At 37.6% G+C, this 72,089-nt stretch overlaps 2 protein-coding genes and 1 pseudogene across 2 annotated transcripts; all 3 read right to left on the bottom strand.

The window, feature by feature from the left end:
• Nucleotides 1-14,528: 14,528 nt before the first annotated feature.
• LOC114087902 (olfactory receptor 11H6-like) lies at nt 14,529-15,509 on the bottom strand. The gene has a single exon (XM_027929410.2). The coding sequence runs from the start codon at nt 15,507-15,509 to the stop codon at nt 14,529-14,531; it is 981 nt and encodes a 326-aa protein (XP_027785211.2).
• A 3,484-nt stretch (nt 15,510-18,993) lies between these two features.
• On the bottom strand, nt 18,994-19,532 carry LOC139704616 (olfactory receptor 11G2-like; annotated as a pseudogene).
• A 34,098-nt stretch (nt 19,533-53,630) lies between these two features.
• LOC114088031 (olfactory receptor 11G2-like) lies at nt 53,631-54,566 on the bottom strand. Its single transcript, XM_027929584.2, has one exon. The coding sequence runs from the start codon at nt 54,564-54,566 to the stop codon at nt 53,631-53,633; it is 936 nt and encodes a 311-aa protein (XP_027785385.1).
• Between the last annotated feature and the right edge of the window lie 17,523 nt (nt 54,567-72,089).

Raw genomic sequence — 72,089 nt, 5'->3', positions numbered from 1 at the left:
TATTACCTATTCTCTCTGTGAAGAAGTAACTATGATGTTTACCTGCCACGAGTCAGAACAGAAGCTGTCAACAAAACAAAATAAAACAAAACAAAACAAAAACAAACCATATAAAACAAAAGTCCACGCTGCAGATGTTTCTCAGTGGTAGAGCACTTGCCTAGTATGTGTGATGTCCTGGGTTCCATGCCCAACACTGCAGAAAAACCAAATCAAACCAAACCAAACCCATAACATGTCTAGCCAATTCACTGTGCATCTGCTACACTGTGAATATGTGTACCATGTTGCATTTATGGATCCAGGTGGTCTGGATTATAGACTAACAGCCACCAGCCACCATTGACTTTTTTTTTTTTAATGGGGAGAGGATTGTCTACTTGCTAAATTAGTCAATCCCAGAAAAGTTGAAATAGACTATGCTGAGTGAGGCAGCTGTGTCATACATGGTGTGTGAGGAGGGCACATCTTGGATATACTAAATTTCTCCCAAGTTTCAGTACAGTAAAAGTCTTGGTACCTGACTCTGTGAATTCCCCCATATACAGTCAGTCCAGAGAAGACTCATGACAATGCAGTTTCCTCCGGTAGCTAGTTTGCAGATTCAGTAAGGGGACGACCTTGTCTGTGACACTGGGCAGCTGGTTTCTAGAAAATACCTACAAAAAGGAACTTTGTCTAGATTGGGACAATATTGGGCAGCTGTGTTTAACAAAAAAGCCTGAATTTAGAGACAAATGCTTTCTTTACCAATCACAAGAAGTTAATGTATATTATATTTAGGTATAAAATAGGTGTAATTGTGTCCATAAGTCACAATGAATCTGCTTACATTTGTGATTATAATGCAGCAATTAAAATAATAATACAATAATATGAAGAGAAGGACAATCACCAGAGTAGAGCAAGCAGATTGCGGGGAGGGAGGAGAGGGAAAGGGAAGGCACTGGGGAACAAGCTTAATCAAATTGTTATGTGTGTGTGAAATATGGTATGATGAATCCCAATATTGTGCATTATTGCAATGTACCAATAAAAGAGGGCATAATCATGTCTTTTAAAAGGGGCTAGCATAAAGATTCTGAAAGACAAAATATGTCTTTTTGCACCTTGAGCAGTGCCTGACCAGTAAGGGTTTAAGAAGCCAGGCTCACTGGTGCACAACTGTAATCCCAGCTACTGGAAGGGCTGAGGCAGAAGGATGGTACGTTCAAGATCAGCCTGGGCAACTTAGTGACACCCTATCTCAAAAATATAAAAAAGGGGCTGGGATGTAGCCCAGATGTAGAACACACCCCGGATTTAATCCCTAGTATTGACAAAAAAAAAAAAAAAAAAAGAAGAAGAAAGAAAAAGAGTTTAAGAAATATTGATTGTATGTATATAACCATAGTAAATTTAGAGAACTGTGGTTTAAGAATACTAGATTCTGCAACTATATGATTATTTTTTTTACTCTTCTAAACGTGACATCATTTTCTTACCTGTATCAGCAGAGGAAATCCCAAACTGAAGCCTCTCAGAAGTTTTCTTTGAGAGCAATGATGATCTTTTTAGGCATAACCAGGAGGAGAGACAAGGTCATGATTGTGATATGTATCCTTGATTTTGTTGACCAAAGGGTGGAGGTTTAATAAGCAGAGCTTGTCAGGCAGTAAGTTAGCTTGTTTCTCCTGATCCTTGAGGATACATTTAATGGTTCTCAAAGGAGAAGAGTGTCAAGAGACACCTCTGTGCTTATTCTTATTATTTTCTTCCCTTGGGGCATGTCTTAATTTCCTTTCTTTAAAATTTTGTTTTTCCTATATAAGTTAAAATATAGTATTTTTGCTTACTTCAAACATCTCACAGATATAATGAAGTATTGATAAACCAATCACTTGATTAATTTACTAATCAACCAATGAACAATACTATCTGTAATTCTTCTATGTGTGTTTACCTTGAGGCCAAGGATAATCTTGTAAATTTGAAGTGGGGAAAAGCAGCCCTAGATAACCAATCACAGAGAGGCCTTAGAGGTATTTCGGCTGGTTTGAAACTGGTTCTAGCTAGGTTTGAAACTAGCTAGGCTGTGCTATTCTCTTGTTGGACATAAACAATCTTACAGGATACAGCCTCAATCAAGGAATCTGATGTATTTGAATTGTCTCTAGCTTTTAGTTATTATAAATAAAAGTGCTAGCAACTTTTGTATACAAATTTTTGTATGAAGTCTTTTTTTCTTTGTCTTGTATAAATAGCTAGGAGTGAAATAATTATATCAAATGGTGGATGCATGCTTAACTTTTTAAGAAACTTCCAAACTGTTTTCCAAAGTTGTAACATTTGAAATTTCCAGCAAAAATGAGAATTCATACCCCATTTAAATCAAATGTATGATATGTCAAGATCATTGTATTGTCTCGAGCAACTAATAAAAAATAAAAATTAAAAAAAAGAAATTTCCAGCAGCAGCATATGAGAGCTCCAATTTTTTAAATATTGTCACCAACATTTGTGTGGTCAGTCCTTTTAATTTTAGTCATTCTAGAATGTCTATACTGGTTTCTCATTGTGATTTTAATTTTTATTTCCCTAATGATTACTGATATTGAACATGTTTTTATTTTTATTTATTTGCTATGTGTTTATCTTTCATTGAACATCTGTTCAAATCTTTTGCCATTTTAAATTAGGCCACGAGTTGTCTTTTCCCCCTTGTATATATTTAAGGTGTGCAACATGTTTTTATGTACTCATACAGAGTTAAATGACAACTACTATCAAGCAAAGGAACATATCCATCATCGAACAGTTACTTTTTTGTGTGTTTGACCAAAACACCTAAAATCTATTCTCTTGGAAGTGGTTTCCAGTATCAGGTGTATCCACAGGACACTAATTAAAAAAAACAAACGCAAACTGTAAATCAATTGAAGAAGTATCAGTGGAGTGGAGGAAGGGAGGGGATTGAGGGAGAAGTGCTGGGGATGAATCCTAGCAGGTTGGGTTCCATGCTTTTGTGATTATGTCTAGCTGTGTCCTGGTATTGCATTGAAACTAAAAAAAAAAAGAAAAATTTCTATTATATGATAAATGTTATATACTAGCCTTCATGCTGTACATGGATCTATGAACTTATTCATCCTTCATAACTGCAGTGCATACTGTTTGTCTTATATCTCCCCATTGCTACACCCCGTTTGCCTCTGGTAGCCACTGTTCTACTGTTGTTCTATGTATTTCATCCGTTTGGATGCCATATATAAGAGAGACCAGGCAGTATTTTACTTTCTGTTTGTGATTTATTTCACCGATCATAATGTCCTCCAAGTTTAACATGTTGTTGCAAATGGCAAGATCACCTTTTGTAAAGCTAATATTTTTATATAATTGAAACTAAATATATACATGTATTTCACTAGTCATATGCCAATGACAAGGTGCATTTTCTGATTACCTATATTTGAGTGTTCTTTATATATTCTGGATGCAAGTCCTTCAACAATTTTGGAACATTTTTTTCCCTTGACTGTGACTTGTCTTTTCATTCTCTTAACAATGCTTTACCATCAGACATAACAACCAGTGTAACTCCACATCATGTACAACCACAAGAATGGGAAGTTATACTCCATGTATGTATAATATGTCAAATTATATTTTACTGTTATGTATAACTAAAAAAACAAAAATAAAAAAACAATAATAAAAAAACAATGTTTTTCCGAGAATAGATGTTTGTAATTTTGATGGAGTTTATTATGAGTTTGTCCTGTTATGAACTGTGCTTTTGTTCTTGTATCTAAGACATCTTTTCTTAAGCCTGAGTCACAAGAATTTCCCATCTACTTCTTGTAGGGGCTTATAGTTTTAATTTCATGATTGATTTTGAGTTGATCTTTGTGCAATTTGTGGGGTGTTGCAATATTAAAATCCAATTTTAGGGTGTTTGGATATACAATTATTTAAGCATCATTTATTAAAAATTCTTACCATTATATACACTGAATCAGTATTGAAGTTTTGTTGAAACTTAGTTCTCTCTATATATGGCTTTATTTCTAGATTCTGTTCTGTTTCATTGATCTATTTTAAAATTTAATATTATTGCCATATCATTTTGATTAATGTAGCTTTATAATAAGTTTTTAAATCAGGTAGTATTAGTCTTACAGCTTTGTTTTGTCTAGCTTAGGTTCTTTAAATTTCTGTATGAATTTTAAAATTAGCCTGATAATTTATATGAAAATGCCTCCTAGGAATTTTATTTGGGATTGCATTGAATCCATAAAACATCTTTGAGAGATTTCGTATCTTACAATATTGATGTCATTTATTGTATTTATTTAATTGTACCAACTAACACTTTCAGTATGGTGTTGAACAGAAGTGGTGAGAGCAGACCATTTCTGATTTTCAGGAGAAAGCATGCATTTTCGCCATTAAATATTATCTTAGTTGTAGGTTTTGAAGATGATCTTTACAAATCAAAGTAGTTTTTGTCTATACCTAGTTTGCTAAGAACTTTCATCTGGAATGGATGTTGGTTAGAATATAGTTTAATATGCACAGGCATGTTACATGTTACCTAGATTTTTATGTGTTAACTCAGGTATTAAATACAACCTAACAGGGTTTTTTTTTTTTTTTTGTGGGGAAATAACATCAAATTTCAAATAATCCAGTTCTGAGAAAGGTTCTGAAAAATTTGTAATTCTTAGTTGAGAATTTCCTATGTCTTAGATCATTTGAATTATTGTAACAAGTTACCATAACTGGGTGGCTTAAATAACAGAAATTTGTTACTTACAGTTCTGAAGTCTTAAGAGCAAGTAAGTGACAGCAGATGCTGAGTCTGGGGAAGGCTCACTCTCTGGTTCATAGATGGCAACTATGATTAGTTGATCATGAGCCTTTTAAATGTTCACTTGGATGAACATGTAGGTAGGTTTTAAGTTTATTCTTAGAACATTTTGAGGTATACTTCTGGATTAAAGAAGATCAACAGAGACTCATATTTGGACCATAATTCTTAAATCTGGGAAGTATTGCTTGTTAAGTGGTACTTCTCCCCCAAATTTTCGAATTCTGTGGAGGGATGCTACAAGAAGCAACTCTCTTTCTCTCCATCTCTTTCTCTGTCTCTTTTTCTATTATACTCTCTTTATATAATCTCTCTCTATATAAGGTATTATAATATTTTTGAAGACCACCTTTCATTGTATTTGTTTCTATAGTATCAATTTCCATGAAAAAATATTTTGAAACCAGTAGCCAGTAACAATTTAGTTTCCCCTGAGGAACACATTTGTTTTCTTATTACAGCGAATAATTATCATATAAAAGATAATGTTTTCAACTTTCTCACTTTGCTGTAAAGGAAGTTCATACCTTTGCACATTGCTGGTGATATAAATTAGTACTCTTCTTATGGAAAACAGCATGGAGGTTCCTCAAAAACTTAAAAACTTGCTGGGTGCATTTGTGCATGCTTGTAGTCCCAGTGGCTCAGGAGGCTGAGACCGGAGGATTGTGAGTTCAAAGATAGCCTCAGCAACGGCAAGGTGCTAAGCAACCCAGTGAGACCCTGTCTCTAAAAAAATACATAATAGGGCTGGGGATGTGGCTCAGTGGCCAAGAGCCCCCTGAGTTAAAAAAAAACTTAAAAACTTGAAGTACCATGTAATCCTGCAGTCCCCCTCCAGGGTATATATCCAAAGGAATTGAAATCAGTATGTCAAAGAGATGTCTGTGCTCCCCTGGTTATTGTAGCACTATTTACAATAAACAAGAAATGAAAATAATTTAAATATCCATCAGCTTATAAATAAAGAAAATGTAGTATATTTTCACAGTAGAATGTTATTTAGCCACAAAAGCAAGAAATCCTATTATTTGTAACAGCCTAGATGGAAGTGGAGATCATTATGTTAAGTGAAGTGCACCAAGTGCAAGAAGACAAGCATCTTAAGCAAGTGTGAAATCTAAAAGTTGATTGCATAGACCTTGAGAGTACAGTACCAGAGCTCAAGGAGACTAGGAGGTGGAAAAGTTGGGGGAAGATTCACCAAAGGGTACTAAGTCATAGATAGGAGCAAAAAGTTCTGGTGTGTTATTGTACAGTAGAGTAACTATGGGTAATGATAATGTACTATGTATTTTAAGCTGAAAGAAAAAAATTTCAAACATTTTCATCATAAATAAATAATTAAGGTATGAGGAGATGGATAATGTATAATCTGATTTAAACTTTAGACAATGAATACATGTTTTGAAGTGTCACATGGTACCCCATTAATATGTGTAATTTTTATGCTTTTATGTATTAATTAAACAATAACTTCAATTAAAAAGGAAAAAAGGGAGTTTATAATACTTTCAGGTATTGACATTAATAATAGCATAACATCTTATAATCTGCAAAAATTCCTTTTATATTTAAAAATTCATATTTTTTTGTTTTTGTTAGATTATTTTTTTGTGGTAAATCCAGATTTTTAAAAGTAATTTTATTTATTTATATAATACAGCAGAATATTTTCAATTCTTATTACACATATAGAGCACAATTTTTCGTATCTCTGGTTGTATACAAAGTATATTCACACCAGTTCGTGTCTTCATACCTGTACTTTGGATAATAATGACCATCAGTTTCCACCACCATTTCTAACCCCATGCCCCCTCCCTTCCCCTCCAACCTCTCTGCCCTATCTAAAGTTCCTCTAATCTTCTTGTGCTCCCCATCCCTACCCCACTATGAATCAGTCTCCTTATATCAGAGAAAGCATTTGGAATTTGTTTTTTTGGGATTGGCTAACTTCACTTAGCATTATCTTCTCCAATTCCATCCATTTCCTGCAAATGCCATGATTTTATTCTCTTAATGCTGAGTAATATTACATTGTGTATATATGCCATATATTTTTTATCCATTCATCTATTGAAGGGCATCTAGGTTGGCTCCACAGTTTAGCTATTGTGAATTGTGCTGCTATAAACACTGAAGTGGCTCTGTTCCTGTAGTATGCTGTTTTTAAGTCCTTTGGGTATAGACCGAGGAGAGGGATAGCTGCGTCAAATGGTGGCTCCATTCCCAATTTTCCAAGAAATCTCCATACTGCATTCCATATTGGCTGCACCAATTTGCAGTCCCACCAGTAGTGAATGAGTGTACCATTTCCCCCACATCTTCGCCAATACTTATTGTTGTTTGTATTCATAATAGCTGCCATTGTAATTGGAGTGAGATGAAATCTTAGAGTAGTTTTGATTTGCATTTATCTAATTGCTAGCAATGGTGAATACTTTTTTATGTATTTGTTGATTGATTGTATATCATCTTTTGAGAAGTGTCTCTTTGGGTCCTTGGCCCATTTATAGATTGGGTTATTTATTTTTTTGTGCTTAGCTTTTTGAGTTCTTTATATACCCTAGAGATTAGTGCTCTATCTGATGTACGAGAGGTAAAGATTTGCTCCCAAAATGTAGGCTCGCTCTTCACCTAACAGATTGTTCCTTTTGCTGAGAAGAAACATTTTAGTTTGACTTTGTCCCATTTATTGATTCTTGATTTTAATTCTTGCACCAAAGGAGTCTTATTAAGGAAGTTGGAGCCTAATCCCACATGATGGAGATTAGGGCCTACTTTTTCTTTTATTAGACGCAGAGTCTCTGGTTTTATTCCTAGGTCCTTGATCCATTTTTTTAAATACCTTTACTTTATTCTATATTTATATGGTGCTGAGGATCGAACCCAGGGCCTCAGGCATGCCAGGCGAGTGTGCTACCACTTGAGCCACATCCTGAGCCCCAGTCCTTGATCCATTTTGAGTTGAATTTTGTGCATGGAGAGTGATAGAGGTTTACTTTCATTTTGTTGTATATCGATTTCCAGTTTTCCCAGCACCATTTGTTGAAGAGGCTATCTTTTCTCTTATGCATGTTTTTGGTGCCTTGTCTCATATAAGATAATTGTAGTTTTGTGGGTTAGTCTCTGTGTCCTCTATTCTGTTCCATTGGTCTACCAGTCTGTTTTGGTGCCAATAACATGCTGTTTTTGTTACTATTGCTCTGCAGTATAGTTTAAGTCTGGTACAGTGTGATGCCATCTGCTTTACTCTTCCTGCTAAGGATTGCTTTAGCTATTCTTATTTTTCCATATGAATTTCATGATTACTTTTTCTATTTCTATGAGGAATGTCATTGGGATTTTGACTGGAATTGCATTAAATCTGTGTAGTGCATTTGGTATTATGGTCATTTTGATAATATTAATTCTGCCTTTCCAAGAGCAAGGTAGATTTTTTTCATCTTCTAAGGTCTTATTTGATTTCTTTCTTTAGGGTTCTGTAATTTTCATTACATAGATCTTTTACCTATTTTGTTAAGTTGATTCCCGAGTATTTAATTTTTATTGAGACTATTGTAAATGGGATAGTTTTCCTCATTTCCCTCTCAGTGGATTTGACACTGATATACAGAAATGCCTTTGATTTATGGGTGTTGATTTTATATCCTGCTACTTTGCTGAATTCATTTAGTAGTTATAGAAGTTTTCTAGTGAAGCTGTTAGAGTCTTCTAGGTATAGAATCATATCATCAGCAAATAGTGACAATTTGCTTTCTTTTTTTGCTATCCATATCCCTTTAATTTATTTCATCTGTGTAATTGCTGTGGATAGTGTTTCAAGGACTATGTTAAATAGAAGTGGTAAAAGTGGGCATCCTTGTCTTATTCCAGTTTTTAGAGGGAATGCCTTCAATTTTTCTCCATTTAGAATGATTTTGGCCTGGGGCTTAGCATAGATAGCCTTAATGATGTTGAGATATGTTTCTGTTATCCCTAATTTTTCTAGTGTTGAACAAGAAGGGGTGCTGTATTTTGTTGAATGCTTTTTCTGCATCTATTGTTTCTTATCTTTATGTCTATTGATGTGATGATATTGATTTCCATATGTTGAACCAACCTTGCATCCCTGGGATGAATCCCTCTTGATCGTGGTGCACGATCTTTTTGATATGTTTTTGTATTTGATTTGCCAGAATTTTATTGAGAATTTTTGCATCTATGCTCATTAGAGTTATTGGTCTGAAGTTTTCTTTTTTTTATGTGTCTTTGCCTGGTTTTGGAATCAAGGTGATATTGGCCTCATAGAATGAGTTTGGAAGTGCTCCCTGTTTTTCTATTTCCTGAAATAAATTGAATAAGTATTTGTACTAGTTCTTCTTTAAAGACCTTGTAGAACTCAGCTGTGTATTTATCTGGTCCTAGGCTTTTCTTGGTTGGTAGAGTTCTGATGGCATCTTCTATTTTGTCACTTGAAATTGATCTGTTTAAGTTGAGTATATCATCCTGATTCAATTTTGGCAAATCATATGACTCCAAATATTTGTAGATGCCTTTGATATTTTCTATTTTATTGGAGTCCAAGTTTTCAAAATAATTTCTAATTATCTTCTGTTTTTCTGTAGTGTCTGTTATGATATTTTCTTTTTCATCATGTATGTTAGTAATTTGAGTTTCCTCTCTCTTTTTGTTAGCATGGCTAAGGGTCTGTCAATTTAAAATAAAATTTTTCAAAGAATCAACTTTTTGTTCTGTCAATTTTTTAATTGTTTCTTTTGCTTCAATTTTATTGATTTGAGCTCTGATTTTAATTATTTCCTGTAATTCTACTGCTTTTGGTGTTGATTTGTTCTTTTTACAAGGCTTTGAGATGTAATGTTAAGTCATTTATTTGTTGACTTTTTTTTCTTTTAAGGAATGAACTTCATATAATGAACTTTCCTCTTAGAACTGCTTTCATAGTGTCCCAGAGATTTCAGTATGTTGTGTCTTTATTCTCATTGACCTCTAAAATTTTTTTAATCTCCTCCATTGTCCATTCAGTAGCATATTATTTAGTCTCCAGATGTTGAAGTAGCTTTTATTTCTTATTTTATCTTTGATTTCTAATTTCATTCCATTGTGATCTGATAGAATGCAGGGTAGTATCTCTACTTTTTTATATTTGCTAAGAGTTCTTCATGGCCTAGTATATGGTCTATTTTAGAGAAGGATCCATGTTATGCTAAGAAGAAAGTGTATTCTCTCATTGAAGGATGAAATATTCTATTTATGTCAGTTAAGTCTAAACTATTGATTATATTATTGAGTTCTATAGTTTCTTTTGTTTTGAAGATCTATCTAGTGATGAAAGTAACCCACAATAATTGTGTTATGGTCTATTTGACTCTTGAACTTGAGAAGAGTTTGTTTGATAAACGTAAATGCTCCATTGTTTGGGGCATATATTCATAATTGTTAAGTCTTATTGGTGTATGGTTCCCTTGAGCAGTATGTAGTATCCTCCTTTATCCTTTTTGATTGACTTTAGCTTGAAGTTTACTTTATTTGATATGAGGATGGAAACCCCTGCTTGCTTCCATAGTTCATGTGAGTGGTATGATTTTTCCCAACCCTTCATCTTCAGACTGTGAATATATTTTCCTATGAGATGAATCTCCTGGAGGCAGCATATTGTTGGGTCTTTTTTTTTTTTTGATCCAATCTGCTAGTCTCTGTCTTTCAATTGGTGAGTTTAGGCCATTAACATTCAAGGTTATTATTGAGACATGATTTGTATTCCCAGCCATTTTTGTTTATTTTTGGCATTTAACATGACTTGGTTTCTCCTCTGATTAGGTTTTTCTATAGTGTAATCCCTCCCTATGCTGTTTTAATCATTGTTTTTCATTTCCTCTTCTTGGAATACTTTGTTGAGGATGTTCTGTAGTGCAGGCTTTCTAGTTGTAAATTCTTTTATCTTTTGTTTATCATGGAAGGTTTTTAATTCATCATCAATCTAAAGCTTAGTTTTGCTGGATGTAAGATTCTTGGTTGGCACCCATTTTCTTTCAGAACTTGGTATATGTTGTTCCATTATCTCCTGGCTTTGAGGATCTGGGTTGAAAAATCTGCTGAGATACAAATTGGTCTCCCTCTACACATGATCTGATTACTCTCTCTTGTGGTTTTTAAGATTCTATCCTTATTCTGTATGCTAGGCATTTTCATTGTAATATGCTTTATATATTTATATATTTAGATCTGTTGTAATTTTGTACATTTGGTGTCCTGTAAGCCTCTTGTATTTGGTTTTCCAATTTGTTCTTCATGCTTGGGAAATTTTCTAATATTATCTGATTGAAGAGATTGTACATTCCTTTGGTTTGAAACTCCATGCCTTTCTCTATCCCAGTAACTCTTAGATTTGGTCTTTTGATGCTTTCCCATAATTCTTAGATGTTCTGTCATGGTTCTTTTAGCCCACGGCCAGCACAGGCTTTATAGGTGAAGGTTCGGCTACGTGGGAAATCCAAAGGGAGTTTGAATTAAAGAGACAGACTCTAATTACCTTTAAACCAGCTCCAGGATGGCTTCTCGTACCCCCAGCCTCGAGCTACCCATTAAAGTAGCGAGGTTTACTAAAGAGGCTAGTGAGCAAGAGAGAACACGCCAGGGAGTGGACTTTTATTGGGGAACAAAAAGTTCTGGGGAAAATCCCGTCCAATGAAGATTAAGGGGAGCAGTATCTCAAGGTCAGGTGAGACAATTGGATCTTCAGGGGCTTCAAGTGATCAGGCACGCCTCCACGCGGACAAGCCCTCAGACCCAAGAAGGGTGGGGAAAGCTCTAAACACAAAGATGTGTCTAAGCTCCTCTTGCCCAGCTGGGGAGGTAACTGGATCACATGCAAGGATTGGCTTCCCACAGTTTCTTATTATTTTCACTGTGTGATCAACTTTATTTTCTGGATTGTAAACTTTGTCTTCAGTATCTCATGTTCTTTCTTCCAACTGGCCTAGTCTGTTAGTTATGCTTTCTATTGAGTTTTTTATTTGGTTTATTGTATCCTTCATTTCAAGGATTTCAGATTTTTTTTTCAGAGTCTCTATCTCTTTCTTGAAGTAATCTTATTCTACCTATATTTGCTCTCTTATTTCTTTGTTGGAACCATCAATTTTTGCATTTATTTGCTCATTTAGGTAATTCTTTAATTCACAGATCATTTTAATTATAAACCTTCTGAACTTTTTCTCTGACATTTCATCAACTTTGCTGTCCTAAGGTTCTGTAAATATAGTATTCTGGTTTGTTTGGGGCACTTTCCTCCCTTGTTTTTTCATGTTGTATATGTGTCTTCCTTTCTTGCTGTGTGGATCTGAGATTACAGTTTCTTCCCTATATTCTTGTAGTACCCATGCAGATTGTCTGTATCTCACCTTGATGTTGGTTGGGCTTCAAGACCCTGCTGGTGTCCCTCAATGGGTGCTACTGCATCTAAAGGTGGTGGTGGCAATAGTGGAGATAACTCGAGATAATAGTTGAGGTGCCCCAAGATGGAAGCAAAGTCTTACAGAGATGGCACTGAAAGGGTGGGCCTCACACTCTATTTGGGATGCCTGCTCTGAGATGCAGTTGCTTCCAGGCCCTGTCTGTTGTCAAAAAGTTAGGGGCTACTGCATGGGGAAGGCTATGGCGATGACTGCAGTGTCCCAAGATGGAAGTGGGTTAGGCTTAGGCTACCAGGTGTGTGTGAGGCAAACTCAAACCTACCCTGGACGTGGGTCCTGCACAAGTGAGTGTGGTTGGATCTGGGCTGGCCTGGGCTCCTGTGGTAGTCTGCTGGTAGAAAGAGATGGTCCTGTGCCAGAGGCTGGGCTCTGGTGGGTGCCTGCTGGTGGAGGGATGGACCTGGGCCTACTGTCTTCTTTTCTTTTTTTGTGTGAGTTATGGTTGTTTTTTTTTTTTTTGTTGTTGTTGTTGACTAGCTCTTTAATAGATTGAGTTAAAATGTAATGAAATAAAGTTATGTATAATTAAACATGTAAGTAAATTAGTTCTAAATTTATGAGAGTTTGAGCAAGTAGTAGGATTCTCATTTAGCCCTCCTCTTACTACATAGTGGATCAGACTCCCCATGAAGTCATATAAAATGACCCAGAAGTTTGGACTGTCTGCTCTTGTCTACCTCTTGAGCCTCATATACCATTTCTTTCTGTATTGTCCAAACTAACTTTTTCTCATTCTTTGAAAATTGAAACTTACATTTGTATTTGCTTGGAACTTGATTTCCCGAGATCTTTTCATGGCTTCTTCCCTCACTTTGACATATCAGTCCTCACAGGACTTTCTCTAACCATCCTGTCAAAATTGCTGGCTATCCTATTCTGACATTTTCTATGTGTATACATTCCTTAGTCTTTTTTTTACTATGTATGATTACTAAGATTACAGAGTTATGTATTTATCTATTTATAATCTATCTCCCTCAGGAGGCAGGGACTTTACCTTCGACACAGATGTCATTCTAGTGCATGTAACAGGGCATATGATGATTTATTGAATGAATAAACAAAGTACCTCAATCCCAGATATCAACTGACCAATTTATTTTTGACCAAATATTTGGGAAAAATCTCTTGGAAATAACATCATATTCCTCTGTGTCTGTCCTCAACTTGGTATTTAGAAACACTGTTTTTTTTTTTTCTTCTTTTTTTCTATGTGTACTTCTACCTTTACTGGGTTATGTGCTCAACTCAACTTTCCTTCACTTCAAATTAAGCCAAAAGTGTGATCCACTACTTACAAATTGTCTTTTAAATGTAAACTTATTCCTAGGTACTTAAATTATCTGGCACAGGCAATAAGAACTAAGAATAATGTAACTTACATCTTATGTTACAAATAGAGGACTTGAAGTCAAGGAAGGAAAAAACCTGCTACTCTTACCATCATGAGTGTTTGAGATACCTGTGGAGCTCACTCTATCTTCTTTCACTTCTCTCAACTAATATAAGATTTATATGTTTTTTTTTTTGCCTGTGCCACATATTATTCAAAATAGCAGCTCTAACTATCAGTCTCTGGGCTGGTGCTGGTCTAGATGAATCAGAAATAACTGAGTAAAGTTAAAGTCAGTATTTTCAGGGTCTATTTCAAAGATTCTGACTCAGGAAATTTCTAGACAGTCCTGCAAATCTGTCCTTTAAAAAAGTATTGAAGTAATTATGAATCAGATAGGTTTGGGAGACAGTGGTTTAGATTGCTGCTAGTTACTTGGATGTCAAATAAAATTTTGGCTTAGTTATGGTTTTCTGGTAAGCACCAAATTTCTTTCATCTGAGCTAAAAAGGCATTCTCCACTCTTCCATTAGGAGTAGAATAGAGATTATTAGAACAGAAAAGCTAAGTGCAAGAATGAAATATAAAGTCATCTAAAAAGTCAAAGACTATGAGAACAAGGATTAGGTGAGTGATTTCATAAAAAATGGGCAAGCAGTTATTGGAGGTTAGAGTAGAAGAGTCTAAATAGAGGCATGGAGGTCGTTTAATTCAAATTACCTTTTACCAAATCTTCATTTGAGAGTGATGTCTACTTTAATTAGTATGTTCTTGTCTATCAGTTGATAGTCAGAAGTTGAATTTGAGACTTTTTCTCTAAATGCAAATGAATAAAGCCACAAATGTCACCTGAATATGGAAATAGGGGAGATCAAATGGGGAGAAAATATGGTCCACTTATGAGCGCTAATGAATTTTGACTAATTTTAGTGAGTATCTTAATTCTTCTCAAGGCTACCTTCATGTCTTTGTTCCGGAGACTGTAGATGAGTGGGTTTACAAGTGGGGTCAACAAAGAGTAGATCAAGGTTACAACCTTCTGTGTCCCAGCTGGATTCCCAGAGTTCGGGCTGATGTACATCATCATAACAGTTCCATAAAACAGAGACACCACAACTAGGTGAGAACCACAGGTGGAGAAAGCCTTGCGCCTTCCAGCAGCTGAGGGCACACGAAACACAACTCTGAGGACCAGGGTATAGGAGGCAAGGATAAAGAAGAAGGTGATGAAGATAATGATTGAACTCAATAAGGAACAGGAAAGTTCAATTCCAGGTGCAGGAACACAGGACAGGGCCAGGAGAGGACCAGGGTCACAGACAAAGTGGTCAATGGTATTGGGGCCACAAAAGGGGAGTTGAGTGATAAAATAGATAGGCACTGGATAGCAGAGGAAGGCAGTCACCCAGCAGAGGCTCACCAAGATTGTGCAGAGACGATTGCTCATGATGGTGGGATAGTGGAGAGGCCGACAGATGGCCAAGTATCGGTCAAAAGCCATAAGGGGCAATAGGAAGGTCTCATTGATACCCAAGGAGAAGAAGAAGTAGAACTGCAGGAAGCAGGCTGTGAAAGAGATGGTTTTTGTCTCGGACAGGATGTTTCCTAACATATTTGGGACAGTGGTGTTGATGTAACAGATTTCCAGGAAGGAGAAGTTGGCCAGCAGGAGGTACATTGGGGTGTGGAGCTTTTGGTCCAGCTTCACTGCACAGACAATGGCCCCATTTCCCAACAGTGTCAGGATGTAGGACACAAGGAACAGCATGAAGAGGAGGACCTGAATCTCTCTAGAGCAGGAAAAACTCAAAAGTATGAATTCAGTCACCATGTTGGCTCCTGATGCATTCATGGCTTCCTAGGGCAGAGAAGAAAAAATAACATCATGTATAACCTCATTTCCTAAACCTCTGATATGTTTCCTTATTTTTGAGATTGTAAATTACTCATATTTTATTATTCTATTAAGTAAACTGCTGAGGAATATATTGATAACTATACTCTGATGACTGTCAAACTTTGTGAGAATGCTTTTATATCAGACTCTGAACCCTTTCACTCTGTCTCATTTTTCTTTCTGAATTTTCTCACAAATTAAGTATCTATGGTAAGCAGCTGGAGATGGTTACTGACAATAAGTAGAACTTGTGAAGGAGATATAAAAGTTATGTATTCACTTTCTTAGAATGACATAAAAAAGATCCTTCATAATAATTGAATTTTCTGAATGAGATACGCAAATTATAGGCATCGCAGGAGGAATGAAGAGAGAGAAAGATAATGAATATCACAATAAAGTCTTCCTGTATTTCACCTCTTATTGTGCTATTCACTTTTCATTCTGCATTACTGTTGAAGTTATCAGTGTTGGTGTGTACAATGACCCACACATAAAGTGTCAAAAGTGCCATCCTACCTCTGTGTTCAACAAATTTTGTTCACTCAGAAATCTTTGACTCTTTAGACATCTGCATAATGGTTTTGAGTTTGGTTCCATCATTTACGCTTATAAAATGTCTGTAAAACCTTGATCTATGTTAAGTTGACTTATATGTAGAAGAAGTGATAGTGAATTTGGAATATAGTTTAAGATATTTCAGATCTCTGTGTGGGGTATCAGGATTTCTGGGAGATTTTTGGTATCCTGATTTATGGATGGGTGAAGAGGGTCATAGATGTCATACTCCCAAGCAGACACCTCTGTGTTACAAGGCAAAGGTGGGAGACACAGAACGTCTGTCTGGATAGGAATTCTCTCTTGTTTCTCCATTCCCTCAGTCACTTGAATCTCATTATAGTTGGAAGGTTGGAGTTGTTTGGAAAGTGAAGGGAGAATCCTCACGAGACCCTCCTCCCTGAGTTAGACTCAGTTTGGGACATGGTCTGACTTCCATCACAAGAGAGGGAAAACAAAGCCAATGGAATCACCTAAGACTTGTTTGCCAGAAGTTTTGTCTTAATATTTGATTGATTTTTAAGGATGCTTTCCATTAATGAGGGACAGTCATCTTTTGGTCCTTAAAGTGCAAATGATAGTGTGATGCTTATTCAGGTAAACGTAGGTACAGAATACAGTCCCAGACACTACAGAAGTTTATAGTGAAGAGTATTCAGTAATATGTTAGCTAAAAATATACTACTTTCCAGATCACATCAGGTCATACCTTTTAAGGATAAGTTTGATTATTGCATAGGATGGAAGGGACTTTGAAGTTTTCACAACACACCCCAATTGAAGACTCTTTTTAAAACCTGTGTATCGATCCTCTTAGGCATAGAATATCTGTGGGCATTTTCTCTATAGCAGGAATTCTGAGTACCTCAAAACCACATGGACAAAGTAAAACAGCAAGAAATATTTGGTGAGGAATATCAAGTGGGAGTGAACTCACCAATCCAGTGTGCTCCATTATCCCATTGCTCTCCCCTCCTAGAGGCTGATCACCTGCTCTTTGAAAAAAGAAAACATTGCTAAAATAAACATTGTGGTAATAAGAGAAGGCTTTCAGGCCTGCTCCTGATAACCATTTTGTGTTAAACCTTCCAAATATCACTTCACTAAAATATCTGTTCCCCTAAAGAGCTCATTCTCCCTGATTCCAACTTGTGGTTAATAAAGTTAGAAGTTATTTACTTCTGAGGGTTCTTCCTCATCCTCCTGTCCTTCTCTTCCCTGAGTTTCCCAATGCTCTGGCTTGTAAAGATGAATCTCTTTCCATCAATTCATGTGACTTTTGGGATTATGTTTGTTCAGTCACACAAAAGAAGGAAGAGCTAAAGGGCATGGGTTAGGGTTGTTTTATACTTGTACCTCTTCTAAAATCATCTTCTCCAAGAATTGGTGATTCTGTCTCATCATCTTCTGTTTTCACTGCAGCAAAAGGCAGATAGGGCAGAAGGCAGCCAGCAACCATAGTGGTGGTGTACACATAGGCTTGGAGAGAGACTGGCATATTTACTATCTAGGAGAGACTTAATCTATGTTGCTCTGATACCACCTCCTTGTCTTAAGGGATATAGTCTTTGGTGGATTGCAAAAGTGGGCTTTCTGTTTCATGATTGTCAATCCCCAGTGTTCCCTTCTATTGGGAGCTCATAAGGGGCTCCTGGGATCCAGTCTCCAGTGGTAATCACATTATCTCATGCAATTCTTGGTGCACACATTTATTTTCTTTTATTCACAGGTAACTGTTAAGATGGTGCAAACACTAAAGGAACACCAGCTTAGGTAAAACATGTTTATCCTGCTGTTATTTCACATTCAATTTTATTCATATTTTGAGCCTATTGAGTTTGGATTTTTTAAATTTGTCGATATTAAAGTTACAGCATTAGAATTCTTATATTATTTCTACTGACTTAATAAATGGCTCAATAAGGGCTACTTAATTTAAAAATTTTAAATAATTTTTTTTGTTTAAAAAAATTAAGGAACAATTTGATTTCCCTGGTCAGCTCTGTGCTATTAGCATGATACCCACATAAATATGTACTCTCTCACTGTGACCAGAATTTAGAAGCACAGACCATGGAAGTATATAGTGAAATGCTGAAATTCTTGAATACATCTCCTTATTTTTGCCTTTGGTTATTTCAGTGTTTTTAGCAGATGTCACTAAAAGTTGACACAATTTTGAAATTTGCTTCCTTTGAATAATTAAGGCATTGATTAAAATATGACACACATATTTAGACCCCTTATTTTCATTCTGCTTCTTTGTGTGTGCATGTGTAAGCATGGCAGGTACATACCATCTCAGGTATGGAACAGGATTGTTTTTCTATTATTTTTTTGAGATATCTTTAGTGAGACCAAGCATTGTTAATAATATGACTACAAGATATTCAATAAACAATGGAAAGATTTTTGAATGTATTGATTTTCTCAGCATTATTCTCATAGGGTAGAAGTATTTTTGTCTTTTGAATGGTAGCAACACTTTTATAAATGATGAACATTTATATCCTAGGATGCTCAAATATTTGGCTTTCAGAATGTTTATTCAAAAAGCCTTTTGTGTTTGAAGGCACAATGGCCAATTTTTTGACACTAAGTCTCTGTCAGAATTATTATGAAGCAAAAACTTCTATATTCCTCAGTGATGGGATATACTGGGTGATGGGACTATGTGGACACTTAAACTGAAGTATTAAGCTTCAGAAGTATTAGAATATATTAAATATTAAAATAAGTATTTAAATATAAATCGAAGTCACCATCTGCCTTTATCTTATTATTGGGTAATGACTAATGTTTTAACAGCTCACAGACACACGAAAAACTTCAGCTCTCCCAGTAACTCTAGCAACATCCCTGAACTATTAAGCTTCAGAGGTTAATGGAAAATTATGATAATGGGAATCAAGAACCAGGGAAAACCAAGAACTCAGCAGTTGACCACAAAATTGGTATAAAGATACCAAGTCAGAGTGGTCAGATATGTAGAGGCCTTCAGATGGCAAGGAACTAATAAAATGCCATATCTTCCAGGAAAAGCCATTTTGCAGAGTCTAAGGAGAAGAAGAAATAGAACTGGAATAAGTACCCAGAGAAGGAGATGACCTTGGTGTTAGACAGGAAGTCAGTAAACATGTTGGGGACCATGGAGATGACATAACAGATCTCCAGGAAGGAGAAGTTGGACAGCAGGATGTACATGGGGGTGTAGAGTCTCTGATCTCAGTGAATAGTGTGGATGACGGAGCCATTGCCCAGGAGGGTCAGGAGGTAGACAGCGGAGAAGAGCACAAAGAGGAGGATCTGCCCCTCCCTGGTGCCAGGGAAGCCCAGGAGGATGAAGCCAGTGATGGTGCTAGATTTGCTGGGGGAGCTGAAGTTTTTTTTGTGTCTGTGAGCTGTAAAATCACTAGTCATTACCCAATAACAAGATAAAGGCAGATGATGACAGATTTATATTTAGATAATCTTGAGAAAGAAAACACATAGAGATCAATAAAAAATATATATATGTAATATTCAACTTTATTAATCCTTTGCTCCAATGCACATTTCATTGTGGGCTCAAGAAAACTATTGGTCAGAATGGATAACCTTTCACATATACTCTATTATATTAAAGTCTAATATAACCTTCAAACTCACTCACAATACTCTCCTTGAGGAGTCAGTATATATATCCATATTAAATATGCATATTATATACATAATACTTAAATGTATATACTTTATGTAATATGAATATATACAAGATATACTATATATAAATATATGTCTTAGCCATAGTAACTCTTTTAAAAATAAAATCAGATCAGCCTCTCCCTTATATGCAGACTTACAATTAAATAAAATTTCGAAGCTGTGGTCTTTGATTTGAGTCCTCTTAACATCTTCAACCTCATAAGCTATTCTGTTTAACACACATGAAGAAAGTCGCTCTTTCTCATATACACTGTATTATTCAAAAGTTCACATACATATTCCACAAATTTAAGCCAGCAACTATAAAACAGGGTTCTTTGGAGAAAATGCCAGTCAGCCGTGAGGTAAAAGAACATATGTATATCATCCCTGAGCTCTCCAGGTTCCACTTAGGGGTGTAAATATTTGGACAACTCACATAGTAACCAGCATTTCAGTAGACAGTGATGTCACTTTTGTAAAGCTTTGTACAAAGAGCTGGCCAATCTTTCTTTAAATAGTTTAGGTTTGTGGGCCATTCAGTCTCTGCTGAAACTACTCTGCTTGGCTGTTGTATTGCAAAAGTAGCTGTCATCAACACTAAAATGAATGCATGTGGCTGTTCCAATAAAGCTTTATTAAATACAGTGAAATGTCATAAAATTATCATGTGTTAAAGAATTTTATTCTTCTATTATTTTTTGGGGGTAAAACTGGGCCATTATAATGTTTTTTAAAAAATATTTATTTTTTAGTTGTAATTGGATACAACACCTTTATTTCACTTATTTATTTTTTTATGTGGTGCTGAGGATTGAACCCAGGGTTTTGCACGTGTGAGGCGAGCACTCTACTGCTGAGCCACAACCCCAGCCCCCATTTTAATGTTTTTTATAATTGAATAAATAGTTCTTTTGAAGATCACAGATAAGTGAATCTGTTTGGTAGTATTCAGAAACATCACAGTAATGGTAGTTTTCTTGTAATCTTCAAAAATTATAAGAAGTGACTTGTATGAAACTGCTGTCCAACTAGTATGGCTGTATTTATGCATCAGGATGGTTGGAAACCCAGGCATGTGTCCCCTAAATGATCTTGTCTCCTTGGTGTCACAAGGTACAATTTGGTTGTGTGCACCTCAGTGATTGAACCTTTGGTAAAACCACGTAGAGTTGTATCTATGAGAATGATACATAGATATTTACCAATTGCTTCCTTTGCACTTAAAAAAACCCTGTGAAATAAATTGTGAGGAAATAAGATCTATAAGAAATTGGTGAGGCTCCTGGACGTTGGCCCAGACTTGAGAGGAATTCTGTTCAAAGGAGGTGATGAAAATTGACTGTTCTCAGTGGTAGAACACGTCCCACCCCGGATGCTTCCGTCTCTGACTGTTAAAGATAGTTAGGGTACCAGGGATTTGGAGGTGGAAGTAGGAGAGGGGATAAAAATTCTAGGAGCTTTTGAGTAGATTCTTAGCCTCTATGATACTTACTTCATTTCTTTCAAAGGAAAAGGGAGTTGATTATTTGATTTTAATTATTTTTTTATTATAGCACATTTAATTTTATTCCAAGTGTACCACAAATATTTATGTTACTAGAACTTTATGAATCCAGAGATGATGTTTCAGTTACATTTCTCTCAGATGAAAACACAAGTTGGATGGTCCATCACTTGTCCATGAACCCACTGGATTTATACCAGCTTCCTCTTGGGGCAAGTCTCCAGCTTTGAGTCTGACAGAGCTGCTGTAGAAAACAAGAAGAGTATAGAAATGATTCTCTGGGTGCTATCACCATTTTATGTTTGACCTCATCAGGTTGACAGTGGGTGAAAGCCACACATTTCTTACAAGAGTATAAGAAATGGCTCTTCTGCTCATAGAGCAGCAGAGGGGTTTATCTGGCATAAGCTGAACTGGAGCTCTCCAGATGGCAGGCAGATCCCTCTGAACTGGCTGCAGAAGGGAGTATGAATATGGGTACATTGGTTTCAAAGTGGTACTTATGGGTATAGGATGTTTGATCTGATTAATTAACATTCCAAACAGAAATGCCAACACCTTCACCCCTACCATATCTTAGAAAAATTGGGTTAGGCTCTGTTTAAATTACCATATCCTATACTATAATATATAAGAGGAAAGCAAGATATTTATCTATCTATCTATCTATCTAGTCTTAAGAAGGCACAAGGGTGTGGAAGTCTTCTCAGGGTTTTTCCTTCTGGGGGACATTGAAACCAGTTAGATCATAATATACCTGTTCACAAGGACAAATTTGCTTCAATTCAAACAACCAACTTCCAAGTAAACTTTTTGAGAAGTTAAATACTGTTTTTCAGATGGATGCTTTTCATTTTAATTGTTTCTTTGAGCATATTACTTGCTTGTTTGGAAAGGTGAATTATAAAAGTTTATGAAACAAAAACATTGGCAATAATTTAACTCTGCAAAAGGCATAAATATCTATATGGAATTCTCACACCACATTTAATGGAAGGTAGAAAATATTTTTGTTTTACTTAATTCTGAAATTTTCTTTTCATTGGTCATAAAAGAAAAGATTTAATTATAAGCAAATATTCCGTGAGATACATAGATATAGATATAGATATAGATATAGATATAGATATAGATCTCCAAACTCACATAGCCACTCAGTTTAGTAGTCACCAATGGCCTCAGGGGCAGAGAGGCTCCATATAAAATCTCTTTCTCATAGAGAATGTACAGAAGACCTCACCTCATTCTACAGCCAGTGGTCTCTGTTGTGCTTCTCAATGAGGCTATGACAGACCCCCCCTTCCTAGAAAGTCTGTATCATTGGCTAGTTCAGGCTATAAACAACTACATAATGATACCATCTGTTTTTCATATTCTATTCTGGTATTGGGTTTCACATCAACATTACCTGTTTTAAATTCCATTATTGTTAGTTTGACTAAAGTTTCCTCCACCCTTCTTCCTACCTTTCCTCCTCCTTACTTCCTCCCCACTTTCTTTTCCCTTCCATTTCTTTTCTGCCTCCATCTGCTTCTGCCTTCCGTTTCTTCCTTCTTCCCTGCCACTCCCCTATTCAGTTTTCTCTTCCTTTCTTGGCCAAGTTTTAACTTTCCTAGAGAAATTTCTTACTTCTGGAAACAAATTCACATATCAAAACTTGCTCAGCATTTTAATCATTTGAGGCTGAGTTTGCACTAAAATTTCATTATGAACATTATCAGAATTAATATTTTTCTTTCTTCTTTTCTTCTTTCTTTCCTTCCTTCCTTACTCCCTCCCTCCTCCTCTCTCTTTCTTTCTTTCTGCAGTACTAAAGATTAAACCCAGGGGCACTTGGTCTTTTTATTTGTTTATTTTCAGACAGGGTCTAATGAAGTTGTGGACGCTGGTTTGGAACTTAGGTCCTCCTGCCTCAGCCTACTGATTTGCTGGGATTACAAGTGTGCCCCGTCCCCCACCCTGGTTTCTGGCTTATCATCAGAATTTCTTATTGACAAAACCATTTTTAAATAATTTTTCCTTGCCTCTTGAATAAATTTACCCTAGATTTATCTTCTTTCAACTTGTAAACTTAATGTCATGATTTTGAAGCTAGCTGCAAAGTTGGATCATGCTGTCCAACAGTTTATCTTCTGATCTTCTAGCCCAGTTGTACAGTATTACACTGTATATTGATTTGTGAAGTAGCCACTTAAACAGTCAAGATAAAAGATATGTCCTTCTAGGCACATAGTTTCCTTCATCACATTGCCACAAACCAACTATTTCAACCTCTTATCTAGTTGGTTGTATTATTTCCTCTTGGTGAAATAACAGACACTATATATTTGGCAGCTAAAAACCATGCACATGTATTACCTCTGAGTTCAAGATCACAGTTGTCTGTAGTAGGTTCCTCTGGACTAAATTCGGTTGACAGCAGGGATTATGGAGACTGTAGGGGAGAATCTATTCCCTTTTCTAGCTTTTGGATGTCTCCTACATTACTTGTCTAGTGGCCACTTCTGTCTTCTTTGAGGTCAGCAGTAGCAAAACTATTAACCTCTGCTTCTAACTTCACATCTCATTCTTGACTTTGGTTCTTCTCCTTTCTTTCACTTGTGAAGAACTTTGTATTGTATTAGCCACACAGATAATCCAGGACTGTCTTTCTGTCTCAAGATCCTTAATTCCAAATTATAAATATCTGAGGTGATAGATAAGCCAATTACTCCTATCTGATCTTTACACATTTTATATATGTGTTAAATATCACACTGTACTCCATAAGTATATAAAATATCTATGTGTCAATTAAAAAATGTAAAAAGATCCTTGTTTCAATCATATCTTCAAAGTTTCTTTTGCTATGAAAGGTTGTGTGGCATTTAGGAATCAGGGCACAGGCATCTTTGGGAAGCTATTATCCTACCTAACATGTAGGTCTAGGGTAGTTGTATGTAGACCAGCTCTTGTAATCCGCCCAATCCATAGCAGGATCAGGCCTGGCTGGTTCCAGGAGAACACTGGGTTGTCCATCCTCATATTGTTCCAGTTTCTCAGATAAACTTTCCAGAGATCTGTAGGATGTTCTTATGGAGATTCTGAGCAGAGCAGGCTCCAAAAATTGTCTCAGTGTGTCCTGGAAATGTTTTATTGTTTTTTCTTGCACTTAGCATATTCTGAGAAGTTTTAAGAGGAACGGAAGTTCCCATATTCTCTGTAGTACCAAAGATATCAAGCTGAACAGAGACACCCAGCTCTCTGTCTCTTCTCTTTCTCTTTTCTAATTGTTAAACATTTTCCTCATCTTTCTTTCTCCCTGTTCCCTATAAATTTATTGCATTGGATTAAACCACTAGATTTAGTTCTGAGAAAATTAAAAACATATTTTGAACTTATACACAAATTTCATAAGAGTTGGGTTAAGAGTTAATGGATTTCATAATAAATGAATAAACATAAAACATACCAGTTCTTTAAAAATGTAATAATGTATTTAACTATAATTTAAAATTACTCTTTAAATGCTCTGCACTTAATATATGTAATTAGCAACAGAAACAATAGAAACAACCATTAGACACAGTACTGTGTCCTTTGAGAATCCAGCCTCAGGTCCCTGGTCTGACAAGTGAGAGCTGGCTGGTGGAAAGTCCACAGCAAATAGGGAAGTTACTTTCTCTGCTCTTGTACCTTTGGGAGAATTCAAAGTCAAAAAATGATGGATATCTTTTAAAAATTGAAATGGAATTCAAATCTAGACTCAATAAAAATTTTCTTCACCTTGCATGGTTTATCATAAGTAATGTCAACTTTTATCATGGTCTTTATTTTGATTGAAAGTTTTTGCCCTAGTATTCAATATTGTGTCCTCAACCCATTTAATGGCATTTCTTCTAATATTAATTGGAATCATTTTATCTTTGCTTTCCTAGCTCAGGTTTGCCTTGTTCCTCTTATCCCTCTTGCATACCTGATTGTCCCTCAAACTCCCCTCTCCATTCACTTTTTTCTTCTTTTTACCCCAGTTTGTAATATTCTTTTCTTTCCTTTTCCTTTTTTTCCCCTTCTCTTCTTTTGTCCAGTTTTTCTCCACTCTTCTTTTTAGTCCCTATATAACATAATACCAATTCTACTATATTTAATAACTAATTTTCAACCTATTCCAGAACTTTTCTACAAGTTTATGTCTAGATGATTTTCTGTAAGAAAATAGGTGCCAACCAAGATTACTTAACCCAGCAAAACTATCTTTCATAATTGAAGATGAAAAAAAAACTTTCCACATGAAGTAGAGGAACTGTAAAGATTGATATCAATATATTTTTATTTTTTCATAAGGTTGAATATTATGTGGCTTTACTCTGAAGTGACTGTAATGAATAGGATTCAGTATCTTCTCTCAAAGTGGTGCCTATACTGGGAACAGGAGAGAACACACATAGAGTGAAACTATAAATACCTGGACATTCATCTAACTCAGGGCTCTTAAGAGAAAGAAACTCACTAAATAGTTCCTGGCATAAAAGAATAAGCAATAATCATCTCAGTAGATGGGTAGACATACAAGCAGTATGAAAAAGTGAGGAAAAAACCACCCAAACAACCCATAACATTTCAAGAACTGACCCCATTGACACTATGTGGAGAAAATGTTGGAAAAGAATTTAGAAAGTTCATAGTTAAAATGTTCAACAAGCTAAACAAGACATAAGGAATGAACTTAGAAAGTGTAGGAAGTGAGTGATCATTTTAATAAAAAGAGATTCTGAAAAAGAACCAAATGGAGATCTTGGAAATTAAGGATTTAATTACAAATAAAAAAATCCAATAGAAAGCATCACCAATAGATTAGATCACTTTAAAGATAGATAAAGATAGATTTTTTGGCTTTAAAGATAATGTATATACTCTTAAAAATAAAATTAACAATAAAAGAGATGTTAAGAGACCATTATCAGAATATTCAAGAAATACGGAAAAATATTGAGACAAAATTTAAGAAGCATTGGGCTGGAAGAAGGATCTGATATACAAACTAAAGGAATGCACCTTATTTTCAGTGAAATAATGTTAGAAAAATTTCCAAATCTTAAGCAGGAAATGGAAATCCAAATACAAGGGGTATATAGAGCTCCAGATAAGTAAGATTAAAAAAAGATTCCCTCCAAGACACATTATAATGAAAATGCCTTCTGTGCAGAATAAAAATTTTAAAAGCTTCAGGAGAAAAATGGTAGGTCCTGTAAACCAATTTGAATTTCAACCAGATCCTAAAATCCAGGATGACTTAAAATATCATATACCAAGCCCTGAAAGAATATAGGTGTCAACCAAGATTATTTAACCCAGCAAAACTATCCTTCATAATTGAAGATGAAAAAAAACCTTCCACATGAAGTAGAAGCTAAAAGATTTCATAACCACTAAGCCTGAAACGTAAGACATATTCAATGAAATATTCCATGTAGAAGAAATGTAAAATAAAAATGAAAACCAGCATAGGAATGAATTGTACTAGAAGAATAGTCAATTAAAAGAGAACCAAATCTGAATTAAGCATTAAAAATTAATCAAAATGGCAGGAAATAAAAATCATCTCTCTATAATTACATTGAATGTAAATGGTCTGAACTATTTGATCAAAAGATGTAGATTGGCAGATTGGATTTTAAAAAAGTCCTAGCCATATGTTGTTTACAAGAGACACATCTTATAGACAAAGACAACCACAGACTGAAGATGAAAGAATGAGAAATAAAAAATGAAAACAAAGAGAGGTATTTATACTTATACCAGACAAAGTAGACTTCATGCCAAAACTAATCAGAAAAAACAAAGAATGTCACTTCATACTGGTTAAGGGAATAGTCCAACAACAAGATATAATGATTGTAAATACTTATGTCCCAAAAAACAGTGCACTTCCATGTATAAAACAAACTCTTCTCAATATAAAGGATCAAAGAGAGCACAATACAATAATACTGGGTGATTTCAACACATCTCTCATTATTAGATAGGTCACCCAGACATAAACTAAGTGAAGGCTCTTTGGAACTAAAACATACAATTAATCAAATGAATCTAAGAAATATCTATAAAATATTTGAATCATTGATGACTGAATTCACTTTCTTCTCAGCAGAACATGAAACTTCTGTAAAATAGATTATAAAACAAATATTAGCAAATACAAAATAATAGATGTAATTCTTTGTATCCATTGTATCAAATCAAAATGGAGTGAAATTAGATATCAATGATAAGATAAAAAAATGGGAACCATTTTAATACCTTGAGATTAAATAATACACCTTTTTTTTTTTGTACCAAGAATTGAACTCAGTAGTGTTTAACCACTAAGCCACATCCCCAGCCCTTTTTATTTTTTATTTTGAGGCAGGGTCTTGCTAAGTTGCTTAGCACCTTTCTAAGTTGCTGAGGCTGGCTTTGAATTTGTGATTCTCCAGCCTCAGCCTCCCCACTGCTGGGAATAATATACTTTTGAATGAGGAGTGTATCATAGAAGAAATCGGGGAAAAATAAAAAAAAAATTCTTAGAATTTTTGTTTCTAAGGTAATTGAAGAAGACCTTAGAAACAAATGAGAAAAAGGGTACAACATATAGCTGGGCATGGTGGCAAATGCAGCTGGGGAGGCTGAGGCAGGAGGATCACAAGTTCAAAGCCAGCCTCAGCAAAAGCGAGGCACTAAGCAACTTAATGAGACCCTCTCTCTAAACAAAATACAAAATAAAGCTGGGGATGTGGCTCTGTGGTTGAATGCCCCTGTACACCCCCTTCCAAAAAAGACACAACATATCAAATTCTCTGGGATAGTATGAAGACAGTTCTTAGAGAAAAGTTTATAACATTGAGTTCTTTCATTAAAAAATAGAAAGATATCAAATAAAAAATCTAATATTACACCTTAAGTCTCTGAAAGAAGAATAAATAATACAAAAATCCAGAGAAGACAAAAAACAATTAAACCAGAGCCAAATTTAATGAAATTGAGAAGAAAAACAATGACAAAATACAAAGGATTAATAAAACAAAGAGTTGGTTCTTTGAAAAAATAAGCAAGTTTGAACAAACCTAAGCCAAATTAACCAAAGAAAGAGACAGAACATCCAAATTAATTAAATCTGAGATTCAAAAGGAGATATCAGCATTGCAAAAACCCAGAGGATTCTTAGAAACTATTTTGAAAATTTATACTTGTGGGACAGCCATGGGTGGTGTGTGTGAGCTATGAGCATTTTGAGCACACGAGTGGACTGGACTGACGTTGCTGCTATTTCTGGGCTGTGCATGTATGTGTCCCTTTTGCTTGCTCTGCCTTTCGATCCCACATAGCACCTGAGATGGGCATGGCCTTCCAAGACTTCAGTCAATCTGCTGACAGCAAGACATCAGGAAGCTAGACTCAACCCCCTGAGTCCTGACTCCTTGCCTCATTTGGGTAGGACTTTCTTGAGTGTCTTCCCCTCAATAAAAGGGCTTTAGAACAAAGCTAACATCATACTGAACGGAGAAAAACTGAAAGCGTTTCCTCTAAAAACAGGAACAAGAGAAGGGTGTCCACTCTCACCATTCCTATTCAACATAATCCTTGAAACTCTAGCAAGAGTAATTAGGTGAGAAAAGAAAATTAAAAGGAGAGAAACAGGAAAAGAAGAGATCAAGTTATCTCTGTTTGCTGATGACATGATCTTATATTGAGAAGACCCAATTCTCTCTCTTATATTGAGAGAACTCCACCAGAAGACTTGTAGGCCTGATAAACACATTTAGCAAAGAAACAGGATACAAGATTAACAAACATAAATCAATTGCTTTTCTATACTCCAATAATGAACCTGCTGAAAAAGAAATTAGGAAAACTACCCCATTCATAATAACCTCAAAAAACAAAGACACACCACTTTAGGAATAAATCTAATGAAGGAGATGGAGGTTTCCTACAATGAAAATTAAAAAAAAACATTGAAGCGAGTCATTGAAGAAGACCTTAGAAGATGGAAATACTTCCTATGTGTTTATATAGGCAGAATTAACATTATCAAAAAGGTAATACTACCAAAAGTTGTATACAGAATTAATGCAATCTCCATCAAAATACCAATGACATTCTTCCCAGAATTAGAGAAAGTAGTTCTAAATTCATGTGGAAGAATAAGAGACTCAGAATAGCCAAAATAATTCTGAGCAAGAAGAGCAATACTGAAGGCATTTCTATACCAATCTCAAATTATAGTACACAGCAATAGTAACTAAAACAGTATGGTATTGGCAATAAATCAGGCATGCAAAAAAATAGAGTAGAAGATGCAGAGACAATCCCACATAGATAAAATCATCTGATATTCAACAAAGGTGCCAAAAACATATGTTGGGGAAAGATATCCTTTTTAACAAATGGTGCAGGGAAACCTGGATATTCATATCTTGAAGAATGAAACTAGATCCCTATCTTTCATTCTGCATAAAAGTTAACTCAAAGTGCATCAAAGACTTATATAAGAAATTTAGGGTCAACACTTTCATATTGGTTCAGACATTGACAAGCTTTAGAAATGCAACCAAAAATCAGCAAGTGGGATAGCTCAAATTAAAAATCTTCCACCCAGCAAAGGTAATGATTAAGAGTGCAAAAAGAAAGCCTATAGAATGGAGAAAATCTTTGATAGCTACTCCTCTGACTAAGGATTAATATTCTGAATATATAAAGAATTCAAAAAGCTTAACACCACCACCACCACCAACAACAAAATAACCCAATAAATAAATGGGCAAAATAATTAAGAAGATATTTCTCAAAAGAAGAAATACAAATAGCCAATAATTATATGAAAAAATATTCAACATCTCTACCAATTAGAGAAATACAAATCAGAACTACTCTATGATTTCATTTCACTTCAGTCAAATTGGTGATTATCAAGAATACAAATAATCATAAATGCTGGTGAGGATGTGGGGATTCATACCTTGTTGGTGGGACTACAAATTAGTGCAACCACTCTGCAAATCAGTATGGAGATTCCTCAAAAAACTAGGAATGGGACCATCATATGATCCAGTTATCCCATTCCTCAATATACATTCAAAAAATTTAAAATCAGCATACTATAGAGATGTAGCCACACCAGTGTTTATAACAGCACAATTCCCAATAGCCAAGCAGTGGAACTAACCTAAGTGCCCATCAATAGATGAATGGATTAAGAAAACATGCTATATGTTCACAATGAAGTTTTACTCAGCCATAAAGAAGAATGAAAATCATGGCATTTTGTAGTAACTAGATAGAAATGGAGTACATCATACTAAGGGAAATAGCCAGATTCAAGATCAAGGGTTGAACATTTTCCCTCATATGTAGAAGCAGAAGCTAGATCAAAATAAGTAAAGAAAAAATATGTGGGTGGGAAACTTCATGAAAATAGAAGAGAGATCAGTGGAGCAGAGGAAGGGGATTGAGGGGGAGGGAGGAGGGACAGGGAAAGGGAAGAACAAAATGAATCTGAACAAATTTTCCTGTGTACATATATGAATATGCCATAGTGAATTTAATCTTTATGTATATTCATAATGCACAAATTAAAAAATCTGTAAATAAATGGAAGAAATATAAGAAGAGTAGAGGAAAAGGACAGGGAAAGGAAGGAGGAGAGGAAAACGGTAGTACTGGTGACTGAATTGTGAACAAATTATTTTCCTTATACATAATAACATCAAAATGAACCCCAATATTATGCAAAAGTATAAAGAACTATTAAAAAATAAAAAAGAGTTGTTTCTTTGGGATAGATTGATTTGTAGACTAATTTAATGACCTAAGTCATGTTCACTCTTCCTTTGCAACATTGATGAACAGGAGCTGTACATTGATTGCTGAGCTGGAGTCAATACTTGCCATGGACATCTGCTCAAGTCACATGGGTGTCACTAGCTCTGCATGACTACCTAAGTAAAAAACCAGAGGACTTTTGGAATTCATTAATTTTGATGTTTCTGATATCATGTTTAGGTGATATTCGAGTGACTAACATTTTATGAAAAAATCTCCATTATTTTCCTTGTTAAATCTCTTTATGTTAGCTCTTTAGATTTAGATTTGATCATGATGTGTATAAACAAGACTAACACGACAGTTTGGTTCACATTGACTTACAGTGGAGCCAGCCACTTTTAAAATTTGTTCTAATCAGTTATACATGGCAGCTTCGATTCATTGTATACAAATGGAACACAGTTTTTCACTTCTCTGGTTTTACATGAAGTAAGGTCACATCATTCAAGCAATCATACACGTACCGAAGGTAATGATGTCCATCTTATTCCACCATCTTTCCTACCCCCTCACCTCCCTCCCCTTTGCTCAATCCAAGTTTCCTATAGTGGTCCCACCCCTCCCACCATTACAGAGTAGCATCCTCTTATCAGAGAAAACATTTGGCATTTTGTTTTCTGGGATTGGCTTACTTCACGTAGTATGATGTTCTCCAACTCCATTCATTTACCTGAAAATGCCATAATTTCATTCTCTTTTAATGCTAAGTAATATTTCATTGTGTATATATAATACAGTTTCTTTTTTTATATTGGTTGTTCAAAACATTACAAAGCTCATGATATATCATCTTTCATACATTTGACTCAATTGGGTTATGAACTCCCATTTTTACCCCAAATACAAATTACAGAATCACATCGGTTACACACTCACATTTTTACATAATGGCATATTAGTGACTCTTGTATTCTGCTACTTTTCCTATCGCCTACTATCCCCCCTCCCCTCCCCTCCCATCTTCGCTCTCTACCTCATCTGCTGTTGTTCAATTCTCTCCCTTGTTTCCCCCCCGCCCTTTCCCCTCACAACCTCTTATATGTAATTTTGTGTAACATTGAGGGTCTCCTACCATTTCCATATGCTTTCCCTTCTCTCTCCCTTTCTCTCCCCCCACTCATCTTTGTTTAATGTTAATCTTTTCCTCGTGCTCTTCCTCCCTGTTCTGTTCTTAGTTGCTCTCTTTATATCAAAGAAGACATTTGGCATTTGTTTTTTAAGGATTGGCTAGCTTCGCTTAGTATAATCTGCTCTAATGCCATCCATTTCCCTGCAAATTCTATGATTTTGTCATTTTTTTGTGCTGCGTAATACTCCATTGTGTATAGATGCCACATTTTTTTTATCCACTCATCTATTGAAGGGCATCTAGGTTGGTTCCACAGTCTAGCTATTGTGAATTGTGCCGCTATGATCATTGATGTGGCAGTATCCCTATAGTGCGCTCTTTTAAGATCCTCAGGGAATAGTCCGAGAAGGGCGATAGCTGGGTCAAATGGTGGATCCATTCCCAGCTTTCCAAGAAATCTCCATACTGCTTTCCAAATTGGCCTCACCAACTTGCAGACCCACCAGCAGTGTACAAGTGTACCCTTTTCCCCACATCCTCGCCAACACTTATTGTTGTTTGACTTCATAATGGCTGCCAATCTTACTGGAGTGAGATGGTATCTTAGGGTGGTTTTGATTTGCATTTCTCTGACTGCTAGAGATGGTGAGCATTTTTTCATGTACTTGTTGATTGATTGTATGTCCTCCTCTGTGAAGTGTCTGTTCAGGTCCTTGGCCCATTTGTTGATTGGGTTATTTGTTATCTTATTGTTTAATTTTTTGAGTTCTTTGTATATTCTGGATATTAGGGCTTTATCTGAAGTGTGAGGGGTAAAAATTTGTTCCCAGGATGTAGGCTCTCTATTTACCTCTCTTATTGTTTCTCTTGCTGAGAAAAAACTTTTTAGTTTAAGTAAGTCCCATTTGTTTATTCTTGTTATTAACTCTTGGGCTATGGGCGTCCTATTAAGGAATTTGGAGCCCGACCCCACAGTATGTAGATCGTAGCCAACTTTTTCTTCTATCAGACGCCGTGTCTCTGATTTGATATCTAGCTCCTTGATCCATTTTGAGTTAACTTTTGTGCATGGCGAGAGAAAGGGATTCAGTTTCATTTTGTTGCATATGGATTTCCAATTTTCCCAGCACCATTTGTTGAAGATGCTATCCTTCCTCCATTGCATGTTTTTGGCCCCTTTATCAAATATAAGAAAGTTGTAGTTTTGTGGATTGGTTTCTGTGTCCTCTATTCTGTACCATTGGTCCACCTGCCTGTTTTGGTACCAGTACCATGCTGTTTTTGTTACTATTGCTTTGTAGTACAGTTTGAACTCTGGTATCGCTATACCTCCATATTCACACTTCCTGCTTAGAATTGCTTTTGCTATTCTGGGTCTTTTGTTTTTCCATATGAATTTCATGATTGCTTTATCTATTTCTACAAGAAATGCCATTGGGATTTTGATTGGCATCGCATTAAACCTGTAGAGAACTTTGGGTAATATCGCCATTTTGATGATGTTAGTTCTGCCTATCCATGAACAGGGTACATTTTTCCATCTTCTAAGATCTTCTTCTATCTCTCTCTTTAGGGTTCTGTAGTTTTCATTATATAAATGTCTCACCTCTTTTGTTAGGTTGATTCCCAAGTATCTTATTTTCTTTGAGGATATTGTGAATGGAGTGGTTTTCCTCATTTCCATTTCATAAGTTTTGTTGCTGATATACAGGAATGCCTTTGATTTATGCGTGTTGATTTTATATCCTGCTGCTTTGCTGAATTCATTTATTAATTCTAGCAGTTTCTTTGTAGACCCTTTTGGGTCTGTTAAATATATTATCATGTCATCCGCAAATAGCGATAATTTAATTTCTTTTGTCTGTCTAATTGCTCTGGTTAGTATTTCAAGAACTAAATTGAATAGAAGTGGTGAGAGAGGGCATCCCTGTCTTGTTCCAGATTTTAGAGGGAATGCCTTCAGTTTTTCTCCATTTAGGATGATGCTAGCCTGAGGTTTAGCATATATAGCTTTTACAATGTTGAGGTAAGTTCCTGCTATCCCTAATTTTTCTACTGTTTTGAACATAAAGGGATGCTGTACTTTGTCGAATGCTTTTTCTGCATCTATCGAGATGATCATATGGTTCTTGTCTTTAAGTCTATTGATGTGGTGAATAGCATTTATTGATTTCTGTATATTGAACCAGTCTTGCATCTCAGGGATGAATCCTACTTGATCATGGTGCACAATTTTTTGGATATGCTTTTGTATTCGATTCACCAGGATTTTATTGAGAATTTTTGCATCCAAGTTCATTAGAGATATTGGTCTGTAGTTTTCTTTCTTTGAAGTGTCTTTGTCTGGTTTCGGGATCAGGGTGATGTTGGCCTCATAGAATGAATTTGGAAGAGCTCCTTCTTTTTCTATTTCTTGAAATAGCTTGAAAAGTATTGGTATTAATTCTTCTTTGAACGTTTTGTAGAACTCCGCTGTATACCCATCCAATCCAGGGCTTTTTTTGGTTGGTAGTCTTTTGATGGCTTCTTCTATTTCTTCCTTTGTTATTGGTCTGTTTAAATTGTGTGTGTCTTCCTGACTCAATCTGGGCAGATCGTATGACTTAAGACATTTATCGATATCTTCACTATCTTCTATTTTATTGGAATATAGGGTTTCAAAATACTTTCTAAATATTTTCTGTATTTCTGTAGTGTCTGTTGTGATATTGCCTTTTTCATCCCGTATGTTAGTAATATGAGTTCTCTCTCTTCTTCTCTTTGTTAGCATGGCTAAGGGCCTGTCGATCTTATTTATTTTTTCAAAGAACCAACTTTTAGTTTTATCAATTTTTCAATGGTTTTTTTTGTTTCAATTTCATTGATTTCTGCTCTAATTTTAATTATTTCTTGTCTTCTACTACATTTGCTGTTGTTTTGCTCTTCCTTTTCTAGGTTTTTGAGGTGTAATGTGAGTTCATTTATTTGTTGGTTTTTTTCTTTTTTTGAGGAAAGAACTCCAAGAAATGATCCCTCTTAAAACTGCTTTCATTGTGTCCCATAAATTCTGGTATGTTGTGTCTGTATTGTCATTTGTCTCTAAGAGTTTTTTTTATCTCCTCCTTTATGTCTTCTGTAACCCATTTATCATTCAGTAGCATATTGTTCATTTTCCATGTGATGTAGGATTTTTCCTTCCTTCTTTTATCATTGATTTCCAGTTTCATTCCATTATGATCAGATATGGTGCATGGTATTATCTCCATGCCTTTATATTTACTAAGAGTTGCCCTATGGCATAATATATGGTCTATCTTTGAGTAGGATCCATGTGCTGCTGAGAAGAACGTGTATCCACTTGATGATGGTTGATATATTCTATATATGTCGGTTAAGTCTAGGTTATTGATTTTGCTGTTGAGTTCTATAGTTTCTTCATTCAGTTTTTGTCTAGAGGATCTGTCTAATGGTGAGAGCAGTGTGTTGAAGTCATCCATAATTATTGTGTTGTAGTCTATTTGACTCTTGAACTTGAGGAGAGTTTGTTTTATGAACGTTGCAACTCCATTGTTTGGTGCATATAAATTGATAATTGTTATGTCTTGTTGGTGGATGGTTCCTTTTAACAGTATATAGTGTCCTTCTTTATCCCTTTTGATTAACTTAGGTTTGAAGTTGATTTTATTTGATATGAGTATGGCCACTCCTGCTTGCTTCCGAGGGCCATGTGAGTGGTATGATTTTTCCCAACCTTTTACCTTCAGCCTGTCTATGTCTTTTCCTATCATATGAGTCTCCTGAAGGCAGCATACTGTTGGATTTGTTTTTTTGATCCAGGTTACTAGCCTATGTCTCTTGATTGGTGAGTTTAGGCCATTGATATTTAAGGTTACAATTGAAATATGATTTGTACTTCCAGTCATGTTTATTTATTTATTTATTTTAGTTTGGCTCGTTTTTACTTTTTGGTTATTTTCCTCCCCCTTTACTGAGATACCTCCCGCTGTTAGTTTTGGGCACTATTTTTCAATTCCTCTTCTTGTATTATTTTGCTCAAAATGCTTTGCAGTGCTGGTTTTCTGGCTGCGAATTCTTTTAGCTTTTGTTTATCGTGAAAGATTTTAATTTCATTGTGAAATCTGAAGCTTAATTTTGATGGATACAGTATTCTTGGTTGGAATTCATTATTTTTCAGCATTTGAAATACATTGTTCCAGGATCTTCTCGCTTTCAAAGTCTGTGATGAAAAATCAGTCTTTAACCTAATTGGTTTACCCCTGAATGTAATCTGCCTCCTTTCTCTTGTAGCTTTTAATATTCTCTCCTTGTTCTGTATGTTGGCTATCTTCATAAGTATATGTCTTGGAGTTGTTCTATTACGGTTTTGAATGTTTGGGGTCCTGTAGGCTTCCAGGATTTGGCAATCCATTCCATCTTTCATCTCTGGGAAGTTTTCTAGGATTATTTCATTTAATATGTTGTCCATTCCTTTGGTTTGAATCTCTATGCCTTCTTCTATCCCGATGACTCTCAAATTTGTTTTTTTTATGACATCCCATATCTCTTGAATAGATTGCTCGTGGGATTTAAGCATCTTTTCTGTGTTGACTATATTCTTTTTAAGTTGATAAACTTTGTCTTCATTATCTGATGTTCTGACTTCTACTTGATCTAGTCTATTTGTAATATTCTCGTTTGAGTTTTTAATTTGGTTTATAGTTTCCTGCATTTCTAGGATTACTGTTTGATTTTTTTTTTAAGATCTCTATCTCCTGGTAAAGCTCATTCTTTGCCATTTGAATTTGTTTGTTTAATTCATTTTCAAAATATACTTTTATTGCTTGGACTTGCTGCCTCATGTCTTCTCTAATATTTCTTTCCATCTGAGTTAGGTATGCCTTGAGTTCTTTCCCTATCCCTGTTTCTGATGCTTCTAGGTCCTCCTGTAGAATTAAGTTGTCTTGCATTGTTTGTACTCCTTTTTTCCCTTGTTTTTTCATGATGTTCACATTAGTTTCCAGCTCTATTTGATTGCTGTGTTTCTGCTCTCTTCTATAGATTTGTTTTGGTTTTGTATATCTCTGTTGTCTCTCCTTTGTGTTGGTAGACTATGCCTGCTAAAGTGGATTCTGCTGGGAAAGAATTCCGATGGCCGAGCTCCAGTGACGTCACCTCTCTGCTATGGCTGGCCCCAGGCTCCTTGCCAGGGTGTCCGAATGGGGAGGTGGGACTGGACTGTCTCTGGTTGGTTTCAGCTCCCGGTTGCTGGCGGGCGGGCGATCTCTAGCCACCCAGTCGTGCGGTCGGTCACCGGCGGGCATGCGGTCTCCAGCCGCCCAGTCGCAGGGGCAGCGGGTGGGCTGTCGCTGGTGGGCGGGCGATCTCTAGCCGCCCAGTCACAGGGTCTGTCGCCGGCGGGCGGGCGGTCTCCAGCCACCCAGTCGTGAGGGCCTGGCCTCTAGTTCCCTGGTTTCTCCTGCTAGACCAGATTTCCCCTGAGTGATGCCTCTCGGCAGTTCAAACTGTACTCTGGGCCTGCCGTTTGTTGGGTGTGAAGGGTGTCTATTGGGAACCCCAGCACTATATTGTTTTGATTTTTTCCGCTTGCCCCTCCCCCAGCGCTGGCTAGACAGGGTTCGTTTTCACCGCTAATGGGAGGGCGAGTTGAAGGTCAGGTGTCTCTAGTTTTCCCCGAGTCTTTATGCAGGCTTGCTCTGCTAATCCCACCCCCGGAAAGCCTAGGAGAGATTTTATGCGAATTCCCCGCTGTATGGGAGCTGAGCTGAGTAACACACACCTGTTTTATTGTTGCAATCTGTCGGAGAGTGGCAGTGGTTACTTCAGCTCTCCAAGATGGTGGCTGCTGGTTTCCTTGGTGGAGTTTCCATTGTGGGGGATAGAACTGTACTGCTTCCTTCCCCGTCTGAAATCCCGAACTCAGCCCAGGGCTCAGTGGGGTTCAGCCGGCAGGATTTCACAGAATCCCCAGCAACGTTTCTCCCTGCTTGCTGGTCGCCTCTCGGTGGTGCCCCGCCGTCTGTAGCCGTTGGGCAGGCCGCACGGATCAGTCAGCCCAGATCTCCGGTGGGAACCCCGGCACTCTACTCTAATACAGTTTCTTTATCCATTCATCTATAGAAGGGCATCTAGGTTGGTTCCACAGTTTGGCTATTGTGAATTGTGCTAATGTAAACATTGATGTGGCTGTGTCCCTGTAGTATGCTGTTATTAAGTCCTTTGGGTATAGAATGAGGAGTGGGTTATTTGGGTCTAATGGTGGTTCCATTCTAAGTTTTTTTTTTAAAGAAATCTCCATACTACTTTCCAGATTGGTTGCACCTATTTGCAGTCCGACCAGCAATGTATGAGTGTGCCTTTCCCCCCACATCCTTGCCAACAATTATTGTTGCTTATATTCTTTTTTTTAAGAGAGAGAGAGAGAATTTTTTTTAATATTTATTTTTTAGTTTTCCGTGGACACAACATCTTTATTTTTTTATTTTTATTTTTATGTGGTGCTGAGGATCAAACCCAGTGCCCTGTGCATGCCAGGCGAGCGCGCTACTGCTTAAGCCATGTCCCCAGCCCTGATATTTATATTCTTGATAGCTGCCATTTTGACTGGAGTGAGATGAAATCTTAGAATAGTTTTGATTTGCATTTCTCTAATTGCTAGAGATGTTGTAAATTTTTTTCCATATATTTGTTGATTGACTGTACATTTTCTTCTGAGACATGTCTGTTCAGTTCATTAACCCATTGATTGATTGGGTTGATTGTCTTTTTGATGTTAAGTTTTTTGAGTATTTTATGCATCCTGGAGATTAGTCCTCTATCTGAAGTACATGTGGTAAAAATTTTCTTCCATTCTGTAGGCTCTTTTTTTCACTTCATTGATTGTTTCTTTTGCTGAGAAGAAGCTTTTTAGTTTGAATCTATCACATTTATTGATTCAAGATTTTATTTGTTGTGCTTTAGGAGTCTTGTTAAGGAAGTCAGGGCCTTATCTGACATGGTGAAGAATTGGGCCTACTTTTTCTTCTATTAAGAGTCAGCCACTTCTAAGCCATATCGGTTGAATATTCCTAATTCCAAAAAATTCAAAATCCCAAATGCTCCAAAATCCAGAACTTTTTGAGCACTGATATTGTTACCGCTGTTCACCTGTGACAAGTCCTTGGTTCCCTGAATGCTGAAGTATAACACCAGAGAAGCATGCCCAGGCAAGTGTAGACTGGAAAGTAGAAGGCTTTATTAAAGGACAGCAGAAAAGACTTCTCCCTGGAGGAAGAAGGGGACCCAAAAGGCAGAATCCGTGGAAGGGGGAAGTCTTCCCTCTTTTATAGCTAAGGTCTTCTTTCAGCTTTCCCACACTCCTGTCCTTTGTTTCCCTTTATCTTTCAGTGATAGAATGCAGGTGGGAAGGCCCAAATGGTGGGAGATAGGTGGGCTAAAGGAGTAATCTGGGCAGGAAAGGCCTGGGGTGGCTTTTGATTAGCACTTCCCTGTTTGCTTGGAGCTGTTTCATTAACAGTTCCTTAGGATGGGTTCCAGGCCTTGGGGACATTAACATTTCAATTTCCCCAAGTGCTGCTCTGGTTTCCTGGATTCCATTTTCAATAATGGCCTCCATTTTATTTATCTTACTTGATATTAGAGATATTAGATCCGATTTACTTAACTACACTACCTACCTATTCTCAAATCTGGCTTCATTCCCCCCTCTAATTTCAGGAATTCCTTGCTGTAAGGAAAGGGGGCAATGACCATTCTGGATTCTTGGAGCTGAAAGGGGGTGGTGTTGAGCAAGCAGTTTTGAGTCCCCCCTTTTTAAAAATCGGGTCTATTGAGTGGTCCATGATAGAAGTCCAATTGAGAAGTAACAGGCTGGAGAGCCATTTGAATGATGGATGGTCTATAAGAGAAACAAGAAGTTGTTAGTACTAGAATGAGATTGATGCAAAAATAAATGCCACAGCATAGGAATATGCCAACAAGTATGATGACAATGGTCAGAGACTAACAATATTTTCCACCAGGAAGTACCAGAGAACCAGGAGCTAAGAAATTGTTCCCATGACAAGGTTGGCGAGTTCATGGCTTCTAGAGCATGTAAATCTTTAAGGATATTAGTTACATTGCCAGAATTGTCAGGGATGTAAACACAAATACAGTTTTAATAATGGCACAAGTACCACCTTAGGCTGCAGTGAGGACATCTAAAGCCATCCAGTTTTGTAAGATGGCCTTTCTCATAAGTGTTACTTCAGTGTTAAGGAGAGAGATGTCTTCCTCATACTCACGGAGGGCAGTTTGGGTATAATTGGTTAAAGTTTCTACATGCCACATTACATCTTCTAAACCAATTTGTGGAATAAACAGTGAAGGTAGATGATCCAGTAGTGCCAAAGGAAGCACCTTAGGCCATGGGTAGTGGGTTTCTTGAGTGAGTTTCCTTCGATGTCTTTTGAAAATATCATTAGTTTTTTCTATCCTTCCTGAGGATTGAGGTCTCCATGCACAATGGAGATGGTATTTGATGCCTAAGGCTTTGGATATTTCCTGAGTGACAGCTGCCTTAAAGGCTGCTCCATTGTCACTCTATAGACGAGGTAACCTAAATCGTGGGATTATTTCCTGTAATAATAACTTGACTACTTCTACTGCCTGTTCAGTTTGGGAGGAGTAGGCTTCAATCCACCCAATAAAAGTATGTATCATAACTAATAAATTTTGGAATCCATTACTCTTGGGCATGTGGGTAAAATCAAGTTGCCAGTCCTCCCCAGGGAACTGTCCTTTGTAATTCTGGGGGCTTCTTGGCAGAATTGAGTGGATTATTTCTCTGGCATGTTTCACAGGCTTTGGCTATTTGGTGAACAGTCTTTAAATATTTTTTTGAAGAAAAAAATTTTAGATATTTTTTTTCCTTCAAATATCTGAAAATATTTGAAGGAAAAAAGTTTAGATATTTTTTTCCTTCAAATATCTCTTGGGTTAATTTGAGAGTATTTTCTTCTCCTAGGTGGAAAGATTGGTGTAGGGTATGTAAAATCTTCCACTGGGAATTAGCAGGTAAATAAAGTTTGTCATCTTCCATTTGAATCCACCCAGAGAGTAAAAGAATACCTCCTTTAGATAATGCCTTGTTTGTTTCCTCCTGGGTGTATTGAGGTCTTATCTCTGGGGGAGGGCCTGTCCACATCAAAGGGGCTAAGGTTGTCATCTGTAAACTTTCCTTAGCATGCTCTTTGGTTTGTTGATCTGCTAGCCTGTTTCCTTCTGCTATTTCATCTATCTCTTTTTGATGTCCTTGACAGTGAATTACTGCTACCTCTTTGGGTAAATGAACAGCTTCTAGTAGTTTTAAGATTTGCTCATAGTTCTTTATGGATGTTCCCCCAGTAGTTTGAAATCCTCTTTCCTTCCAAATTGCTGCATGTGCATGCAGGATTAGGTAGGCATATTTAGAGTCAGTGTAAATATTAATTCTCTGTTGTTTCCCTATTTCAAGTGCTCTCCTTAGGGGTATCAATTCAGCTAGTTGTGAGCTTGTGCCTTGAGGCAAAGATTGTGCTTCTATGGTGTCATGTAAAGTCACCACAGCATATCCAGCTTTGTATTCTCCTTATTCCACAAAGGAACTCCCATCTGTGAACATGGTGAGGTCTGGATTGGACAGGGGAAGGTTTTGAAGGTCCTTCCAGGCTGAGTAATTTATAGCTAGGACTTGTTTGCAGTCATGTTCAGGATTTCCCTCTAACTTCTCTGGGAGGAAGGTGGCTGGGTTTAAATTAGAGCAAGTCTTAACTTGAGTCACAGGTCCATCTAAAAGTAAGGTTTGATATTTTAGAAGGCAGTTGTCTGAGAGCCATAGTTCTCCTTTTGTATTTAAAATCCCTGAGAGATCATGGGAAGTATAGAAAATAAGGTCTCTTCCTAGGGTGATTTTAATTGCCTCAGAGACTAGTAAGGCTACTGCTGCTACTGTTAGACCCCTACACAAGAAAAGACCACTGACTCCAATTAAAATCAAAGTAAAGCAAGCTTATTATTTCCACTAGCTGGGCTGCCTCTCCCAACAAAATCGTGGGAGCCAAGGACAGCAGCCAAGTTTTCTAGAAGCCCAGCTTTACAGCCCAGAAAGTTACACAGAAGGGGGTTTGAGGATCTTACAGATAACAAAATTATGACAAGTATAGCACAAAGGCTAGTTCATATTTTTTGCTGGCCCCAACATCAGAATTTATGAAGAAAGGCCATTAGAGCCTCAGAGAGGGTCGTTATCTGGCCAGGGAAAGCCAAGAGTTACAAGACACCATTAAAGTTTCAGAGAGGTTTGTTATCTGGTCAGAGAAAACCTGGCATGGGTGAGTTCAAGGCATGGGCAGACATTCCAAGCAGCTTTACAACATCAAATTATGGCCAGGCTAAACAGAAATCCTAATAATTTTACAGAGAACAGAAATGAATCCTTTATAACTTGTGACAAGTTGGCTCCTAATCTAAAGAGAGAATTAGGCTAGGTATATCACTACTACCCTCAAACAATGAGGCCATCCTCAAGACACTAGATCAAGCTCCTTACTGAGATAAGTTACTGGCTGTTGAGCTGGTCCCTTCTTTTGTGTGACCACTTCCAGGGCTATTCTTCCTCTCTCAGTGACAAATAGGTTGAATTTTTGTTCAGTAGGTAGGCTGAGGACAAGGGCTTGGAGTAAGGCTCCTTTCAATGCCTTAAAGGCTTTAATATGTTCTGGTTCCCATATCAGGGAAGTTGTTTCTTGGTGAAGTGTCTCTTTGAAGAGGCTATAAAGAGGCTTAGTTAATTCCCCATATCCAGGAATCCAAAGCCTACAGTATCCAGTTATCCCTAGGAAGCCTCTAAGTTGCCTTATGGTTTGAGGTAGAGGATATTGTCCTATAGGGGTTATTCTTTCTGGTCCTAGTTTGCAGGATCCTTGAGACAGCTGTAATCCTAAATATTGAACTTGTTTTTGGAACAATTGAGCTTTTTTCTTTGAGACTTTATAACCCTTTTCAACTAAGAAGTTTAAAAGTTCTTTAGTGGCTTCCTGATATTCCTTTTGAGTGGAGGCACATAAAAGTATGTCATCTACATATTGTAGGACAGTCAGAGTTGTTTTATCTCTGAATTCTTTTAAGTCATTGGCTAGGGTTTGGCCAAACAAATGAGGGCTATCTATGAACCCTTGGGGCAATACTGTCCAAATTAATTGAGATCCACTATCTGGATCCTCAAAGGCTAACAGATATTGTGACTGGGAGTCTAAGGGTATACAGAAAAAAGACATCCTTTAAATCTAACACAGTAAACCAAGCAGTGGCTGCTGGAATCTCAGGTAACAGAGTGTATGGATTAGGAACTATAGGGTGGAGAGAAACAACTGCTTCATTAATTATTCTCAGGTTCTGAACTAGTCGCCATTCCCCATTGGGTTTTTGTATTCCTAAAATGGGTGTGTTTCATGGGCTGTTGCAGGGCACTAAAAGTTTCTGTCATTTGAGGTTCTAAATGATCTTCAATAAGCCCTTTTTTTTGCCTCTGTGCATAGGGGATATTGTCTCTGATGTGGAAAGACAGAGGAACTTTTAAGACTATTTTGATTGAAACTGCACTTTTTGCTCGTCCAATTTTGCCTTCAGTAGCCCACACTTCAAGGTTTATATTACATTCTAATAAAGGCAAACATAATGGTCCTCGCAGTCCCAAATTCATTGTAATGGATATCTGAGGTTTTGAAAGTCAGTCTCTTCCCAATAAAGGGGTAGGGCATTCTGGGACTATCAGAAATGCATGAGAAAACATCATCCCATCCCACTCACAACTCAGTGGGGGAGTAAACTTTCTGGTAATAGGCTGTCCAGACACTCCTTGTACCATTATAGTATTAGAGAAAAGAGATCCAGGGTTAAGAAGTGAGTACAGAATAACTGGCGTCAGTATCTAAGAGGAAGTTGACCTCTTGGCTCCCTACAGAGAAGCATACCTGGGGCTCATGTGAGGTGATAGGAGTTATGGGAGCCAGAATTAAGCTTGGGCCCTGTCAGGCCCTTGTAGAGGAGTCTGGCTTCAAAGACCTACATCCCTGAAGACAGTCACTCCTCCAGTGATTGCCTTGACATTTAGGGCAGGGTTTTTGGTGTGGTCTCTTGGCTATTGGGCAATCCCGTTTGAAATGTCCTTCCTCTCTGCAATGGAAACAAGTCCCTTTTGTGGATTGAGGAGCATTTCATTTTCCTCTTTTGTCACCCTGGGAGCTTACCCCTCTAAGAGCTAATACCAGCACTTCAGTCCTTTTTCTGTCTCTGCGCTCTTTCTTCTTCTTTTCCTCTTGATCTCTATTATAAAAAACGGAAGTAGCGAGTCAGAGGATGTTATCTAAAGATTGATCAGGGCCATATGACAATTTTTGTAACTTCCTCTGAATGTCTGGGCTGACTGGGTGATAAATCTGTCCTTTAAAAGTAGATGGCTCTCTGTGGATTCAGGATCCACTGTGGTGTGTTTTCTCATTGCCTCCCTGAGTTTCTCCATGAAAATAGCAGGGCTTTCCTGGGGACTCTGAATAATTTCTGAAACCTTAGAATAGTTAATGGGTTTCTACTTGATTCTCCTGAGGGCCTCAAGGATCAACATTTAGAAATGTCTAATTTTCCAAGCATCCTGCTCATCATTTGGATCCCAGTGAGGATCATTTCTGGGAATTGCCTGTGCTCCCGATGGATAATTGGGTTTGCTCCTGGTCTCTGCTGCTGGGGCATGAGCAAGGTGTAGGTTATCCCCAAACTCTTCAGCTGATCTTGGGGCTGCTTCCTTCTCATTGGAAGTCAAAGTCTGGTTGAGTAATAGCACAATATCTCCAGGTAAAGTCAAACACCTGGCATAAGTTTTGAAATACCTCAATATATTTATCTGGGTCTTCTAAAAATCTCCCTGTTTTTATCTGTCTTAGGTCTTAAATGGAGAAGGGGGTATATACTTTGATTTGTCCAAACTCTCCTCCTGGCATGTCCTGGAGAGGTAATATATTTGATCTGTCTATTGGGGCAAAGATGCCAGGGTATGGAGGACAGGAACCACTGATGCACATCAACAGGAGATGGAGCTTTTGTGAGTCCTCCTGATACTTTCTCCTCAGTAGGTGATTCCTTAAGATTTTCTCTCTTCATGGCAGATATCATAGCTAAGTCTACTTTACATTGTTGGCATAATTTGGGGTTTTCCCTTAGGGCAAAGAAAACCTGGACATATGGAACCTCACACCATTTCCCTTCCCTTTTGCAAAATTTATCAAGCTTTAAAATTGTATTAAAATCCTGGTGGCCGGAATTCTCCATCAGGGAGTTTGTATTGAGGCCAGGCCTTGTGGCAGAAGAAAATGAGGTGCTTTTTCTTGAGCATCTATGGGCCAAACTTATCCCAATTTTTCAATATGCAGGTTAGTGGTGCACCTAGTATATTGGAGAGAGAAGCTCCCATCTAAGTGAGAAGAGAAAAAACACAACTCAGGTGCCAGTGCCAGAGAAAACTGTTCTTATTAGGGACATCTCCCTAAGATTGAGCTTCCTTGATGTCCAGAAAACCTGTCTCTCACCTTACTTTGCCAAGGTTGTTTCTGGTCCCCTTTGGAAAAGTGCTAGGGTTCCAGTTTGCCCTGTGCCAGAGACCCTGGGAGGATTCAGACTTAAGGGCATTACTGCTTTCCTCCCTGCCACTATAAAACCCACAGCAAAAGAAAATTGTCCACTCTTCTTGTTGCCTTTTTGCCTCATAGACTAAAGGAATCTCCTGGGGGTGAGGGATATCTACTGGTTGTAAGGCATATAGCACTTCCTATTGGAGGGACTCTTGGAAGGATTGATTCTAAAAATGCCTCCTGTTGTAGGGACAAGTGAAGCAAGGCACTGAAGATAGCAGAAAACAGTTTTATTTGGCTGCAGCCAGGTTCAGAGGGCACAGCTTTTGCTGTAATCAATTAATCCCCTGAACTCCGAGTTCAGGGAGTTTCAGAGTTTTATACCCAGAATGTAAGGGGAGGGGCTCAGAAGTTCACAGTCTGCAGAAGTTCATATAAAAGCAGCTTTTTCTTTCACTGTTTTGGGCAAGTTAACCCTTCAAGGACAACACCTGAGAAGGGGAGAGCTTCTTCTCCCCTTTCTTTCCTCCCCCTGCCAGCTGTTACCATGGAGCCCAGTTGTAACTTATCTTAAAAATGTAGACATCTCTGTGAAGCCCCAGATCAAGGCCAGAAGCCTTGTTTGCACATTTCTTCAAAGTACTATACTGGATATGTTTGTGAAAAACTAATAAGGGGTGTCCAGCACCTGGAGTGCTGGTATCTTCTTGTCCAGTTGCCAAGTAAAACAAGGTGATAAGAAAATAGGAAGTTTATCTATATTGAACTCTTTTGCAGAGACTCTTTTGCTGACAATCCTAAAATCAGTCTGGGTGAAGGTTTCTGGAGAAGCCCAGTTAAGTCTTTTCTGTGGAGAAAGAGGGTGCCACTTCATTCCCTCTGGCAGCTTAAAGAGAACACAGCACATTTTAAACATTGGAGGGGTAATGGGAAATTTTAAAACAGACTAGTTAAAGTTACTTATGTGCATGAGGGGAACCTGGGCACCTTTTTACTTTACCCATGTCTTTCTCAGTCCTACAACCTGAATCGCTAGTGTTTTTTGACCGGCGGAGCAAGGGGAGCATCCAGAAGGGAATGGATTCAGGGTTGGGAGTGTTGTGTAGCCCACACTGAGGCAAATGTAATTGGGGCTTTCCCTCAGTGCCATTCATCAATCACCCTAGATACCCCTTAGGGCTGTCGGGAGGGGGATCAAGAGAAAGGAACCTTAGGAATATTGTCGCGACCCCTCGCCGGCAAGGGAAAAACATGACACAGGATTCTTCTTTCAGCAGTTTATTCAGGCCTTGATTCAAGTATCATCTTCTAGCGACCCCCCGCCGAGCGCCCAAGCACAGCCTAATAAAGCCTCCCGCATACTAATCCCAAGCTGCCACGTGGATCTTTCTCATAGGGTGGTAAGGGATTGTGCGCCAATTCTCCATAAAAGGAGTTGTTTATCACAGGCCACAGTGGAAGCCGGCGCCATCTTCTAATGGCGGCCACGGTCTATAGGAACGGCTCACCACAGTTCCCCCTTCTGTTTTATAAAACAATGCAGGTGAAAGTAGAGGTCCTATCCCACTGTGCAGAAGTGGCTGCAATGTATGGTTCAGTCCTAAGGAGGGCCCTTCCCTAGACCTGGTCCCATATCAGCCGACGCCTTTTTTCGTAGGGCGGGGCGTGGACGTCAAACCCGCATGCAATAGGACATGCTTTCCTTGAGGTCCGTTGAGGGATCACTCAAGTGCAGTGCCTTGCCTTGCATCCTGCATCGTGACGACGGTGAGAAGTAGGACGGTGAGAAGTAGGATAATACAGGTAGCCTGGTAATAATGACAAAATTTAAGTTGGCAACACAATCCCTAAGCCCCAGAGGAAGGTAAAGAGTCTGTAGCAGAGAAGAAAGACCAGTCCTGAAACCCATCTGCGTGCAATGGTAACAAGACCTGCAGAGTGCAAGGGCTATTCAGCACTGAGAAAGCATAGGAAAGAGGGCACGCCAATCCCAGTGCAATGTGAAATTAACTTGGGGTGCAATGGCCATGCCCAGAAATCACTGTTTAAGATGTGCAAGCCAGATTTGTGGAGAAATGCCATTTTCTAAGGCCGCAAGAGCCTGTACGATCATAGCCTTCTCTTTTGCATGTCGAGTTTTAAGGCGACAGAGAAGCCACAAACAAAGTACAACACTGAAGCAACACATTGCCCCAAAAATGCCCACTCCCACCCATTCCTTAAAAAAGGAAAAGGCAGAGGACAGCCAACTGGTGAATTGACCCAAAGTCACTGGTTCGACACGGGTACTATTCAAAACAGCAATCTGAGTTAGTTGAGACTGGATCAAGTTTTCTGCTTCCATGGACCAGGTTCCGGATAGATATTCCCCGATGATGCGGGAGGCATTTCTGGAATCATTAAATCTGACAGAGGTTATACATAAATGTGCACGTTGATCAATACAACCCAAATGTACTAGGTCAGACAATTCCTCAACTTGAGCTTGAAGCAGATCTATCCTTTGATTAGCAGCCAAAATCCCAGATAAAATATGTTGATTAATTTTACTTTGGGATTCAAGTACGGTGGATGTTTGTTGAATAACCTGATTAATAGTGGCAGCAGTTTGTACTTGGCTGGCCATGGCTACTCCAGGTGTAACTGCTGCAGCAGCAGATACCTCCACAGCTGTCACTATAGCTGCCATTATTCCAAAATCTCTACGGGCTCTAATCAGTTCAACAATAGGAAAAGACTCTGGATCTGCAGTAACTGGGATCGGGACAAAGGTTGGAATTTTCATAATCACTGCCATAGTCCAGGAGCCATTCCAACACTCAGACAAATAACAGGTAACATTAGAACAATTAAGCATCCCCTGTGATGTATCATTAGCCAAAAGAAACAGAAACGGAGATTGGAGACAGACTGCTGTGGAGGGTAATGTAGCATTAGATAATTGTGAATTATTTGCAAAAATTTTAAGCCTCCTACCTTGCTCCGAGTCTTGGGTACTGCCAGAAACATTAAACAGCCAACTTTGGACTCCTTGTAATTGAGCCAAAGCGGAAATATCAGCTGTGGCCCCCTTTTCATTGGAAATCAACCATTGAAACCAAGACCAACCTGCTCCTATAGAGGAATTATTGTTGGAAGAATTATACAAGTATCTTTTAAGAGAGGGGGAAAGGGAGAAACCTTTAGCGACCTGATGTTTCTCCCAAGAATGATCTTGGCAAGGCGTGAATATTGGAGGGAAGCCATACTCAGGGGTGCAATAAGGAGAAGCCTTAAAATGAGTGGCATTAGAGGTCTGATTAGAAGGAGACAACGGAATTAACACCTGGGAAGTAATGGCCAAAGTGGTAATATTAAGCTCAGAAGTATTTGTCGGGACTCTTCTTGTCAGGCGTTCTGGAACCCACACTGGCTCCGTCCGGTCCCGGCCCCCGGCGGCGCTCTGCTTTTTCCGCAGCGTGAGCCCGCTCCGCAGCAGTGCAGGCAGGTCCTTCAGCCGCGGCCGCAGCGACGCCGGCGGCTGCTCGCGCTCCGGCTCGCGGGCGCTGGGACTGCGGCGCAGAGCGCTGTCTGCGGCCGCCACCGCCGCGGCCAGGGCCGGGTTCTCGCACGGCGGCTGCATCTTGACTGAGCCCACCGCCATCCTCATGCCCAGACCGCGGCCGTGGCCCCGGCAGCTTCTCTCAAAAACATCTGCAAAGTGCTCTGCTTTACTTTAAGTCCTTTTGAACGTAACAACCCATCTAGGGCCAACAAAATTGGGCTTGAAGAAGTAGCGCCCATAATGTTTTTAGAGCTATAAAGAAAGTGAAAGTACAAAAATCCCCGCTCTCTTCCTTTTACAGGGGAGCATCCCTTTTTATGAATTCCCCGCTCTCTCTTTCTTTACCGAGGAGCATCCCGCTATTAGCTTGCGGATTCCCACTTTACCTGGGAACTTACCGGTGCACCACCCTGACTGCTGAAAGTTCTGGATCCTGGGTTCGAGGAATATAATTCCCCGTCCGGGCCACCAACTGTCGCGACCCCTCGCCAGCAAGGGAAAAACATGACACAGGATTCTTCTTTCAGCAATTTATTCAGGCCTTGATTCAAGTATCATCTTCTAGCGACCCCCCCGCCGAGCGCCCAAGCACAGCCTAATAAAGCCTCCCGCATACCAATCCCAAGCTGCCACGTGGATCTTTCTCATAGGGTGGTAAGGGATTGCGCGCCAATTCTCCATAAAAGGAGTTGTTTATCACAGGCCACAGTGGAAGCTGGCGCCATCTTCTAATGGCGGCCACGGTCTATAGGAACGGCTCACCACAGAATATGTCTGAGTGTAGCCCAGACAGGAATTCTGCAGCTGTCCCAAACTCTTTTCTCCATCTCCACGCATCCAAGGCAGATCGGGATTAGGGATACTGTCTTCTCACACCAATTGCTCTCTGAGCCCAGACAGAAAAATGGGAAGCAGCTTCAGCAGAACCCAACATGCCTGCTCTGTACTGAAAGGTGATTGAGAGCTGCCTAGGCCGGGAAACCTCTCACTCGAGTCTTGAAGAGTGGCAGCTGCACTAGTTGCATTTAAATAGCTGTCAGGTGCCCACATCACACTCTAGAAAGAAAGAGAGAGAAAAATGAACCTCAGACAGATGTGGGGTGCATGGAGAGGCACTTACTTTGGTGTAGGTCTTGATGGGGACTTCCATTCTCTTACAGCTGTTTACCGGTGACTGTTGAGGGCTGTGGCCCTCAACCCACCCAGGTGACGAGTCCTTGCTTCCCCGAATGTTGAAGTATAACACCAGAGAAGCATGCTGAGGCAAGTGTAGAGTGGAAAGTAGAAGGCTTTATTAAAGGACAGTATAAAAGACTTCTCCCCAGAGGAAAAAGGGGACCTGAAAGGTGGAATCAGTGAAAGAGGGAGGTCTTCCCTCTTTTATAGCTAAGGTCTTCTTTTAGCTTTCCCACACTCCTGTCCTTTGTTTCCCTTTATCTTGAAGAGACAGAATGCAGGTGGGAAGGCCCAAAAGGTGGGAGACAGGTGGACTGGTAGAGTAATCTGGGCAGGAAAGGCCTGGGGCGGTTTTTGATTAGCACTTCCCTGTTTGCTGGTAGATGTTTTATTAACAGTTCCTTAGGATGGATTCTGAACTTTGGGGACATTTCAATTTCTCCAAGTGCTGCCCTGGTTTCCTGGACACCATTCTCAATAATGGCCTCCATTTTATTTATCTTACTTGATATTAGACCTGATTTACTTAACTACACTATCTATCCTCAAATCTGGCTTTAATATGATACCACACGTGGAAAATTCCAATCCTAACCTTGTGTGGTGGGTTGTAGTCAAAATACAGGTGCACTAAAAATATTGTATAAATCACCTTTATGCTGTATGTATAAAGTGTGTATTAGACATAAATGAGTTTTTTGTTGAGATTTGGGTCTCATTCTAAACATATCCTTTATGTATATGAATATTTAAAAATACAAAAAAATTGAAACTTGAAATACTTCTGGTTTCAAGAACCAGATAAGAGATATTTAATGTATACATGGTGTGTGTCTGCCTGGAATTACAATCTTAGTCTAGATAAGGCAGATCAGACCCTAGTCACAACATCAATAGTAACTATCCTTATCTTCTATGTATCACTTTACCCGTACTAATGATTTAAAGTGAGTTGTTTAAAAAATCACCTTAAGTTTATGACACCCTCTTTTTAATCTGATTGGCTATTAGGTGAGAGCCTGACCATAAACCCTGGAATAACTTGTTCTCATATTCACAACCTAAGGCAAAACATGGAAAAATCATCAAAAATACCAATTGCTCTCCGTCTAGTACTTACTAGCTTTTAAGCAATGCGTTTATCTAATTCAATCTTCCCTGTGCCTCTGGGGTTTAGAAAGGTAGATTTAGTTTTATCTTTATCTAGGAAGGAACCCAGGCTCAGAGGACATTTGTAATGTTCTACCATTGCACAGTGTGGCAATAAGTGGCAAAGCTATAATTAATGCAGGGGTCCTGAGAGTGAGATTTAGGGTGTAATGGCACTCTTCCCTGTTTCCTGCATAGGCAACAGCATGTTAACCCAGACTCAATCCAATGTGATTTCCTTCTCTATTTTCTTCAGTTCCACTTTTACTTGGGCACAAGTGCCGCAGGCTCTCTTTTAGGTCAATTATTGTTACTTCTCCATCTGCAGCATCATTCACCATTATGGCTGGTTGGTGGCTCCATATCTGAACATCTAAAACTCTCTTATTTAAAAAGTGATATGTTTTACTGTATGGAAATATCATAATTAAATCTAAACAAGTTTCAATGAATGGCTCTTAAATGGCTTCTAATAATTTGCTGTTACAAACAATGCTGCCATAAATATTCTTGTGGATAATATTTTCACACATATTTGATTATATATGTAGGCTAAGCATCATACAATAAACAATTCTCAGAGTGGTGCCCATTTATATTTATTTTTGCCTGGAAAAGTGTGCAGATAGGCCAGTCACCCTAGAATGTATTTCATTTTTAAATATATTTTTATTTTTTTAAAATGGTACATAATAATTGTACATATGTAGGAGGTATGATGTGATATCATAATACAAATATATAAGGTGCTGTAATCATCTCAAGGTTATTGGCATATATATCACTTTAATAATTCATCATTTTTTATGTTGGCAACACTCAAAATCCTGTATGCTAGCTATTGTAAAGCATGTAATTAATTGTTGTCAACCTTTGTTATCCCACTGTGTTACAGAATGTTAGAAGTTAGTCCTTCTCATCAACCATACTCCTGTACCAACTACTAACCATATTCTGTCCATACTCCCTTCCCCTACCCTTCCCAGGATCTTATAACTACTGTTCTATTTCTACTGCTACAAAAATCAAAGTTTTGGCTTCCACAAATAAGTGAAATCATGCATCATTTGTCTTTCTGTGCCTGGCTTATTTCCCATAACATAATGTTTTCCAGCTCTATGTATGTATGCAGCACAGAACATAATCTCTTCTTTTTATGACTAAATAATAAAATATATGTATGATGTGCATACATAATTATATACATATATATGATGTGTATATATATACATATATATGATGTGTGTATATATATATATATATATATATATATATATATATATATATATATATATATAATTTTCTTTACCCATTCATTCATTGATACACGATTCCACACACATACATATCTTGTCTACTGTGAAGAGTGCTGTAATAAATATCATACTGATTTTATTTATTTTTGGATATATATTTAGTAGTGGGACAGCAGGATCTTATAGCAGTTCTATTTATTTTTACTTTTATTTTTATTTATTTTTTGAGGAACTTCCCTACTTTCCATAATGGCCATACTAATTTATGTTCCACCCAGCAATGTATCAAAGTTCTCCTTTCACCACATACTCACCAGGATTTGTTATTTTTTTGGTAATTTTCATAATAGAAATTCTAACTGGGATGAGATGATATCTCTTTTTGGGTTTAATTTGTATTTTGCTGATGATTAGGAATGTCAAGCATTTGTTCACTCATATACTTGTTGACTGTATATCTTCTCTTGAGAAATCTGTTCAGGTTATTTGTTTCTTTCTAAATTGTTCTTATTAGTAAATTATAATTGTGCATAATAGTGGCTTTGTTATGAGATATTTATACACACATAATTTGTTCCATTGGATTACTTAGGTTTTTTTTTGCTTTTGAGTTGTCTGCAAGGATATTTGTTTGAGTAAGGTCCTACATTTTATATTACTAAAAATTTCTGAAGGGCATGCTTCATATCTTTGTTCCTCAGGCTATAGATCACAGGATTTATGAATGGGGTTCCTACAGAATAAAACAAGGTAACAAGCTTCTGCATTCCAGCTTCATGTTCCGATGTTGGGCTCAGGTACATGACCATCACTGAGCCATAGAAAAGTGAAACAACAGTCAGATGGGACCCACACGTGGAGAAAGCTTTTCTTCGCCCAGCTGCTGAAGGAACTGTCAACACAGCTCTAAGGACCAGAGCATAGGACCCCATGATGAAAAGAAAAGGGATAAACAGGAGCAGAGAACTTAGGATCATCCAGAGGAATTCCATCACTGGGGCTCTGGTACAGGTGAGGGCTAACAGAGGACCTGGATCACACAGAAAGTGGTCAATAATCCTGGATCCACAGAAAGACATCTGGGAAATGATGGTGATAGGGACTGGGAACCAGAGGAAGCCAAGTATCCAGCAGGTGGCCACAAGGATGTTGCATAGATGCCCAGTCATAAGAGTGGGGTAGTATAGGGGCCTGCAGATGGCAAGGTACCGATCAAATGCCATCACTGCCAGGAAGAAGCATTCTGCAGAGCCCAAGGAGAAGAAGAAATAGAACTGAAGGAAGCACCCAGAGAAGGAGATGACCTTGGTGTCAGACAGGAAGTTGGCCAACATGTTGGGGACTGTGGAAGTGACATACCAGATTTCCAGGAAGGAGAAGTTGGCCAGCAGGATGTACATGGGGGTGTGTAATCTCTGATCCCAGTGCACGGCACAGATGATGGAACCATTGCCCATGAGGGTCAGGAGGTAGACAGTGAAGAAGAGCACGAAGAGGAGGATCTGCTCCTCCCTGGGGCCAGGGAAGCCCAGGAGGATGAAACCAGTGATCTTGCTGGAGTTGCTGGGGGATCTGAAGGTTTTCATGGTCTGTGGACAGTAAAATCACCTGCAATTACTGAATATTCTAGGAATAGCAGTGGGGCTTTTATTCTAAATAAGAAACCTAAAATTATTTGTTATTAAATTAATATTTATGGAGTATTTACTGTTTGCTAGGTATTTCTTCTAAGTACTGAGAATATAGCAGTGAATAAAGCAAATTAAAATCCTTAGTTCATGTAGCTGTCCCCAGTCATGGCTCTTTTTCTTTCCTTTTGAACTAACTATACTAGTTCAGCTCTTTTCTTGGTCAACACCTTTATAAAAGAGATTTTTGCTATGTCAAGGAACAATGCTGTGATTGGAGATATATAAAATTCTTGCATTTAGAAGGGCTTATAAGTTTTTTAAAATGAAATGGATAAGTATACTTCCTTTCTACTTTGTGAACAGTCACCTAATTCAGCTGCTTGTTGGCCTTGATGATTTAGGGAACAAAACTGTGGGACATTTGCATTGGGTTGTAGTTCAGTGGAAGAGTGTTCACCTAGGAGGCATGAGGTCCTGGTTTGATCCTCAGCACTGCATAAACAAAACAAGAAAGAAAAGAATATGGGACTTTTAAAATTGATGAACTATAGTTGTATACAATGATGGGATTTGTTGTTACATATTCATACATACACACAATATAACAATATAATTTGGCCAATATCACTTTCCACCACTTCTCCCCTCCCTCCTTGCCTATGGGACTTTTGATGCCACCTAAAATATTATTGGACAGTGGCTGTATCTAAACTAATTTGTGGATTCATTATCTCTAATATTATTATTATTTATGCATATCATGAGTGAATTATCAAATTTACTGGGAAATACTACCTGAAAAAGTAGAGCTTAAGATCCCCTGAATAGATAACCTGAAACTTAATAATATTTTTATCACTAGAAGGATGAATAATAGTTAAGTAATATTTGAGGACTCTTTCTCCTTTCCATTTCAAATATTGTCCCTCTTCTCTTTCTCATATCCTTCATCATATACAACCCAGTCATAAACCCTAGTGGCTGTTTCCAGAATGTGCCTTGACCCATCTGCTTATCTCTCTGCACTGCCACTGCCTCCTACCCTGAGTTCAAGCTACCAGTATTATTTCTCCAGATCACTATGAAGGCTTCCTGAATGATCTATCTGCTTCTTTACTGCCCCTTCTCTATACAGCAGCCACACTGACCTTTTAATAGTATAGATCAGATCATGTCATTTCTTTGCATAAAAACATTTAGTACCTTCTTCAATCTACCATGAAATTCAAGCATTGTTTTGTGGTGCATGAGCCCCTGAATAATCTGGCCTCTGCCTATTTCTACTAACTACCTCCCTTCTTTCTCCCTCTTTCCTGGTCTGCCTTCCTTTTTCCCATTTCTTCAGTTACATGGGTCTTCAGTCCCAGAATAAACCAAATCATTCTCTGACCAGGTCTGGAAATTTCATCTGGAGCTCCCTCTTCAGTTTTTGTCCCAGGTATTCTCTCCTCAGGGAGAGCTTTATTGAACACCCAATGTAAGCTTCTCTGCCAATTCTGTGTTGGTAACTTCCTATGTATTTTCTTTCTGAAACTTATCAAAATCTGAAATCATTTTATAATCTTTTTATTATCATTTATTATATTTACTTATTTGTCTGCTTTGTTTGATGAATTCATTGTTTTATTATAGTTTCTAGCACACATTGGGTGTTCAACAAATGGTTGTATAACTGAATAGTTCTGCTCTCTCTTTATTAAAAATATTTTTTCTTACTAGAAAATTTTTATCATAGAAGCTTTGGATAGTAAGCATGCATAGTAAGGAAGATAATAAAAACCCATTAAAATATATATTAATAAAAGAAATTTTGCTAAAGTATGTTCCAAGCCTTAAAATAATATATGAAAGTGATTTTTATAACACGTGAACCTAATAACAAACAAAAAAGATGGGTAAAGGTTTCAGGAATGTGTAATTTAAGAAGTCTGTATTTTCTGAAATTAATAGAGTGCTGATAGAGATTTCATCTGAAAGGGCATTATGAGAGAGAGAATTTTCTTGCTAGTGAAAACCATTCCATTTTAGCATATTATTTCTCCAACTTGACCATCTGAGTGTGAATTCTGCCTCCACCTCTTTCTAGCTGTAGATATTAAGCAAATTATTGACCTTTTAATGCTTTGGTTTCCTTTTCTGGAAAGTGGAGAGAGTAAGAGCTCTGCTTACATATGGTATTTTGAGATTAAACAAATAATATCTGTCAAGTGCTTGACATCCAGTTAGTGCTATATAGCCCTCTTTCCAATTGTATAAGCTCTTTCTTGAATTCCTTTGGCAATAAGTATCATCCATTGATGGCAAGTGGTAGACAGCTGTGATACACTACAAGCAGTGCTGCATTGAAAGATGAAGCCCTGGAATTTGGATTTCAGCACTTACATTGCCTAATTATAGCAATTCTACAAGCCAATTATTTATTGCTGAATGCTTTCCTCAAATGTCTAGTGGAAATAATAATGCCTTCCCAAGGTGTTTTTATGAAACAAGGTAGAAACACTTTGTCAATATCTGACAGACAATAAATAGTAGATGTTTTATGTAAAACTATGGTAGAGTTAGCAGGAGACTCTTTTTCCCCTCAGAGGTATAGATTCTCCAGTTGTATGTTAATATTTTCTCTCATTTAATATTACATTACCTTTTTTTTCCTGAAGCAGAAAAGAGAATCCCAGGTGAAACTTCTCAATCAGCTTCTTGCAGGGCTTTTCTGGGACTAGGGTAGTTGTCTTGTCATAAACAGCTGGGAGAAGGTGTGAAAATAGGTTGGGATGAAAATCTCTGAGTATATTTGTTGTAGGATCCTGGAATTATAAGCAGAGCCTGACCTTTGCTCCTTGGGAATTCATTTACTAGAAGAACAGTATCAAGAGACAGCTTTCTACTAGTTATTCCCTTGCTGACTTCCATTTTTCTCTGCAGATCCTTGTGCCTTCATTTCTGCTTTGATTTCCCCCAGTTGTGGAGGAAGTAATACTTATTTTACTGGGTTTAAATCTCTCAGTGATGCCATCAATAGATTTGTCAATCACTCACCAAACCTGTTCAGAATATTTATCATATGCTCAGTGTCAAGCAAAATACATAGAAGGTGTCTGTATTGCAGGGATTTATTTATTTATTTTTGGTCTTTTGATGAGTCAATTCAGTTGTGGATTCTGAGGACATATTTTCCATCCTTAGCAGGAAGAAGAGATGGACTGGGAAGTAATGGACCCCAGCCAAAGGAGCTGCATATTTTCAAAAGGAATCCCGCTATTTTCAGACCACTATGGTCTGCTCAGTGATCTTCCTCTCTCTTCTTTCAGTTAGAACTTCTGAGTCACAACAGTTCCACTGAGGAAGCCTGCCTCTCATGAAACACTTAGCAGGCCTGAAGATACTCAAGGGGCCACTCTGTAGCAATGTACTGAGAAGCTGCCATTGGATTCAAGTTTTCTTCATCACCAGCAAAGGAGCAGTTTTTAAAGTACAACTCATAGTCTGTCCCTTCATCTTCCTTGAAGGAATTTTTATCTTAAATATTATAATTTCCTCAGGCCATAGCATTACACTCAAAGTCCTGGGCCTAGGGAGGGAGGCCCCTGCAACACAGCATCATTGTCCTGTTTTGCGTCTTGCCTCATATTTTCCTACACTTATGTCCTATGCTCCAGCCATATTTAGGCACATGAAAATTCCAGTCATCTATTTGTTGAGTGAATCATTTCACCCCATGAAAGGGATGAAAGAACACCCTCATTTCAAAAGGAGTCTCCTCCTCTGTGGAGTAATAACCCAAAGAGCTGAATTCAGGTTAATTCCATACAAGACTATCCATGTGTTGCTATGCTTGTTTTTCTTCTTTTGCCTTTTCAAACACTTTTAGTCCCTCTGATTAGATTTGGGAAATCATCGATATTATGAGCAGGTACATAATTTGGTGAATAGTACATCGTGTAGACTTAGGCATCTATTCACCATAGATGTACATTTCAATCAAATTTCAATAATCCTTTGGCTTGAATTTGTATTTCTGGTAATGATTATGTAAAAATATATCCCTTGCAGAAGAACTTGTCATAAAAATGTTACAAGACAACATCAGTGTTAACCAAACCTTCAGAAGAGCTGATAAAGTTCTATTTACATAATATTTTTCCTATTCATTTATATTTATAGTGAGCTACTTGAAAGGCAAAGATCAAAACATTTGTACACCATAAAATACTAGTGTTAGTAATAGCAGACAAAGTTCAGGGTGTAAATAACTTCTGATTCTCTTTTTGTTCATTGTGAGTTTACAGACTTCAATAGTTGAATTCAATGATTAGCATGAGCTCAGATCAGATACTGAAAATAATTTTTAATTTTTTTCTATACAAAAAATGTTTAAAAATCTGGTATAGAGTCTGATAAATACTTGCCATTTCAAGTTCAATGATTCTTATTCCATTCTATTATTTATTTCTACTACAAGGCAGTTACTTTAATTTTTAAAATATTGAAGTTTAACTTAGATGATAAATTTATATTCACGGAATGGTATAAAAGTTATTCATAGAAGTCTATAAAAAGAATGACTTTGTTTTTTACTTTAGAAACTTGATATTTTCAAAAGTGTACCAACATTTGAAGGTTTACTTGATTTAAAAAATGGCCAGTTTTTCCCAAGGCCAACATCATTCTAAATGGAGGAAAACTGAAAGCATTCTTTCTAAAAACAAGAACAATAAGGGATGTCCACTTTCATCACTTCTATTCAACATAGTCTTTGAATCTCTAACCAAAGCAACTAGGCAAAATAATAGAATAAAAGGGGTATGAATGGGAAGAGATGAGACTAAACTAGCTCTATTTGCCAATGACATGATTTTATATTTAGAAGACCAAAAAACTCCAACAGAATATTTCTAAAACTCACAAATTCAGCAAAGTAGCAGGATATAAAATTAACACTCATCAATCAATTGCATTTTTATATTCCGATGATGAATTAGCTGAAATAGAAATTAGGAAAACATCTCATTCATAATAGTCTCAAAAAGAAATAAAATAGTTGAAAATCAATCTAAGAGGAGAAAGACCTCTACAATGAAAATTACACTAAAGAAAGAAATTGAGGATGACCTTAGAAGATGGAAAGACCTCCAGTGTTCTTGGAGAGGAAGAATCAATATTGTCAAAATGGCCATACTACCAAAAGCACTATACAGATTCAATGCAATTTCCATCAAAATTACAATGACTTTTTCATGAAAATAGATAAAACAGTCATAAAATTCATTTGGAAAAATAAGAGGCCCAGAATAGTTAAACAATCCTTAGTGAGAAAAGCAAAGCAGGAGGCACCACAATACCAAAACTAAAATTAAACTATTGAACTATAGAAGCAAAAATGGCAGGGTATTGGCACCAAAACAAGCCAGAAGTCCAATGGAACAGAATAGAAGACACAAAGACAAACCCACAAAAATACATTTATCTCATACTAGATAAAGCTGCCAATAGCATATATTGGAGAAAGGATAGCCTCTTCCACAAATGGTGCTGGGATAACTGGAAATCCATATGTAGTGGAATAAAATTTACCCCCTTTCTTTCACCCTGCACAAAACTCAGCTCAAAGTGGATAAAGGATCAAGGACCTAGGTATTAGACCAGAAACCCTACACATACTAGGAAAAAATATAGGCTCAACACTTCAACACATTGGCTCAGAAACTGACTTCCTTAATATGACTCCTAAAACACAAGCAGTAAAATCAATCATCAGTAGATGGATGGCATCAAACTAGAAAGCTTCTTCACAGCAAAGGAAGCAATCTAAAGCATAAAGAAAGAGCCTACAATATGGGAGAAAATCTGCACCACACACATATTAGATAGAGCATTAAACTCCAACATATATAAAGAACTCAAAAAACTTAAAAAACAAACAAACAAATAACCCAATCAATAAATGGGCAAAGGAACTGAACAGGAACTTCACAGAAGAAAAGAAATACGAATAGTTAACAAATATATGAAAATATGTTCAACATCTCTAGCAATAGAGAAATACAAATTAAAACTACACTGAGAATCCATCTCACTCCAGCCAGAATAGCAATTATGAAGAATATAAATAACAATAAATGTTGGTGAGGATGTGGGGAAAAGAGCACACCCATATTGGTGGTAGGACTAAAATTGATGCAACCACTCTGGAAAGCAATATGGAGATTCCTCAGAAAACTTTGAATGGAACCACAATTTGGCCTGGTTATCCCATTTCTCAGCACATACCCAAAGGACTTAAAATCAGCATACTACAGTGACACAGCCACTTCAATGTTTATAGCAGCTTAATTCACAATAGCTAAGCTATGGAAACAAGCTAGGTGCCTTCAACAGATGAATAGTTGAAGAAAATGTGGTACATCACAATGGAATATTTCTCAGCCATAAAGAAGAATAAAATTATGAATAGATCTGGAGACTAACATACTAAGTTAAATAAGCCAGTCCCTAAAAGTCAAATAAAGCCAATGGAATAAAGCCAATGCCAAGTTGGAGCCATAAAAGCAAGCCTTTTGTTGCACATCTGCTTAATGAACAGCTAATACAGCTCCCAGAATCAACACATAAGGTCCCCTGATTTAGAGAAAGGTGTGGGAGGCCATCCTCGCACATGATTTGAGTTACCTCCCTGGCTGGGTGAGAGGCACTTAGACACAAGCTGTGTTAGAGCTTTCCTCACCCTTTCCCAGGTCTGAGGGCTTGTCCTTGCAGAGGCATGCCTGGCCACTGCCCCGAAGACTCCTGACCTTGGGATGCTGCTCCCCTTAACCTTCATTGGATGGGATTTTCCCTGGAATTTTTGTTCCCCAATAAAAGCCCACTCCCTGGCATGTTCTCTCTCTCTCTCTCTCTCTCTCTCTCTCTCTCTCTCTCTCTCTCTCTCTCTCTCTCTCCTCTCTTCTGTAAACCTTGCTACCGCATTAGGTGGCTGGAGGCGGGAGCTAGGAGAAGCCGTCCCGGAGCTGGTTTTAAAGATAATAAGAGTCTTGTCTCTTTAATTTAAAACTCCCTAGCATTTACTCATGAATTGAACTTTCTTTCATGAAGACAGCACTGGTCCCATGGCAGAGGAAGGGATCCTAGCAGCATACAATTCATGGGTGAGCAGATGAATTCTATCACAGGTGCTGGGGGTCAGGTGAGAGCTATCAGAAGTCTTGGATTCCACATAAAATGGTGAGGAAATTTGGAGTTTCCTAAGGGCTTTTTGTAAGAGGTACTGATGTGAGATCAGAAATGATCAAAAACCAAATATTTATCAAATGATTAATAATTTGGCATAGAGATGTCCAGTAGTAATCGTAAGGGACTGTGATGGCAACAAAGCCACCATCAAATGCCACAATTGCCAGGAGGAAGAAAGTGGTCAAATAGGTGATAAACTTTGTCAAAATGAAGAAATTGTAAGAATTTTAGGTACTATGGAGGAGATAACAGATATTTATTTATTTATTGTTGTTTAAGAAAGGTTTTACTAATGTGTTAATATTTCAGGAAATTTATAGCAATGGGTTTAAAAGGCAGACCAACAGACTGTAACAGGTATGAAGTAAAAGATGAAGTTTTTTCTTTTTTGTATTGGGTATTGAATCAGGGGAGCTTAGCCACTGAGCCACATCCTCAGTCCTTTTTAAAAATACTTTTTTTGTGACAGGATCTCACTAAATTGCTTAGGGACTTGTTAAGCACTGAGGCTGGTTTTGAACTTGTGATCCTCCTGCATCAGCCTCGGAAACATCTGGTATTTCAGCATGCACCATTGTGCCCAGCAACAAAGGAGTTACATACAATTAAAATATCACACAGACCTATGGGATTTTAAAAATAACCACCACATCCAGAAAATAAATTAACATTTGAAAGATTAAATCCAGTATTAGCACTTAAAATATCTCTGAAAGTAAAACTTTTAACTGCTTCATGCTATCCTAATATATTTCTGAACTTTCTTGAAATACAATGCTCTCAAACCCAAAAAAGATGTATACCATATGCAAACAGGCTGGGCATTGTGGCACACACCTTTAATCCCAGCAGCTCTGGAAGCAGAGGCAGGAGGATTTCAAGTTCAAAGCCAGCCTCAGCAACCGACTGCTAAGCAACTCAGTGAGACACTTTCTCTAAATAAAAATAGGGCTGAGGATGTGGCTCAGTGGTCGCCCCTGAGTTTAATTCCCAGTCTCTAAATAAATAAATAAATAAATAAATAAATAAATAAATAAATAAATGCAAACCTTAGGAATATAAAGACAAAATAATAGCTAGAAATATTGACTTAGAGTTTAGAGTTTAACTTTGAAGTCACTTAACTTATTTGAACCAATTGTGACTTTTGGGCACTGAATACTGTATATGACGAATCTATGAATCATAAGTTGACAAGTAGAGTTAAAAATTAGCAATATAAAGTCTTATCAATTGTTTCCTTATAAGTTATATTTATAGGAAAACTATAATTAAAATATTTACTATACTTCTTATTAGATATTCAAGGAAACAGCAAGGATGTATGTGTTTGATGGTTTAGTATCCACTTTATTGTACTTATTTGTAGCATATATCTTCTCATTCTGTTCTTGTGTAATGAGCAAGCAACACATACTGTATCTTTCCAACATTCAAGGAAATGCAATAATAACATAAAAGTCTCCAAAGAAAATAACTGGAAATTGCAATAAATACTACTTTAATTACAAATAACTTATAATAAAACAAATAACATTATAAATCATTTTTCAATGAGCAACTGTCTGAGAAACAACAACAGAAATCAATCTTAAGATTTGAATCATGGCAAAACTGTAGTTCTTGGAAATCTGGGAAATGAATTAGCATTAACCATCATTATCTACCCCTCACCTGGAGAAAAGCCTTTTATTAATTTTGGGGAATAAGATTGCAGCTTGCTAAGATATGACTTATTGAAGTCTAAAGCCACCTGGAAAACTGACCAAAGGAATGAAGAGAATTAATGGTACTGGTGTCAGATAAGAAATAAACATTGTATTGGGCTGACCAACTACATATTTTATTAAATCACTTTGAATAATAATAAAAAAATAAATGCTTCATTGTGTTTTCTCAGAAACGAATCAAAAGATTACATAGTCCTATACACTTTGGAAACCCAAAGTGGATGCTGAGCCACTAGAGGACACTCCAGGTGTAGAATTTTAGAAAGTTAGTACTTGAAGTAAATGACAGTGTGGCTCTGGCAGCCAATATGAAGAACTGATGCTCTGTAGAGGAGGTACGGACACTCCAATCATCCAGTGGGTAAATGAGTGCTCCAGCTGGAGGTAGGATCTTTAATTTTATGGTTTATCTTCCAAAGCTTATACCATTGTCTTCATAAACTGTAATTTCAATAACTCAAACTCCACTTTCAGCAGGGTCCAGCAGGAGGAAGCCTTGGGTAGCATATATCTTCTCATTCTGTTCTTGAATATATTTGGAGACCTCAGAATCTTCTCATAGTGAATTTCCATGCGTAAGAAAATGGTATCAGAGTTTTTTATTTTTTAATTTGTTTTAATTAGTTACACACGAGAGTAGAATGCATTTATGCACTTTGATATATCATATGTAGATGAAGCATAATTTTTTATTTTCTGATTGTACATGTTGTAGAATCACATTGGTCATGCAGTCATATATATATAAAGTAATAATGTCTGTTTCATTCTACTATCCTTCCTATCCCCACATCCCCTCCCCTCTCCTCCATTCTCTCTCCTCTATGTAATCTAAGGTAACTCTATTCTTCCCTAATGCCCCTCCCCCTTATTGTGAATTAGTGTCCACATATTAGAGAAAACATTCTGGGATTGGCTTATTTAATTTAGCACGATATTCTCCAACTCCATCCATTTACTGGCAAATGCCATAATTTTATTCTTCTTTAAGGCTGATTATTTATATTCCATTGAATATATACCACAGTTTCTTTATCCATTCATCTATGGAAGGACCTAAATTGGTTCCATAGTTTAGCTATTGTGAATTGAGCTGCTATAAAAATTGATATGGCTGCATCACTGTAATATGCTTATTTTAAGCCCTTTGAGTATAAACTGAGGAGTGAGATAGCTGGATCAAATGCTGGTTCCATTCTGAGTTTACTGAGGGATCTCCAACTGCTTTATGTAGTGGTTGCACCATTTTTTTTTTTTGTTCTGGGAATTGAACCCAGATGTGCTTAGCTACATTCTCAACCCTTTTATAAAATATTTTATTTTAGAGACAGGGTCTTGCTGAGTTACTTAGGGCCTCGCTAAGTTGCTGAGGCTGGCTTTGAACTTGCAATCCTCCTGACTCAGTCTCCTGAGCTACTGGGATTACAGGCATGTGCCACCACCGTGCCTGGATAGGTTGCACCAATTTGTAGTCCCACCAGCAATGTATGAGTGTACTGTTTCCTCCACATCCTCACAAACATTTATTGTTTCCTGTATTCTTATGATTGTTATTCTGACTGGAGTGAGATGAAAATTTAATGTAGTTTTGATTTGCATTTCTCTAATTGCTAGGGATGTTGAACATTTTTTCATGTATTTGTTGATTGATTTTATTTCGTCTTCTGTGAAGTGTCTGTTCAGTTCCTTAGCACATTTATTGGCTGTGTTATTTGGTTTTTGATCTTAAGTTTTTTGAGTTCTTTATATATTCTAGAGATTAATGCTTTATGGGAGGTACATGTGGTAAGATTTTCTCCCAATCTGTAGACTTTCTCCTCACATTATTGATTGTTTCCTTTTCTGAGAAGTAGCTTTTTAGTTTGAATCCATCCCATTTATTGATTCTTGATTTTATTTCTTGTGCTTTAGAGGTCTATGTAAGGAAGCAGATCCTAGGCTGACATGGTGAAGACTTGGGCCCATTTTTTCTTCTATTAGGTGCAGGTTTTCTGTTCTAGTGCCTAAGTCTTTTTTTTTTTTCCAGCATTGCTAGTTTATGTGAAACATATTTTGGTAATACTTTTTCTTGTCTTACTTTATACCTCTAATGCAATGCTCATTGGTTGGTGTGGTGACACATCTTAAATTGATAGTCTTGTCAGAATTTTAAAGTTAATAAGGCTTGACTATGATATTGCCCTTTTATGCTGGAGACTAAACTCTCAAGTTCACAAGAAATTGAACTTCCATTCTATGATATTTGTGTGCATATATTTAAAGTACATATTTAAAATGCCTACCTTTTATTGGTTAAGTCAAATTCAGTACCCAAAATTACATATTATCAACAAACTATAAAGAAGAGTCATTAGGACCCAAAGCCCCTTGTATAAGAATGTTTGACTTCAGAAGGAATGGCACTTTAGGGCTAAAGAAAAAGCAGAGGTTATCAAAATAATTTGTTAATACAATACAAAATATAGGCCCTACAGTAGGATGTACCTTTGCTTGCAAATATCATGTTTTATAAATAAATTGCCAAATAGATGTGTTCTTATCTAAGACTAAGTTGAATTTATGGTATTTTTTTTTTATTGTTGGCTGTTCAAAACATTACATAGTTCTTGATATATCATATTTCACAATTTGATTCAAGTGGGTTATGAGCTCCCATTTTTACCCCATATACAGATTGCAGAATCACATCAGTTACACATCTATTGATTTACATATTGCCATACTCGTGTCTGTTGTGTTCTGCTGCCTTTCCTATCCTCTACTATCCCCCCTCCCCTCCCCTCCCCTCCCCTCTTCTCTCTCTGCCACCTCTACTGACATTCGTTTGTCCCCCTTGTATTATTTTTCCCCTTCCCCTCACTTCCTCTTGTATGTACTTTTGTATAACTCTGAGGGTCTCCTTCCATTTCCATGCAATTTCCCTTCTCTCTCCCTTTCCCTCCCACCTCTCATCCCTGTTTAATGTTAATCTTCTTCTCATGCTCTTCGACCCTACTCTGTTCTTAGTTACTCTCCTTATATCAAAGAAGACATTTGGCATTTGTTTTTTAGGGATTGGCTAGCTTCACTTAGCATAATCTGCTCTAATGCCATCCATTTCCCTGTAAATTCTATGATTTTGTCATTTTTTAATGCAGAGTAATACTCCATTGTGTATAAATGCCACATTTTTTTTATCCATTCATCCATTGAAGGGCATCTAGGTTGGTTCCACAGTCTAGCTATTGTGAATTGTGCTGCTATGAACATCGATGTAGCAGTGTCCCTGTAGCATGCTCTTTTTAGGTCTTTAGGGAATAGACCGAGAAGGGGAATAGCTGGGTCAAATGGTGGCTCCATTCCCAGCTTTCCAAGAAATCTCCATACTGCTTTCCAAATTGGCTGCACCAATTTGCAGACCCACCAGCAATGTACAAGTGTACCCTTTTCCCCACATCCTCGCCAGCACTTGTTGTTGTTTGACTTCATAATGGCTGCCAATCTAACTGGAGTGAGATGGTATCTTAGGGTGGTTTTGATTTGCATTTCTCTGACTGCTAGAGATGGTGAGCATTTTTTCATGTACTTGTTGATTGATTGTATGTCCTCCTCTGAGAAGTGTCTGTTCAGGTCCTTGGCCCATTTGTTGATTGGGTTGTTTGTTCTCTTATTGTCTAATTTTTTGAGTTCTTTGTATACTCTGGATATTAGGGCTCTATCTGAAGTGTGAGGAGTAAAGATTTGTTCCCAGGATGTAGGCTCTCTATTTACCTCTCTTATTGTATCTTTTGCTGAGAAAAAACTTTTTAGTTTGAGTAAGTCCCATTTGTTGATTCTAGTTATTAACTTTTGTGCTATGGGTGTCCTATTGAGGAATTTGGAGCCCGACCCCACAGTATGTAGATCGTAGCCAACTTTTTCTTCTATCAGACGGCGTGTCTCTGATTTGATATCAAGCTCCTTGATCCATTTTGAATTCACTTTTGTGCATGGCGAGAGAAAGGGATTCAGTTTCATTTTGTTGCATATGGATTTCCAGTTTTCCCAGCACCATTTGTTGAAGATGCTATCCTTCCTCCATTGCATGCTTTTAGCCCCTTTATCAAATATAAGATAGTTGTAGTTTTGTGGATTGGTTTTTGTGTCCTCTATTCTGTACCATTGGTCCACCCGCCTGTTTTGGTACCAGTACCATGCTGTTTTTGTTACTATTGCTCTGTAGTATAGTTTGAAGTCTGGTATCGCTATACTGCCTGATTCACACTTCCTGCTTAGCATTGTTTTTGCTATTCTGGGTCTTTTATTTTTCCATATGAATTTCATGATTGCTTTCTCTATTTCTACAAGAAATGCCGTTGGGATTTTGATTGGCATTGCATTAAACCTATAGAGAACTTTTGGTAATATCGCCATTTTGATGATGTTAGTTCTGCCTATCCATGAACAGGGTATATTTTTCCATCTTCTAAGATCTTCGTCTATTTCTCTCTTTAGGGTTCTGTAGTTTTCATTGTATAAGTCTTTCACCTCTTTTGTTAGGTTGATTCCTAAGTATTTTATTTTTTTTGAAGATATTGTGAATGGAGTGGTTGTCCTCATTTCCATTTCAGAGGATTTGTCGCTGATATACAGGAATGCCTTTGATTTATGCCTGTTGATTTTATATCCTGCCACTTTGCTGAATTCATTTATTAGCTCTAATAGTTTCTTTGTAGACCCTTTTGGGTCTGCTAGGTATAGAATCATGTCATCTGCAAATAGTGATAATTTAAGTTCTTCTTTTCCTATTTTTATGCCTTTAATTTCTTTCGTCTGTCTAATTGCTCTGGCCAGTGTTTCGAGAACTATGTTGAACAGAAGTGGTGAGAGAGGGCATCCCTGTCTTGTTCCAGATTTTAGAGGGAATGCCCTCAATTTTTCTCCATTCAGAATGATGCTAGCCTGAGGCTTAGCATAGATTGCTTTTACAATATTGAGCTATGTTCCTGTTATCCCTAGTTTTTCTAGAGTTTTGAACATAAAGGGATGCTGTACTTTGTCGAATGCTTTTTCCGCATCTATCGAGATGATCATATGGTTCTTATTTTTAAGTCTATTGATGTGGTGAATAACATTTATTGATTTCCGTATATTGAACCATCCTTGCATCCCAGGGATGAATCCTACTTGATCATGGTGCACAATTTTTTTGATATGTTTTTGTATCCGAGTCGCCAGAATTTTATTGAGGATTTTTGCATCTAGGTTCATTAGAGATATTGGTCTGTAGTTTTCTTTCTTTGAAGTGTCTTTGTCTGGTTTAGGTATCAGGGTGATGTTGGCCTCGTAGAATGAATTTGGAAGTTCTCCCTCTTTTTCTATTTCCCGAAGTAGCTTGAAAAGTACTGGAATTAGTTCCTCTTTAAAGGTTTTGTAAAACTCTGCTGTATACCCATCCGGTCCTGGGCTTTTCTTAGTTGGTAGTCTTTTGATGGTTTCTTCTATTTCCTCAATTGATATTGGTCTGTTTAGGTTGTCTATATCCTCCTGACTCAATCTGGGCAGATCATATGACTTAAGAAATTTATCTATGCCTTCACTATCTTCCAATTTATTGGAGTATAAGGATTCAAAATAATTTTTGATTATCTTCTGTATTTCTGAAGTGTCTGTTGTGATATTGCCTTTTTCATCCCGTATGCTAGTAATTTGAGTTCTCTCTCTTCTTCTCTTCACTAGCATGGCTAAGGGTCTGTCGATTTTGTTTATTTTTTCAAAGAACCAACTTTTAGTTTTGTCAATTTTTTCAATTGTTTCTTTTGTTTCGATTTCATTAATTTCAGCTCTGATTTTAATTATTTCTTGCCTTCTACTTCTTTTGCTGTTGTTTTGCTCTTCTTTTTCTAGGATTTTGAGATGAAGTATGAGATCATTTATTTGTTGGTTTTTTCTTTTTTTAAGGAATGAACTCCAAGCAATGAATTTTCCTCTTAGAACTGCTTTCAATGTGTCCCATAGATTCCGATATGTTGTGTCTGTGTTTTCATTAATCTCTAAGAATTTTTTAATTTCCTCCTTGATGTTTTCTATAACCCATTGATCATTCAGTAACCTATTGTTCATTCTCCAAGTGATGTATTCTTTTTCCTTCCTTCTTTTATCGTTGATTTTCAGTTCCATTCCATTATGATCAGATAGGATGCATGGTATTATCTCTACTCCTTTATATTGTCTAAGAGTTTCCCTGTGACATAATATATGATCTATTTTTGAGAAGGATCCATGTGCTGCTGAGAAAAAAGTGTAACTGCTTGATGTTGGGTGGTATATTCTATATATGTCAATTAAGTCTAGGTTATTAATTTTGTTATTGAGTTCTATAGTTACCTTATTCAACTTTTGCTTGGAAGATCTGTCCAGTGGTGATAGAGGTGTGTTGAAGTCTCCCATGATTATTGTATGATGGTCTATTAGACTCTTGAACTTGAGAAGAGTTTGTTTGATGAACATAGCTGCACCATTGTTTGGGGCATATATATTTATGATTGTTATGTCTTGTTGGTGTATGGATCCCTTGAGCAGTATGTAGTGTCCCTCTTTATCCCTTTTGATTAACTTTGGCTTGAAATCTATTTTATTTGATATGAGTATGGATACTCCTGCTTGTTTCCGAAGTCCATATGAGTGATATGATTTTTCCCAACCTTTCACCTTCAGCCTATGTATGTCTTTTCCTATCAAATGCGTCTCCTGTAGGCAGCATATTGTTGGGTCTTGTTTTGTGATCCATTCTACTAGCCTGTGTCTCTTGATTGCTGAGTTTAAGCCATTACCATTTAGGGTTATTATTGAGATATGGGTTGTTCTTCCAGCCATATTTGTTTATTTATGTTACTAAACACGGTTTGTTTTCCTCTTTGATTATTTTCCCCCCTTTACTGTCCTACCTCCCACTGTTGGTTTTCATTGTTATTTTCCATTTCCTCTTCCTGTAATGTTTTGCCAAGGATGTTTTGAAGAGATGGTTTTCTAGCTGCAAATTCTTTTAACTTTTGTTTATCGTGGAAGGTTTTAATTTCATCTTCCATCCTGAAGCTTAATTTCGCTGGAAACACAATTCTTGGTTGGAACCCATTTTCTTTCAGTGTTTGAAATATGTTACTCCAGGATCTTCTAGCTTTCAGAGTCTGTGTTGAAAGATCAGCTGTTATCCTGATTGGCTTACCCCTAAATGTGATCTGCTTCCTTTCTCTTGTAGCTTTTAAAATTCTCTCCTTATTCTGTATGTTGGGCATCTTCATTATAATGTGTCTAGGTGTGGGTCTCTTATGATTTTGCACATTCGGCGTCCTGTAGGCTTCTAGGATTTGGGGTTCTGTCTCATTCTTCAAGTCTGGGAAGTTTTCTCGTATTATTTCATTGAATAGATTGCTCATTCCTTTGGTTTGAAACTCTGTCCCTTCCTGTATCCCAATGACTCTTAAATTTGGTCTCTTGATGTTATCCCATATTTCTTGGATGTTCTGCTCATGGTTTCTTAACAGTCTTGCTGAGCTGTCTATGTTCTTTTCAAGTTGAAATACTTTATCTTCATTGTCTGATGTTCTGTCTTCTAAGTGTTCTACTCTGCTGGTAGTATTCTTAATTGAGTTTTTAAGTTGGTTTATTGCTTCCTGCATTTCTAGGATTTCTGTTTGTTTGTTTTTTATAACTTCTATCTCCCTGTATAGTTGATCTTTTGCTTCTTGGATTTGTTTATGTAATTCATTGTTGAAGTGATCTTTCATTGTCTGATTTTGCTGTCTGATGTCTTCCTTGAGACTCCAGATCATCTGAAGCATGTATATCCTGAATTCTTTATCTGACATTCCATCTGCTGCAGCTATTACCTCTTCTAACGTTGAGTTGACCTGCATTGCTTGTGGTCCTTTCTTTCCTTGTCTCTTCATACTGTTCGCGTTCCTTTCTACTTGGTGAAACTGTTGTGCTATTGAATTTTCCCCCTATATATTTATATTGGTCTTGTATAGTTGCAAAGTCTCCCTCGCAGGCGCGGGCGGCGGCTCTGCCCCTCCTCCAATTGGGGCAATGTGCCTACCACGCTGGCAGGCCGCTGGGCCTGCTCTGCCGGTCGGTAGCAGGTCCGCCGACCTTGCAGGCGCGGGCGGCGGCTCTGTCCCTCTGCGGGCCGCTAGGCTTGTTCTGTCGGTGGTCGCAGTTCTGCCTACTTTGCAGGCGCAGGCAGCGGCACTGCCCCTCTGCAGGCCTCTGGGGCTGTACTGCCAGTGGGTCGCAGGTCCGCCTACCTTGCAGGCACGGGCGGGGGGCGGCTCTACCCTTCCTCAGGCCACTGGGCCTGTTCTGTCTCTCGGTTGCAGGTCTGGCCTGTTCTGATGGTGGTCACAGTTCCGTCTACCTTGCAGGCGCAGGGGGGGAGGGGGCGGCTCTGCCTCTCAGCAGGCCGCTGCTCCTCTTCTGCCGGTGGGTCGCAGGCCCGCCTACCTTGCAGGAGTGATTGGAAGCTCTGCCCCTCCGCGGGCCACTGGGCCTTTTCTGTCGGTGG

This window comes from Marmota flaviventris, chromosome 2 (genome assembly GCF_047511675.1).
Source record: "Marmota flaviventris isolate mMarFla1 chromosome 2, mMarFla1.hap1, whole genome shotgun sequence".
Lineage (NCBI taxonomy): Eukaryota > Metazoa > Chordata > Mammalia > Rodentia > Sciuridae > Marmota > Marmota flaviventris.
This window is presented reverse-complemented; position numbering and strand designations above follow the sequence as displayed.

Excerpts from the sequence above, each read along its gene's own strand:
- LOC114087902 (XM_027929410.2), bottom strand. The coding sequence starts at position 15,509 with ATGAATGCATCAGGAGCCAACATGGTGACTGAATTCATACTTTTGAGT.
- LOC114088031 (XM_027929584.2), bottom strand. The coding sequence starts at position 54,566 with ATGAAAACCTTCAGATCCCCCAGCAACTCCAGCAAGATCACTGGTTTC.